At 53.7% G+C, this 55,471-nt stretch overlaps 1 protein-coding gene across 2 annotated transcripts; it reads right to left on the reverse strand.

The window, feature by feature from the left end:
- Positions 1 to 33,905: 33,905 nt before the first annotated feature.
- Positions 33,906 to 54,816, reverse strand: Ube2v1 (ubiquitin conjugating enzyme E2 V1). Of its 2 annotated transcripts, none has more exons than XM_052184358.1 (4): positions 54,572 to 54,816; positions 41,249 to 41,397; positions 36,265 to 36,390; positions 33,906 to 35,290 (listed from the first exon to the last, which is right to left on the reverse strand). In XM_052184358.1, exons 1-4 carry the CDS (start codon positions 54,591 to 54,593, stop codon positions 35,144 to 35,146), a joined length of 444 nt encoding a protein of 147 aa, XP_052040318.1. In that variant the 5' UTR covers positions 54,594 to 54,816; the 3' UTR covers positions 33,906 to 35,143. The 2 variants fall into 2 exon arrangements, with proteins under 2 accessions (XP_052040318.1, XP_052040316.1); XM_052184356.1 differs by lacking the exon at positions 54,572 to 54,816 and adding an exon at positions 51,859 to 51,973.
- Between the last annotated feature and the right edge of the window lie 655 nt (positions 54,817 to 55,471).

Consider the following 55,471-nt stretch of genomic DNA (forward strand, 5'->3'; position numbering starts at 1 on the left):
TGAGACAATCACTGCCTCTCCATGTCCAGACCGGAAACCACCTCTGACCTGCTGGGGAGACAGGAGCTGGGCAAAAAGGGCAGAAGAGGCCGGGACTCAGGCGAGGCAGCCTGCGGGGACAAGCCTAGGGAAGACCCCCAGGCTTGCCACCAGCCTTGTGATGCCCTCCTGGGCCGAGGTAGCATTGGTAAGGTCCTGGCTTCTCTGTTGGAACCTCAAGCACAGCAGTGGTGAGGTGCTGGGGTCCTCACCGTGTGTCACATCCACCCACCGTGTTTTCATCTGTCACTGTGGGCTCTGGTCTGTTCTAGTATCTTCCATCCTTTTCTACTCTGTTGGCTTACTTAATTGAAAAATATTTATTGAGCATTTATTATGTTCCAGAGAATAGGGCTTGTTTGTTTGTTTGTTTTTGAGATAGGATCTCATTATATAGCCCCAAATGGCTGCAATTCAGGGAAATCCACCTGCTTCAGTCTCTCAAGTGCTGAGCCACCCCACCTGGCCTCACCAAATAGGTGTATTCTTATTGTTTACTCTTTTGGGTTTTTGTTTTGTTTTGTTTAGATAAAGTGTCTCTTGTAGACCAGATATTCTCAAACTCTTTTTCACTTTTGTTTTTACTTTGTGTTTTTTGGTTTTTGTTTGTTTGCTTTTGAGGCGTGGTTTCTCCATGGTAGCCTTGGCTATCCTGGGGCTTGATACCGTAGCGCCGGATAGCCTCGACTCATACAGTTCATTCTGCCTCTGCCTTCCAAGGATTAAAGGTGTGTGTCACCACACCTGGCTGCAGGTGAAGGCACAGCTACAGCTTTAGAGGAATACAAGTCCTGGTGGCTGCCTGGAAGCCAAAGAAAATGTTCTTCCTGGGTGGTGGTGGTACACACCTTTAACCCCAGCACTTGGGAGGCAGAGGCAGGCAGATTTCTGAGTTCGAGGCCAGCCTGGTCTACAAAGTGAGTTCCAGGACAGCCAGGGCTACATAGAGAAACCCTGTCTCAAAAAAACAAAAACAAACAAACAAAAAACAAGAGAGAGAGAGAGAGAGAGAGAATGTTTTTACTGTGTACAAAGTGGTGAGGGACAGGTGCTTCTTGCAGTGAGTGAACAGGGCTCCGGATGGCCTCAAGAAGGCCATTGAGCAGAATCCTGAAGGGAGTGGGGAGGAGGAGCAGCTCTGTAGATACCCGAGGGACAGGAAAAGCTTCCAGCCAATGAAACCAGCAAGTGCAAAGGCCCTGGGGCTGGAATGTGCTCGGTGTGTTCAGTGAGCATCCGGAAGGCTCCAGTTAAAAGCCGACAGCTAAGGGGCCAGCCAGGACACGGAGTGGAGTTGTGTTGTTTGCACATTCCCCACACTTTAAAGGCTTCCCAGGATGATCTCGCCTTTTCAGTCAGCCCTAGCAGCCAGTTCACCCCTGAGGACGCGTGGGCAGGCAGAGGCTGGAGCTGGACCTGGCTGGACACATGGTTGCTGGGGCTTCCGGCTTCCTTCCTGACCCGGTCAGCTGTCCAGGCCTAGGACTGACGCCATTCAGTCCTTCTGTCTTCCGTTCAGCCCATCCATTTGTCCTCAACAGCTCCTCAGCTGCGAAGTGACAAACGGCTACAGGAAGGCCAGCATCATGAGCCGTGGGTAGAGCGTTCGCTAGGCAGGTATGCACACAGCCCAGGATCCCTAGTGCTAAATAAGCTGTGTCGTGTGCTGTGTCGCACACCTATTAGCTGAGTGCTGGGGGCCAGAGGCAAGGGATCAGAAGTTTAGGGTCATCCAGACTACAGTCCTTGTCTCCAGAAAAAAAAAATGGTGTAGTTGGGTGTGGTCGTATACTTCTGTAATCCCAGCAGCTAAGAAGATGAGGTAGGGGGATTATAGTGAGTTTGAGGTCACCCTTGTCTCAAAGAGCGAGAATAGTTGTAGAGCTACCCGTGCACACTGTGTGGACACGTGTGGTCCCTGAGGCCAAGTAGCCTGAGTTCCCATTGGTCCTGCTGGCCTGACAGGTGGTCCTGTCCCTTCCTCCTGTGTGAGGGATGCAGGTGTGACAAATGCCAGGCACCTGGCTCAACTCACACAGGGACATTTGCCATCAGCTCTGGCTTCCGCGCTTACATCTGAGAATCCAGGACCCAGGATGCAGCTCACCCCAGACTTGAGCCTCCCGAACTCCTCCGCCCTCACAAGGTTTGCAGGCTGATTCCGGCCCAAGTGAGCACTGCCAGGCAGGTCTAGCTGAAGGAGACCTTTGGAAGCTCAGCAGAGCCCCGGAAGTGCCGTACCGGGCCCCAGCCGCTCACTCAGGAAGCTTCCTCCTGTGAGACCAGCACCTGCTGTCCCTTCCCCTGCATTCAGCAGGGTCAGCTACTCCAGGGCCTGCAGGTGCTCCAGAGACAGAAGGGTGGAGCAACGGGGAAGTGGCTGTTGCCGTGGAAACCAGGCAGTCTGAGTAGGGATGGGAAGCTTGTGGGCTAAGACATTTACTTCAAGCCTTCTCGAGGTCAAAGGGGTCCACTCTTCACCCCTGTCTCTCAGGGGTTCTGGCTTGGCCTTAGGATTCCCAGGGGCGTGATCCCTGCCTGTGGGCTGTCAGAGCCATGGGATCTTTGGGCACCTTAGAGAAGTCGCCAGTGCCCTGAGTGCAGTGTCCTCTGCGCCACACCTGGGGACATACACACAGAGAACAAGGAGGGGCTGGAGGAGAGCCAGGCAGGACAGCAGGAAAGGGCCAGCAGCCGGGAAACTCATCTCGCCCAGCTCCTGACGCCGCCAGGATCTTAATGGATAAAGAGCTTTCTTCAAGAAGCCTTTGCCAACCTGGCAGGCGTCAGCTCCGGGCTGGTGGCTGCTGGTACCTGTCATAGGAGGTGTTGGTGCCCACCTGAAAGTCCCAGAATGTGGCCAGGAGGAGGGGGCTTGGAAGAGGCTGGCTTGGTGAGAGAAGGCGGCAGCTGACGACATCGCCCTGCTCACTTCTGTACAGCCAGTTCCCAAGCCACACCCTGAAATACTGCAGACACAACGGCAACATCTGCAAAACAGTCAGGCACAGTGGGGCACACCCTTAAGCCCGGCACTTGGGGAGGCAGAGGCAGGAAGATTTTTCTGTTAGTTCAAAGTCAGCCCTGCCTATTAGCAGGCTCCAGCTTCAGGGCAGCCAGGACTACATAGGGAGACTGTCTCAAAAAAAACCAATTCATGGGCTGAAGAGATGGCTCAGCGGTTGAGAGCACTGACTGCTTTTCCAGGGGTCCTGAGTTCAAATCTCAGCAACCACATGGTAGCTCACAACCATCCATAATGGGATCTGATGCCTTCTTCTGTTTTGTTTTTGTTTTGGGTTTTTGTTTGTTTGTTTGTTTTTTGGTTTTTAGAGACAGGGTTTCTCTGTGTAGCCCTGGCTGTCCTGGAACTCACTCCGTACACCAGGCTGGCCTTGAACTCAGAAATCCGCCTGCCTCTGCTTGGGATCAAAGGCGTGTGCCACCACTGCCCAGTCTGATGCCCTCTTCTGGGGTGTCTGAAGACAGCTACAGTGTACTTACATACAATAAATAAATCTTTAAAAAAAAAACCCAATTCATTAATAAATAAAATGGATTTATAAAATAAGCCGGGTGTGATGGTTCAAGCATGTGATTCCTGGACTCAGGAAGCTGAGGCAGGAGGAGAGCTTTGACTTCTAGATCAACCTGGACTGCAGAGTAAGACTCCTCTTCATGTCAGAAAACAATAATTGTAAAATAATAATAATTTTTAAAAAGCATAAAACTTGGGAGGCAGAGGCAGGCTGAGTTTGAGGCAAGCCTTGTCTACAGAGTAAGTTCCAGGTCAGCCAGGGCTACACAGAGAGACTTGTCTCGAAAAACCAAAAAAAAAAAAAAAAAAAAAAAAGCTGCTGTACTGGCTGGTTTTGACACAGGCTGGAGTTATCACAGAGAAAGGAGCTTCAGTTGGGGAAGTGCCTCCATTAGATGCAGCTGCGGGGCATTTTCTCAATTAGTGATCAAGGGGGGGGGGACATTGTGGGTGGAGCCATCCCTGGGCTGGTGGTCTTGGGTTCTGTAAGAGAGCAGGCTGAGCAAGCCAGTAAGAAACTTCCCTCCATGGCCTCTGCATCAGCTCCTGCTTCCTGACCTGCTTGAGTTCAGTCCTGACTTCCTTTGGTGATGAACAGCAATTTGGAAGTGTAAGCTCAATAAACCCTTTCCTCCACAACTTGCTTCTTGGTCATGATGTTTGTGCAGGAACAGAAACCCTGACTAAGCTGGGCTGTGGTGGCGCACGCCTGTAATCCCAGCACTCTGGGAGGCAGAGGCAGGCAGATTTCTGGTTCGAGGCCAGCCTTGTCTACAGAGTGAGTTCCAGGATAGCCAGGGCTATACAGAGAAACCCTGTCTCAAAAAAACCAAATCCAAAAAACCAAAAAAGAAAAAAAGAAAAAGAAAAGAAAAGAAACCCTGACTAAGACAAATTGGTACCAGGAGTGGGGTATTCCTGTGGCAACCTGACCATGTTCTGGGGAGGACTGTGGAAGGACTTTGGAACTTTGAGCTAGAAGCGCCATTAGGATGCTAAGAGCTCTGTGGAACATTCTATAGGCGCTTGGAAGATAATCTTAAGAATCATGCAGAAGATGGAGGCCTGGCTTGTGAAATTTCAGAGGGAAGATTAAAGACTCTTATCAGGGCTGTTGCTGTTGTGATTGTGAAGATTCTGTGGTTTTCAGCTGGGGCTGAAGAATCTGCTGTGATTAACAAGATACCAGAACCACTAAAGCAAACCTTTGTGTTACTGGTACTTTTGATGCTGGTTAGCTGGAGCTAAGAAATTAAGAAGACACCAGAATCACTGAGGTGAAATCTGGAAAGTGTTTTCTAAGAGCACACAGAGGCTGTGTTCCAGAGATAGCCAAGGTTGTGCCGTGTGCTTTGGCTGGACTTGGTACTGTGTAAGAGTCACCTCGGTGGTACTTATTTTGAAGGCATGAAGGGGTCATGAAGAGCATCTCAGGCTTGGAACTGTGTGAAGCCACGGAAGGCCATTGGTGAAGGTGCTGCCTCAATTGCAATTGATGGCCCAGGACTGCAGGGGTCATACAAAGGAGCTGAGGCTTGGCACCATGAAGAGAGCCTATGAGAGGCTATTGGTGAAGCTCAGTTGCAGCGGAAGACAGCAATGTTTTGGAGATGCCAGTGCCATGCGATGACCACCAAGAATAGCAGCAGCAGTGAAGTACAGGCAGCTGGAGCCGTGACCAAAGCCCTTGGAGGAGCCCAGAAGATGGTGAGCAGATCCCAGACATTGGACAGTTGAAGTCTGATTTTTTGCTTTTGATTGTGACTGTGCCCTGATATTTTTCCTTCTTGAAGGAAGAAAGTATTTTAGTGGAGCCCACTAAATTAAATTAAATTAATTAAAGAAAGTAATTTAGTGGAATTCTTAAAAATTCATTAAGAAACTGAATTTTTAAAAGACTTTGTATTTTATAAGATATTGGATTGGACATTTTTAAGGGATCAGACTTTTTTTTTTTAAAGATTTATTTATGTAAGTACACTGTAGCTGTCTTCAGACACACCAGAAGAGGGCATCAGATCTCATTACGGATGGTTGTGAGCCACCATGTGGTTGCTGGGATTTGAACTCAGGACCTTTGGAAGAGCAGTCAGTGCTCTTAACCTCTGAGCCATCTCTCCAGCCCCAGGATCAGACTTTTAATACATAAAGACTGTGGGACTTTTAAAGTTGTTTAGATCTTGGGGATAAATAAGAAAGTAAGGGTTAAGGCTTAATAGTGATGTGTTTGTGTGTCACGTTGACAAGGGGTCAATTGTACTGGCTAGTTTTATGTGTCAACTTGACACAGGCTGGAATTATCACAGAGAAGGGAGCTTCAGGTGAGGAAGTGCCTCCATGAGATCCAGCTGTGGGGCATTTTCTCAATTAGTGATCAAGGGGGGAGGGCCCCTTGTGGGTGGTACCATCCCTGGGCTGGCAGTCCTGAGTTCTATAAGAGAGCAGGCTGAGCAAGCCAGGGGAAGCAAACCAGTAAGAAACATCCCTCCATGGCCTCTGCATCAGCTCCTGCTTCCTGACCTGCTTGAGTTCCAGTCCTGACCTGCTTTGGTGATGAACAGCAATGTGGAAGTGTAAGCTGAATAAACCCTTTCATCCCCAATTTGTTTCTTGGTCATGATGTTTGTGCAGGAATAGGAACCCTGACTGAGACAGCTGCTCAGATCCTGGGCTTACCCTCATGAGGGAAAATCACTTTATGTACAAAGAAGCTTTACACAGAGAGGTTTAGGAATTTGTCCAAGGCCACACAGGTAGCAAGTGATAACCAGGACTTGAACTCAAGCTTATTTATGAAGCTTTGCTTTTTATTTCCACTTTTTTTTTGCATGTGTGGTGTACATGTGTGTGCATGTATGCTTGCATGTGTGTGGAGGACAGAAGCTGACATTAGGTCTCTTCCTCGGTCACTTCCGCTTATATACTGAAGCAGGCCTCTCTTCAGCTGAACCCAGAGTCCATCTTCACCTAGTTGTCTAGCCTGCCTGCTCTGGAAATCCTTGTCTGTGCCAGCCCCCTGAGTCCTGGGGTAAGGAGTCCAGGCTGGGTCAGCTTTCCCTCCTTAAGTGGGTGCTGGGGATTTGAACTCTGGTCCTCATGCTTGCCATGTAGACACTCGACCCACGAAGCCATCTCCCTAGCCCTTGTTTAATTAATTTACTAATTAATTACATTTTGAGATGTTCTGGAATTCCCTCTGTCAAACTCAGATATCTGTCTGCCTCTGCCTCCCAAGTGCTGGGATTAAAGTCCTGTGCCCCCATGTGCTCAAGCCCAGAGACTAAGCACTCTATTACTGGGTTATACCCCTGGCCCCCTCACAAAGTTACCAGCCTTGAACTTCTGATTTTCCTGCCTCCGCCTGTGTCATCAGGAATAACAAGTATTCCATGGACCAGGGGGCAGGGGGCAGGAGTTCACATAAACTGTCTTACTTGATTTTGTTGTCTCTGTGTCTATTTTTACCTGGCACACAGTAGGTGCTCAACAAATATTTGTATAAATGACAAACACACCAAGAAGTTGCTTCTCCTCAAGCCCCAGTTTATTCATCTGTGCAATGGGCACACTACCAGGACCACTATGGTATCCATCCTACGTGTTTGTCTGGGGACAGTGAGATTTAAGGTGACTGAATTGTGCCCAGTTCTGGTCCTTCGAAGCTGTATGGTCCTGGGCCTTCTCTCAACCTCCAAGTTCTCATCCATGGGATTGGGGTTTGGATCCTGGGACACTGAATTTCCCCAGATCTCTCTGGGTGTGGGTGGGCAGCAACAGGCTTGGGGCTGAAGCTCTTGAGGTGACGCCCCTGGGCCTCCATCCACCCTTACAGGGTCCCAGAGCAGCCATTACCTCAGAATCTTTCTGGCTTCCTGGGCAAGCTCCAGGGTGGATGCCTGTGCCCGGACTGTCCCAGGGCTCCCAGACACCTCTTAGGTAGACAACATGTCTATTGAGACCAGCCTGGTGACCCATCCCACACCTTCTGAGTACCGGGCATCCTGCAAGGTGGGAAGCCTAGAGGTTCCTAACACGCAGGCGTGGGAAGCAGAGGCTCACCTGCAGAAGCCCCTCCTCAGACTCCCTCTCTCCTGCCTGCTCATCCCTCTCAGCTAGGATCTTACTCTGCACAGTGGGCCACCTACCCTGTGCCCTCCCGGACCCCCCTGGCCTAGCTTCCTGTTTTACATCTGAGGTGACATCACTGTTACTTTGCTGGCAGATTCTCTGTCCCCCGATATAACATCAGCCTGGCCTAAGTCAGCCTTGTCCCTACACCCTGCACAAGGCTCCACAAATCCCCATCTATTGGGCGCACTTGATCATGGCTAACATGGTGTACAATAGGCGTCAGCAAAACCACTAAAGTGACATCAACTCCCTACAGGGACACAAGGTGGAGGAGCTGGAAAGACATGCGATCTTAGGTTCAAATTCTACTTGCTGTGTGAACTTGGGCGGGTCCCCTGACCTCTGTTTCTGAACTACCACTGCCAAAGTCAGAGACCATTGTGTTGCTGGCAAGCAGAGAACCCTGTCCTGTCAGGTGTATGTGCCCACTTATGTACACACAAACACATACACACTCACATACACACTCACACACACACACTCACACACATATACACTTATACACACATATACACTCACACACACTCATACATACACACACATATATACACTCTCACACACACACACATACACACACACATATACACTCACACACACATACTTACATACACACACATACACACTTGCACACACACAGTCACACACACACACACAGTCACACACACACACACACACACACAGACCCCCAGAATTGAAGGGTTCCAGATGGCCGGGAGGTGGGGAGCTGCTCCTGGTGGGGTCTTCAGGGCGCAGGCAGGCCGGCCCCACCTGTGTATCCTCCCCATACTGCACCTGCCCCAGGTCACAGATCACACTTTGCGGAGAGGGAGGGGTGAGTGTCTCTGAGAACAACCTGCCATTGTGTCCTGGGGGTGTTGAGGACTTGTGGGGAGTACCTCAGGAGGAGACCACAGGGCCTGGATAGCTGGGGGAGGGGAGGTGAGGCAGGTGCCGGGCAGGTGTCCACAAGCATCTCCCCAGCATTACCCCTAGGGAAGTGTCCCCATGCTTGTGCCCCAGAACCGGCCCAGCTGGTCAGACACCTGCACTGATAGCTTCTTGTCCAGCGCCAGCACAGGTGTACGCTGAGGGTGGAGCTGGAGGTGGGGCGTGGGATTGGGGGCAGGGCCTTCTGAACAACCAGGCACCTCCATAGCCCGTTCCCTCATCCATAAAGGAACTTCAGGCAGGCAGGCCTAGTCTGTGGGCAGAGTCTACACCCACGTGGGTTTTCCTGGCACATGCTGCTGGAGGTGGGGTATGACGGTGCTTTTGGCTTCCTAGAGATCTGTCTCCAGGGAAGACTTGATCTCCACTCCCGCTCTCTCTGGAAAGGGATGAAACATGGTCTTACATAGCCTCTCTAGCTGGCCTGGAGGGCCCCTTAAACTTCCAATCCTCCTGCCTCAGCCTCCTAAGTGCTGGGATCACAAGCGTGTTCCATCACACCCAGACTAAGATTTTTATTTTTCACTCAAGAAGCTTTTGTTGAGTACCTACTGTGTGTCAGCTAGGAGCTGGGGCCGGTACTGGGGGACGAGGTCTCTGCACTGAGGAAGAAGGAAGGAGGCCCATGGACAGACAACCGCCCCCACCCCCAGATCCTTCCAGCCTGGGGGTGAAGAGAAAGAATGAGCCAGATTGATGGTCATCGGATGGGGTGGGGAGGGGAGCAGAGCCCCCTTTACAGAGAGGTGGGGAGCACTGGAGGTGGTCCCAGGTCAGGGCCAGCCAGGGAAACAAGGGCTGAGACAGAAGTGGGCCTAAGTTTCAGGACCTACCCCCACTCCTAGCATCTGCCTGAGGGGCTGCTCCGTTCCCAGGAGCCAAGGCCAAGGGCCAGGCCGGAGGAAATGGGGCTGAGGCCCAGCAGCAGACTCTCTCGGGACAGCTAATATCTCTGAGTGTCACTGACAGGACACAGCCCTGGGTGGCAGGGTGGGGGCCGGGCACTCCATAAACAGTCAAGGCTCATAAAACTGATCAAAGCAACAGGCCTGTTCCAGCTCAGGCCACTTCCTGCAGGGGCCCAAAGCCCCCCCCACCCCCCGGCTTGTGGGGGAATGGAAGGGGGACCCAGGAAAGCCTTTTTCAGTCAGAGGGCGCTCTGTGTGTAAGGGCAGGTCCCTGAGCCTATGCTATGAGGCCTCTGTTTCCCCGGCCTGGCTTACAAATCTGGATACCTGCAGGTCCCCGGACAGCCTGATTCTGGAACAGAACACAGTCCTATTACCTCGTGACCTCAGTCAGTGGCACCCCTCCCCCACACCCCTGCCCTCAGCTGGAAGATGGGGGAGCCATTGTCCCTCTTTAGAGGCCTCAGGCTGTAGAATTCTCTCACTATGATTTATAATTACAGTTCTTTATTTGTTGGTAACAGCACTATGTGCAAAAGCTGTGTCCTCACATTGAGGTTAGGGGCGCGGTACCCACAACCGGCAGGGAAGGGCTTTCTTCTCATCCCCTCAGAGCGGGCCTAGATGTGAGAGCTCTCCAGGCCTGACTCTGAGGTGTCTGTGCCTCAGCCTGGGGACTCTGGGAACCCTGGGGCGACTCTCCAGAACTTGGGGCCCCTCTTCTTTGCAGTTAGGCAGGATGGAGAGAGCTGAGGGCTGTGTTGTGAGCACAGGCCTGTAATCAGCTGCTGGGAGGGCTGAAGCAGCATCCTGGGTAGCTTTTTTTTTGAAGTTATACTTGTAAGCCAGGTACAGTAGCATCTGTGTATATTCCTACTACTCTGGAGGCAGAGGCAGGAGGATTGCCCACAGTTCGAGTTCAGCGTGGACTACACAGTACCGGGTTAGTTGGGCTGACTAGAAAGACTTTGCCAAAAAAGGAAGGAAAGGGCCGGCCATGGTAGCACACGCCTTTCATCTCAGCACTCAGGAGGCAGAGACAGATGGATCTCTGAGTTCAAGGCTAGCCTGGTCTATAGAGTGAGTTTCAGGCTGGGCTACATAAATTCTGTCTCAGAAAATAACAATGAAAACAAAATAAGAAAGGAGGAGAGGGGGTGGGAAGGCCTCATTTTAAAATAAAACCTAAGCCAGGCAGTGGTGGCGCACACCTTTAATCCCGGCACTCAGGAGTCAGAGGCAGACTCCTGTGAGTTCAAGGCCAGCCTGGTCTACAGAGCAAACTCCAGGATAGCTAGAGCTACACAGAGAAACCCTGTCTTGAAAAAAGACAGACATAAAATAAAATAAAACGAAGAAAGAAAGAAAGAAAGAAAGAAAGAAAGAAAGAAAGAAAGAAAGAAAGAAAGAAAGAAAGAAAGAAAGAAAGAAAGAAAGGAAGGAAGAAAGAAAGGAAGGAAGGAAGAAAGAAAAAGAAAGAAAGGAGGGAGGAAGGGTAGGCTGTGGCTGTAATTTGGTGGTGGAATACTTGCTTGAGGCCCTGGATTCTGTCCCCAGCACCAAAACCCCAGGAGAGTGGTTAGCGGCCACCTCCTAGGTACCTCCTGACAGCTGGGTGGTGCAGCGGCTCCCCTCCCCCTCCTCCTGGCCCTCCCTCTGTGCCCTCCCCTGTACACTGGGTGGAGAAGCTAAGTCAGATCACATCTCTCCTCTGCTCAGAGCCCCCTCTGATCCACAAAGTCAGAATTCCCAAAGCTCGAGGCCCAGTGAGACCAAGGAGCCCTTAGCTCTGTCCCCGGCTCCTGACATGTGGGTCTGTGTGGGAGGCAGGGCGGGACCTGGAGCTCAGGGCAGTGGGCACTGTCACCCAAATGAGCAAGGGTGAGCAGAACATGGCGGGAGGAAAGCTACAGAGCCTGGGCTCTCAGCAGGGTCAGGGTAATGGCTGATGCACATTGAGCACCTACTGTGTGCCAGGGTCAGGGTAATCAATGGCTGATGCACACTGAGCACCTACTGTGTGCCAGGGTCAGGGTAATCAATGGCTGATGCACACTGAACACCTACTGTGTGCCAGGGTCAGGGTAATCAATGGCTGATGCACACTGAGCACCTACTGTGTGCCAGGGTCAGGGTAATCAATGGCTGATGCACACTGAGCACCTACTGTGTGCCAGGGTCAGGGTAATCAATGGCTGATGCACACTGAACACCTACTGTGTGCCAGGGTCAGGGTAATCAATGGCTGATGCACACTGAACACCTACTGTGTGCCAGGGTCAGGGTAATGGCTGATGCACACTGAGCACCTACTGTGTGCCAGGGTCAGGGTAATCAATGGCTGATGCACACTGAGCACCTACTGTGTGCCAGGGTCAGGGTAATGGCTGATGCACACTGAACACCTACTGTGTGCCAGGGTCAGGGTAATCAATGGCTGATGCACACTGAGCACCTACTATGTGCCAGGCTCTACTAAGTATTGGATGAACCTTGAGTGGGTGGACAGACTCAGCCTCATGGGACTCTACACAGGCACGCATTATGAGAGGAACCGAAGTCCCCAGAACCAGACAATAGATGTCTGGTGACAGAGCATGGCCCTAGATGTCTGTCCTCTGGGTATGAGCTTGGTATTCTATTTCCCCCAGTAAAGTGTGACCACAGCCCATTACACAGATTGGTAAGGTGTGTTTCTGTGTGTGTCTAGTGACTGGGGACAGACCGTACTTCACTTTTAGAACCAATAAAGGGTTTCCCAGGTTGTGAGGAAGGGATCTTTTTTGTTTGTTTTGAGACAGGGTCTCATGCTGCCCCGGTTGGCCTTGAATTCATTATGTGTGGGAGGTGAGCTTTCTGTCTTCCCGCCTCTATGGGCTCACACCAGGCCACTCAAGTCTGTGTCTTCCCACCATGCCACCTCTTCTATCCTGCATCAGTCATGCCCTGAACCTCCAGTGATGCCAGTGATATATTGATTGCAGGTTGACCTCCTTTAGTGAAGGGAAACTGAGGCATGGGAGGAGGAGAAGCGTGGCCCAGGGAAGAATTGGAAACCATTTGCAGAGGTCCTGGAATTTGTGTCTGTGTGTGTGCACGCTCACGAGACACACAGAGAGAGAGAGAGAGAGAGAGAGAGAGAGAGAGAGAGAGAGAGAGGGAGAGGAGGGGGGGACGAGGAGTGTAGGGGGAGGGGAAGATGCTGAGGCGGAACCTCAAGACTCTTACATGCTGAGCAAGCATTTTAACCCTCAGGCAGGCGGCCCCTGGTCCCTGACCGCTGTCTTCTCAGAGCTCAGCCTTCCCCTCCCCTTCCTCACTAAGGACACAAGCAGCTCAGTGGACGACGCCAGAGCTGCTGCCCAGGTCACACGGCCCGAGGTGTCAGGGGCTTGATGGCCAGTGTTTCCACAAGTGGTGGGGAGTCAGGGGCCAGGACGGGCAGGCCCTGCCTGAGGTCAGGCAGCCCTCCTGGGCCCGGCCTCCACAGAAGCTGGCCCAGAGCAGGAGTCCTGACTCAAAACCTTCTTCCAGAGTCTTCCCACGGCCCCGGAGGGGGTGGGGGACCACTTGGCATTTCCTGTTTATCTGGGCAGGGCCCAGGCAAAGCCTAAGGAGAGAGACAGGGATTTCATGGTCCTCTGGCTCAGGAACTAGGCCTCTCTCCAGAAGGCAGGGGCCCGGGGCCCGCATCCTGGGTTCTATTCCCTCCGGCCCAATTCAAAGGGGCGTCCCTGTCCCCACCACTAACTACCCCAGAGTCCTTGTCTCAGATTTCCCCAGTCTGGGGACTTACCATTCAACAATCCAATAAGCTGACCTCAAGCCCCTGGGAGGCCCCAAGGCCATGAACAGCACTTCTCTGTGCCTCAGTTTCCCTCTCTGTTAAACAGAGTCATTACAAGGGTGCATTGGGGAGTTGTCCACACAGCCTTTAGGGAGCTGTTACCCCAACTGTGTGTCCTGACTCTGACCATGCCCATTTCCCAGATAAGAAACTAAGGCCCTGGGAAGGGAAGGGGACCCACTTAAGGACATACAGCTGGGGGAGGCCTGCCCACCTCCAGCTCCTAAGAGGCCACGTGACGTCAGGCAGGCCCACAATGGTACCCAATACAAGAACTTTAAACTCCTGCCCTGCCATTGGTTGGTTGCGTGGCCCCTACACTGCCTCTGATCCTCAGTTTTCAGTTCTGTAAAATGGGAGGAAACTAACATGAGAACAGGACTTAAAGAACTGGTAAGGCAGAGGCCGAGGCCGAGCCCGTGACTCGCACAGTGTTCTTCCCAGACGGAAGGAAGCATCGCGTGTGCCCTGGGTGGCCCAGGCAGCTGGAGGAAGCCCCCATCTCCAGCCCACCCCAGCTGGCTTTGTTGGAGAGCCAGCACATCTACAGGGTGACTGCTCTGTTTATGCTCCAGGGTGGCCTAGCTGACAGACCTTCCCCGCCCTGCCCTGCCCCCACCAGGCTTGTTGCTCAATCACGGTGGCCTCTCTCGGCTCCTCCCTCTAGACCCTGTCACCTTCCGCACCAGCACCTTCGTGTGTCTCTACCCGGTCCCCCCTCCATGTCCCGTCCCCACTAGACCTTATTTTATTGACTCTCCGAGTCTAAAACAGCATCCTTTAACAGATTAAGCCTTCCATAAATATTTGCCCAGCAAAGGGGATATGTTTGGCTGTGTTTGTGCACGCAGGGCAGGAGTCAAAAGCTGAGAGCCTTGCACACCACACGCCTTGCAAGTGCTCCACGGTGAGCTCTCCCCTTAACCCTGCAGACCAGGCTGGCCTTAACCTCGCAGAGATCCACCTGCCTCGGCCGGCCTCACGGGGCCGGGGTTACAGGCACCTTTTTGAGACAGGTCTTGCTGAGTTCATCTAGTTACATTTAAAGTTAGTCTTGTGCCATCTCAGTTAAGGGTTCTACTGAATGAATGGATGGATGGATGGATGGATGGATGCATGAAAGAATGAGTGAACAAACTCCGGGCAGCTGGGATGGGTGGAGACTAAGGCTTTCCCCAGCTTCCCCAGGTCCAGGCAGAAGAACAGGAAACTGGGCTGGGGGCATTGGCCTGCACCTTGGCATCCCAGCACTCTAGGCTAAAGCAGCTTGAGAGCTGTGAGTTCAAGGCCAGCTTGGGCTATTTACAGTTAGATCCTGTCTCAAAACAACAACCAAAGGAACATGGTAGCCCAGGTGGGGTGGCACCTGCCTGGCCCCCAGCACTTGGGAAATAGAGGTAGGGAGGAAATAAGCCTGGGGGCGGGGCAGGCAAAATCTCTGAGTTCAAGGCCAGCCTGGTCTACGCAGAGAGAGCGTTCCAGGATGTCTAACACCACAGAGAGAAACCCTGTCTCGAAAAACAAAAACAACAAAACAAAACACCATTCAAAAATCATAGTCAGCTTCATAGTGAATTTTAGGCCAACCCGGGCTATGTGAGGCCCTGTCTCAAAACAAAACAAAACAAAAACAACCTCCCACCACCACAAAACAAAGCACAGGAAAAGCCCTTTCTAGCCCCCCCCTCCTGCAAGTGCTTGTATCACAGTCATTGGCTTGGAAAAGACCTTGTGTGTGTGTGTGTGTGTGTGTGTGTGTGAGAGAGAGAGAGAGAGAGAGAGAGAGTGTGTGTGAGTGTATATGTGTATGTGTGTGAATGTATACATGTGAGTGTATATGTGTGTATGTGTGTGAATGTGTATATGTGTGTGTGTATGTATGCATGTATGAGTGTTTGAGTGTGTGTATATATGTATGCAGGTATGTGTATGAATGTATATATGTGTGTGTTCATGTGTGTATATGTGTATGTGTGTGAATGTGTATATGTGAGTGTGTATATGTATATGAGTATATATATATGTGTATGTATGCGTGTATATGTGTATGTGTGTGAGTGTGTATGTGTGTATGTATGTGTGTGTATATGTATGTATGTATCAGTGAGTATGTGTATATATGTGTATGGGGGTATGTATATGTGTATGTGTATGTTTGTTCATGTGTGTATATGTGTATGTGTGTGAATGTGTATATGTGTATGAGTGTGTATGTGTGTATGTATGTGTATATGTGTGTGAATGTGTGTATATGTGTACACATGTATATGTGTGTATGTGTGAATATGTATGTGTATGTATGTGTGAAATGTGTATGTATGTATGTATGAGTGTTTGAGTGTGTGTATATATGTGTGTGTATGTGTGTGGGTGTATGAATGTATATATGTGTGTGTTCAGGTGTGTATATGTGTATATGTGTGTATGTATGAGTGTGTATATATGTGTGTGTATATATGGTGTGTGTATGTATGGTGTGTGTGTGTGTATATGTGTGGGTGTGTATGAATGTATTGTATGAGTGTGTTTATGTATATGCCTGTTCATGAGTGTGTGTGTGTGTTCCTCATCCTGCCTGCATAGCCAGCATCTTCAGGTTGGTGTGCAGTTGGCTGTCCCGGCTTCCCCAGTGACCCGGCCTTGGCCTGGCCTTTCCTCTTAGCCTCCATTACTTCCTCTCTTGCAAAGCTTGGGTCCGGGCGGCTGCTTCCTACCTTGCCTGCTGAGAGATCCAGGCCGGGCAGCTGGGGTCAAAGGGCTCCGCCCAATGCCCAGTTCAGTGCGAGCAACCGGCCAGGGCCAGAGCCCGCCTCGCCGAGGCCTCAGTTCCTCCTTTTGTGAAGAAGACTGAACAGCATTTCCTTCTGCCGCATCTGCTCCACCCACACCATCCCTTCCACCTCAGAGCAAATGGGGCTTCAGAGAAGCAGATCGCCTTGAGGAGAGAGGGATATCTCCCCTACCCGACACAGGGAAAGCGGGGTTCCTTAGAAGGCGGCGGGCGAGCCACAGGCAGGCCATTCCCACGCACCTGCCATTTGGTCAGACCCGGGCAGCTGGGCCCCTGGCGGCTGGGGGAAAGGTGCATGGCCCTGGGGGATCCCAGCAGCGTCGGAGACGTTTCCTGATGCCTGCCTGGAAGGCCCATGCTCCCTCCCGGCAGAGGAGAAACCCAAGGCCAAGGGGCGTCCCTAACTGGCCACCGGCTCCCAGGGGTGGGACTGCCTTCCTGCCTCTGCCCCAGCTTTGCCCCTGCTGGGAAAGTTCTTCCTCTAGTGGCCTACAGATCTGCCCCCTTCCCGGTGCAGGACACACTTCACGTCACTTCCTCAGGGACCTTCCCGCGGACCAGGCACTTGCTCAGAGCCTTGAGGGCTTCCGCTTTCATAAGGCGTGTCCTACTCCAGCCGAAGGTCTCCTTCCCTGGACACCCAGCCTGAGCTCCGTACCTGAGCTGTGCCGTCCTGAGGGGTGACCCCTGCCCACCGCTGCACCATCACAGCTGGGCCATTGCTTAATCCGCTCGTTCTAAGAAAAGGGAGTGTCTGTTCTGTACACTGTGGAACCCCTGGGGCTATGATCGGTGCCCAGCACACCATAGGAGCTTAGCAGTTATTTGGGGGTGGGGTGGGGGGATAAATCACTACTATTACTTTGTCCCTTTTTTTCCTTTTTATTTAATCATAGAGGATCTCATGCAGCCCAGGCCTTGAACTCCTGCTCCTCCAAGTTGGGGTTACAGGTGTACACAACCACGCCCAGCTTTTGTTCAGTTTTTCAGGTCCTCATTTGGTACTAAGTGAGTGCCAGCTGTCCTGGGTTTGGTGACTCAGGCTGTAATCCCAGCACTGGTGAGGCTGAGGCAGATGAACTTTGAGGCCAACCTAGGCTACGTAGTAAAGTTAGTCTGAGGTACATAGTAACACCCTGTTTTAGAAAAAAAGAAAAGTCAGAGCCATCTGGCTCTGCTCGGAATGGTGGGTGAGGAGGTGACAGGCAGGGTTCAGCCCAGGACCAGGAGTTTCTAGTCCTTAAAAACAACCACTGCCTGGGAAGGTACAGAGACGGGTGCCCCATGCTGGCTATGCTGTCAGAAAGGGACTCTGGCAGGGGCTGGGACTGGCCCAACTACCCCACCCCCAATGTCATAACTGTGGGCAGCTGGAGTTGCCAAACTCCACCACAGCTGCGTCACCAAGGGCCAGGAGGACCCAAGGCAGAGGGGACTGGATAGGGCCCACAGGCTGGCTTCAGCCGCAGAATTAGTCGAAGACTTGCTCCACATCCACGGTTAGTCACTCTGTGGCACGGCTACGTGGGCACTTGCTGGAATGGACTCTCTCTTGGCTTGCAACAAAGTTCGGGAATGGTGTTTGAGCTCCCACACCCCCATTTCCCAGAGGACAGAAAGCTGAGGGCCTGACAAGGTCATGGGAACCCTGAGATTTCTCAGGTCCCTCTTTCCCTCCCTCTATAACCTGTGTGGATGCCTTCCTGGGTCTCTGTCTCTCTCTGTCTCTGTCTCTGTCTCTGTCTCTCTCTCTCTGTGTGTGTGTGTGTGTGTGTGTGTGTGTGTGTGTTCTGGACCACTGATACCATTTCAAGCCCCAGCTTCCCTATCTATAAAACAGGATGATAATATGATAATAGTCCTTACTTTGGAGGAGTGAGCTGGGAATTTGGAATTCAATTAGCTTTTGTGAGCCAGTCTACACCAGGTCACCTGTTGGTCACCATCAGGGACAGCCACAAGTGGCAGACAAGGATGGCAAGTTTGCCTTCTTTCATATCTTTACTTTTTTTCTTCTCCTCTCCTCTCTGCTCCCCTTTCCACTCCCCCCTCCCTCCCTCTCTCCCTCCCCCTTCCCTCTCTCCCTCCCTCTCTCTCCCCCCTTCTCTCTCTCCCTCCCCCTTCTCTCTCTCTCTTTCTCTCTCTCCCTCCCCCTCCCTCTCTCCCTCCCCCCTCCCTCTCTCTCTCCCCCCTTCTCTCTCTCCCTCCCCTTCTCTCTCTCCCTCCCTTCTCTCTCTCTCTCTCTCTCTCTCTCTCTCTCTCCCTCCCTCCCTCCAGGGTTTCTCTATGTAGCCCTGGTGGTCCTTGTCCTGGAACTCACTCTATAGACCAGGCTGGTCTCGAACTCGAGAGCTCTGCCTGCCTCTGCCTCCTGAGTGCCAGGCACAACACTGGCCTCATTCTCTCCTTCCTTTTTTTTTTTTTCCCCATGGGTATTGAATTGACACTCACCACAAGGACCAAAGGTTCAGGGCAAGGACCCTAAGACTCAGGCATCTACCTGCAGTTGCTAGTCGAGCTGTACAGGTTTCTGTCCAGATGGACCAACTCCACCTTCAATCAGGTTGTGTTGAAAACAGTTATTTATGAGCTGCGCTAACCGGCCACCTCCGTCCTTGTCCCGGATGACCCAAAAGTTGAAGCTTCCTGTGGCTGTGGGGACCATCACAGATGTTGTGCATGCAGATTCTGGAAGTGCCCAAAGGGAAGGTGTATGCACTGCAGATGGGCAGCCAGGCCAAAGTCACAGTCTCAAGGCTGGGGGTAAGAGCCTCACCTCTGCCAGCTGGGCCTGGAGTCTCATATAAATGAAATAAATAAATCTTAAAAAAAAAAAAAAAGCAGCTTTGGATGTTGAAACACTGTAGCTGTCTTATCTTTAGACACACCAGAAAGGGCATTACAGATGGTTGCGAGCCACCATGTAGTTGCTGGGAATTAAACTCAGGACCTCTGGAAGAGCAGACCGTGCTCTAAACCACTGAGCCATCTCTCCAGCCCTCTCTTTTTCTTAATAAATGTATATTCAACCTGTTTTTAAAACAAAGAAAAGAAGGTGGTGGTGGTGGTGTAGGCCTTTAATCCCAGCACTTGGGAGGCAGAAGCAGGCAGGTGTCTGTCTGTGAAACCAGGATGGTCTAGAGTGAGTTCCAGGACAGCCAGCACTACAAAGAGAAACCCTGTCTCAAAAAAACAAAACAAAACAAAACAAAACAAAACAAAAAAAAACAGGAGCGAGAGAGAGAGAGAGAGAGAGAGAGAGAGAGAGAGAGAGAGAGAGAGAGAGAGAGGAAAGAAATTCAATATCTGTAGCTCAGGCTGACCTTGAATCTTTGACAGTCCTCCTACCGAGCCTCCTTCATTCTGGGATTACATTCTTGAGACAGGCTATCATTGCAGATGGTTGTGGGCCACTGTGTGGTTGCTGGGATTTGAACTAGGGGACCCTCGAAAGAGCAGTCAGTGCTCTTAACTGCTGAGCCATCTCTCCAGCCTAACAGCTTTTCTTCTTTCTTTTTCTTTCCTTCTTTCTTTCTCTTTCTTTCTTCTTTTTAAAGGTTTATTTGTTTTATTTTATGTGTGTATTTTCCCTGCATATATGTGTGCACACTGTGTGTATAACCAGTGCTCCCGGAGGCCAGCAAGTGTGTTGGAGTCCCCATAGTCTCAGATTGTTGTTAGCTGCTATGTGGGTGCTGGGAACTGAACCCTGGTCTTCTGGAAGAGCAGCCAGTGTTCTAAACCACTGAACATCTCTCCAGCCCCTTTTTATTTGTTGAGACTTCACAATGTTGCCCAAGCCACCCTCAAATCCATAATCCTCCTGTCTCAGGTTAAGTGGAGCCGAGCTAATGGTTCTGGTCCATTCTAATTTTACCTCCCGCAGGGTTTGCCGGTGCAAACCAGACCCAAAGTATCTGCTGTGTTCCTCGCCACTGGCGTCCGGCATCTGGAAGGGTGGGTCTGTGGAGTAGATGGGGACTGTGGCCTGGGGGACAGGGGAAAGGAGGGGCATCTGTTGAGTACAGTGGGCTCTTTATAAATCCTTTGTGCCATCCATCCACTTCTTCTGACCCTTCTTCCCTCCCCATGTGCTCCAGGGCAGTGACCTGCGGGTCCCCACACCAACCCCTTCACTTACTGTTTCTTTATATTTCTGGGACGGAAGCCAGGGCCTTCTACCATCGACTGCATCTCACCCCTAACCCCGTCTCTTCCGACTGGCCTGGAACTCCATAGACAGACCAGGCTGGCCTCGAACTCACAGAGAGACACCCCCACCCAGACCCCAGCTCATCGCTGAGATTACAAACCTACACTGCTCAGCCCAGCCTTGTGCTGACTTTTTATTTTGACAAGAGCTTTTGATTCGGTTGCCTAGGCTGGTCTAACCTCGCTTTGTAGCCCAGGCTTGCCTTGCTGCCATCTTGAGTGGCTGGCATGGCAGACTGTATCCTCGGGTACTGTTAGGGCACATGCCAGGCTCAGCCATAGGCCTTAGGACACATGAACAAGGGGCAGGGAGGACTCCTTGAAAAGCCAGAGTTGCTGAGGATGTACCAGTCAAGGTTACCTGTTCCTAATGGTTGTGCTGGCCAGAGGGGGAACTGGGCATCAGCTGAGGGTCAGGCAGGAGATGATTCTGCGTCCACGTGTATGTGTGTATGTGTGTGTGTGCGTGTGTCTGTACATGGGTACATGGGTACTTAGCCATGGAGATCAGGGGTGGGGGTGGCGTCAGATGTCCTGGAGTGGGAGTTACAGGTGGCTGTGAGCCACAGGGCACAGTTGCTGGGATTTGAACCTGGGTCTTCTGCAAGAGCAGCCAGTGCTCTCAATTCTGAGTCAGCTCTCCAGCCCCTCCTACTGCTCTGCCACCTTCTCTCTGGCTGGGGTGGGAGCCCGGACTCGGGGAAGACAGAAAGCACAAAGGAAGCTGGAGGAGTCGTGGAGTAAGAAGGTTTGGTGCGGACGGAGCTCCGTGGCTGCATGCCCTGAGGTCTCTGGAAGAGAGCCTAGAACATGGGATTGAGGGCAGGGGCCCAGGTCAGCATCAATAGCACCTCCCCATGGAGGACATCGGGCGGATGGCCTTCATCCCAGGAAATGGTCACCATGGTGACAAACAGCCCCTTCTGGGAATGGAAACACCCCCATAGCCCTACCACTGCCACAGATGTCATCTGGCCAGCCCACAGTGGAAGCAAGCCAGCTGTGCACCACTGGAGGCCTGTCAAGATACCAGATCTCTCCAGAACACTCTGCAGCCCAGGGAGAAGCAACATGGTGAGGGTGTTTGAGACTCAGCCCTCGGAGCTTGAGTCCAGAGGCTCAGAGCTCTGCCTGAGCTGGTATCAGGCAGGTACCACACCTGTTTGCTTATGTCTCCTCTGATGGGGACAGAGATGACGAGGACAGCTTCCCGATGGAATCTCTCGCCCATGTGATCCGTGCATGGGAAACAGTCAGGCATATTGTGTGCACAGCAGGACACTCCGCCCACCCCCATGCCGCAGCAGCCATCCAGCTTCACTGTCAGGAGCTGCAGACTCATCCTGGGCGCTCGAGGGAGGGGCAGGGCAGAGGGAGAAGCCAGATGTGGTGACACAGGCCTAGAACCCCGGCCGGCACTCAGGAGAAGAGGAGGAAGACAGTTCCGGGCTAGCCTCGCCTATTGGCAATAATGGTCTAAGGACCAGCAGGTATGCCTCACGAGTAGAGAGTTTGCACAGCATGGGAAAGGCCCTGGGTCCCATTCCCAGGACTGAAAGAAAAAAAAAAAGTCTGGAGTCGCAGCTCGGTTGGTAGGACTCTTGCCTGGCCTGCATAAAGCCCTGGATTCTGTCCCTCAGAGCATGACCTGTCATGGTGGCTCTGATGTGTAATCCCAGCAAGAAGTCGGAGGATCAGAAGTTCGAAGTCAGCCCCAGCTCCACAAAGAGCTTGATCCCAGGCTAGGACACAAGGAGCCCAACCCTGACACACTCCCCTCATCCTACCACAAAAAAGGGGAAGGTTTCCGTGGGTGGGTAGGTGCTCCGACCCCAGCCAGAGCCTTCAGACCCTGGTGACAGGGGTTTCCTCTCTCCCCCTCTGTGCTCCCCTGATGGAGTCAGTATTTCTTTCTGTCTACTTTCCTATTCTGAAGAGGCATTCCTCTCTCGGGAAAGCCCCTGATCCTGGGGCGGGCAGCAGCTCCACCCAGAGCCCTGGCCTGCATGTGGCCTAGTTCCCGCCTTGTGGATCGTGGGATTCTGAGCTGCTGGGCTAGGGAACAGGAGCTGGGGGAGAGAGGGAACTTCTCAGAGGCCCCCCTCCCCCGCCCCAGCACAGCCTGGGATCCAGTGGTGCAGGGGTGGGCGGTAGATCCCATCACTGATGAGAACTCCTAATACCCCTTGGCCTAGCTGCTAATCACTTCCAGATTGGTCGGGTCAGGGCCAGGGCTGCAGCCGCCCGGCTCCATAAACAGCCCGGAATTCCAGATGGCGGCTGGCTCCAGCCTGGCGAGCAGGTTCACCACGGGATCAGGGGGGGTAGCAGGTGGAGGACCCTCCCCACTAGCCAACTTCTGAGCCCCAGCCAGTTAGGGACCCTGGGTCAGAAAGGCACCTTGGAGAGCGAAGCTGTTAGTCAGAGGAGGGAAACTGAGGCCAGAGGAAGCAGAGGAGAGAGCAGAGAGGCAAGTGTGCTTCAGTACTGGGGACCTGCCCACTGACAGAGAGAGGCCCTCCTCCTCCCCAGTGAATGAAGTAAATGGCTCCCCTCTGGGCCTCGGTTTCCCCTTAGGTCAGCCGGGAAGGCTGAAGTTCTACAAAGCATTCAAGCTATGCTGGGTCCACAGCTGTCAATCATGCCTTTCATCCTCCAGACTGAAAGCCTGAGGCCCCCTCTTCCAGGAAGTGCCCTGACTGTTCCCACACCTCTCCCTTTGTGCCAGCCACCATCCAAACAGTGCCCACGGTCTTCTTACAGTCTCTAAGAAAAAGGAGGAGATGGAGGAGGAGGAGGAGGAGGAGGAGGAGGAGGAGGAGGAGGAGGAGGAGGAGAAACAAGAGGTTGTGAGGCTGCAGAATTTGCTGACGGTGCAGTGCAGAAGCCAGGAGACCCTCTGTTTCCTCTTAGAGCAGATGGTGAGGTCCCAGCCTGCCGTCCCCAAGCTGGAACTGTGTAATGATCCACCAGAGGAAGGGACAGAGAAGCCAGCCAGTCCCCCAACTGGGCAAGAGTAGTCCTGGAGTCCCCCTGCCAGTGATGGGGTCTGCTCTGAGAGACAGTTCCTGAGGGTCTGAGCTCATTTCCACCACCTCGGCCTCCTCAGCGTCGTGTCTGGCACAGAGTGGTGGCCTTGGGGAAGCCCGATGGGACTAGGCACCTGAGGAGCTCTAGGCTGTCACTCATGGTAACTTCTCAAAGCTCTGAGTGTAGGGCCTCTGGATGCCCAGTCTGAGGCCCGGAGAGACTTTCTGAAGGGCATACAGCTGGAGCCCCGATCTCATCCCTGTTGGAACTCAGGGATACGTTGAGTTCCAACCCCCGCAACCCCCATTCCAGGGGAGGGGGGTCTGAACCACAGTCGGGGCCTGGCTGGGGGTGGGGGAACACTTCCCAGAGCCCCCCTCCACCGCAACCTGTGCCCGCCCGCCCGGGCTTCGGATTTCAGCCAGCCTTGGGGTGAGCGGCCTGTTCTGCCCTGTGCCCGGGAGGAATGTTCGCGGTGGCATGGGCCCGGGTCCGAGAAGAAAGGCAGCCTTGTGGGCGAAAGGTGAGCCGCTGGGTGGGCGCGGGCGTGTTTACCCAGGGCCGGGCGTGTGGCTCGGGATGGCGCCGCTGTCAGCCGCCGGCCGCCTGGGCCTCTGCTGGCCTCCAGATGTGCGCTGGCTCCAGCCGGCCGGGCCCCCACCCCACGCACAGAGGGGCTTTATCAAAAGCGGCTGTGAGGAGGCCCGGGAGGCTGCCTGGCTCCAGCCTGCTGGCTCTGCGCCCCACCCGGCCTGCAGCAGCCAGGGAGAGCCCAAGGCAGCAGCTCCCCTCCGCACGGACGGACGGCGATCCCGCGTGCCTGGGGGGTGGGGCGGGGGTGACGATGACAGAGGGACCCACGGGGGGTGGGGGACGGGAAGATGGGGCTCGGGGCTGTGGGGTGGGCAGAGGCCGATCGAGGCAGGGCTCGCTAAGCTGCCCCGCTTCTGGGGCAGGAGGTCCCCTCCACTCTCGGGTTGGATGGGGCTGGCTGGCGAGGGCGCTGTTCTTTATGGTTTCTCGGTAATAATAATAACTTATAGCCCCAAAGTAAATAAATAGAGACCAGGACTCCCGCCGGCTGCCGCCTCAGCCCTGCTGCCTGAGCCGCTTTCTACAGCCAGTCCAGCGCATCTCAGAACTCCTTCCTGTTTCGGTTTTTTAAACACGGTTCGAGGCTGGAGGTGTGGAAGGGCGGCAGGGACCTCATCGTGTGGGCTTGAGGAGGTCTGGGCTCTGCGTGCATATCCCCTACTCCTAGGCTACCCATTTTGGGCTCTAAAGCGAAGTCATTTTCACAGCTGTGTAGTACTCCACCATATGAATCTCCTTGCTTCCTAGGCCTCTGGTGGTGGGTGTCTAGGTGGTTCCCTGTGGCACACACTGTAGACTGCCCGCAGTGTACTCACTGTGTTGGTGGTCCGGGGCTGGGGAAGTATTTTTCTGGGCTTTAGTAGCTGCGTCTTAGCAGTGTGAAGGGTGATATCTTTCCTCCTCTGAGGGCAGTTGCTGGACTTACCTTCCCCAAAGCCTGGAGTCTTCATTGCCTGGAAGCTACACACCCGGAAGGAACCTGGGAGTGGGAGGTTTTTTGAGACAGGATCTCACCGTGTAGTTCTGATTGTCTGGGAACTTGCTCTGTAGACCAGGCTGGCCTTAAACTCAGAGATCTGCCTGCCTCTGTCTCCCAAGTGCTGGGATTAAAGGAATCTCCACCACCACCACCAGCAGCAACTGATTATTTATTTTAATAACCTGCCTGACTGTCTTCATTTGAGCCCAGCTGCCCACAGAGGCAGGACGAACAGGAGCTGGGAATTGAACTTGGGTCTCCAGGAAGGGTGGCAAACATTCTTAACCACCGAGCCAGCTCTCCAGCCCCGGAAACCATTCTTTTGTTAACAAATAAACATTTCCAAGTAGGGCTGCAGGTTGTGGCTTAAACACCTATGGCCTAACTTGATCGGAACCCTGGATTCTATCCCGGGCATCCACTCCTAAAATCCCAAGTCTGTGAAAATGTACCTTCGTGTTGATACAGAGAGACAGACACTCTAGGGAGCTTAGAAAGCTGGGTGGAGGGCACAGGCGCGGGGGGACACAGGTAGGAGGAGCTGGCCAGTGTGGAAGGCCGGGGACCAGACACCCACAGCTCAGCTCTTGCTTGGTGGCCTGACCAGGCCAGCCATGTCTCTTGTGGGGTCTCAGAGGCTGTAATTAAAACCTCATCGAGCTCTGTAATTGTTGGTTCCGCCCCTGCCAGCCCCTTCCCGGAACTGGATCTCCGAGGCAGACCCCTTCTGACCTGGCCAGTTACTGTTCCGTTCCCAGAGCACACAGTAGGTGCTTGTAGCTGATTGAGCTGTGTGTGTTTCCTCCTAGTTCAAGTGCACCTGGAACCCTGGCACTGGATTGGGAAATAGAGTCTCCCAGACTTATTAACTAAGGGTCTCAAGACGAGATTACGTAATAGCAGATGGGGATGCCCACTGAGAGGGAGGACACGGGGACACAGAGAAGCTGGCCCGTGGTGTGGCTGCAAGCCAAGACCGCTAGATGCCGTCAGGGATTGGAGGGAGCAGCGCCATGTCCCTAAACTTCAGATTCTGGCCCCAGAACCAAGGGAAGAAATGTTTGTCTCTATGTTGTCTGTTTGTTTTAGTTTGCTTGTTTATTTAGATCAGGTCTGCAGTAGCCCAGGCTAGCCTCAGACTTTCTGTGAGTGTGGATGACCCTGTGGCTTCTGGTCCTCGTGCTCTCACCTGCAGGCTTCTGGGATTACAGACGTGTACTTCAGGGTCTCCAGGAGGAAGAGGACAAAGGCTAAAACCAAGAGCTTCTGCAGGAAGAGTGAGGCGGGGTGAGGCGGGGTGAGGCGGGGTGAGGCTCTCACCCTCACTGGCAGCTGCAGTGACAAGGCTGCCCCTCCGCTTGATGTCCTAGGGGGAGATGGATGGGAACCGACTGGCAACACACCGGGCATTACTGTTAGGGCGTGACTTGAGATGTCGTGGAAACAAGCTCCACAGACAGCACAGCCTCAGAAGTGAAGCCAGTACCCTCTGACAGCCTCCAGAGAAGCTGCAGCTAGCACTTGGTCCCTTCAGGCACAGCCCAAAGTCAGGCAGGTGGAGGGAAGTCCCCACCTGTCTGCCCTTAGTCCTTCTTGCTGTGGTTCTCCAAGTCAGCAGGAGGTAGGTCAAGAACGGGCCCAAAGCCTGGCTGTGTTCTGGTCCCCACCCAGCCTCAGTTTCCCCATCTGCAGGTGAGGCAAAGGTTACACTGTTGCAGAGTTAGGGCTGACAGACTCAGTAGGTGCTCACTGAGGGACGAGGGTCCCAGGGCCTGTGTTTCCTGGACACAGACCTGACCTACAGCAGAGACCAGGCTTGCCAAGTTCTGATCTGCTCCCGCCTGGGGCCTGTCCTTGGGCCTCTTAGAGCTATGGCACTGGGGCCCTCAGAGGGACTCAGTTTCCTCCTGTGGAAAGGCCTGGAATCAAAGCTGGCTCGGGCCAGGAGGGTTTTGAAAGTGGCTGAGGTAGGGTAGGGGCATGAAGTGCCTCTGTCCCTTTGGGGAACCCGTTGGCAGAAGTGGGGAGCTGAGTGGACAGCTGCTAACTCCGGAGCAACCGAGTTCTGTCGGATTTGGGAGGCAAAAGTCCCAAGTTTTGGACAAACGGCACAAAGGCACTTTTGTGAGGTGAGGTCAGGGAGGGAGGGGCCTGTGGTCAGTGCAGACACTCAGCCAGGACTCCCATCCCTGCTTGACGTCTGGACCGCTGGGTAGCCTTGCGTAGGGTGGTTGATATCTCAGGGCATCAGCTTCCTCTTCTACCAAACAGAGGAAAAGGATATCCCTCCCCTCGGGCAGTGACGGAGGCAGAGGTTGCTTGGAGGAGCTGGTGTGGCCACTGGGTTTGCTGGGTCTGCCCTGTTAGTTTTCCTACCTCTGCTAACCCTGAAGAAGATTTTACTAATCTTCTTCAGGTGGGTCCCCCGTCCAGCCCCTGGCTGTCATTATAGAAACCAGTCAGGAGGGATGGAAGGAGGCGCACGCCCGGGGTGCACAGCAGGTGGAAGGCAGGCCTGAGATTCGAACCCTGTTCTGCTTTTCCTTCTATGCTTGGGATAAATACTGTGACCTAAAGCCACTTGGGGAGGAAGGGTGTGTTTAGCCTCCAGGTTACAGATCTTCCTCCTGGGACGCCAGGGCAGGAGCCCGGAGCAGAAGCCGGGAAGGCAACACTCTTACTGCCCGGCCTGCTTGCTCACACGCACACCCCTTTCAGATGTGTGTATGTGTGTGTGCTCACGTGTGCACATGAGAACACACATGTATGAGAGGACAACCTGTAGAACTTGGTTCTCTCCTTCCATCGTGTGGTACCCAGAAAATGGACGAAGGTCCTTAACTGCCCGAGGCTTTACCAGCTGAGTCATCTCTCAACCCTCGGTGGCCTTTTCTTCTTTTCTTTCTTTTGTTTGTGTTGGTCTCTTTCTGTCCCCCGGCTGTCCTGGAACTTTATATGCAGATGAGGCTGGCCTCCAACTCACAGAGACCCAGACTGCTGGGATTTCTTTTGTTTGTTTGTTTTCAACACAGGGTTTCTCTGTGCAAAAGCCTTGGCTATCGTGGAAATCACTCTGTGGACCAGGCCGGCATCAAGCTCACACAGAGATCTGTCAGCCACTGTCTCCTGAGTACTGCGTTTACAGGTATGAGCTGCCTATATTCAGCCGCTACAACAGTTGGTTTTTTTTTTTTTTTTTTTTTTTTGAGACAGGGTCTTCGTATGTAGACTGCATGAACTAGAACTCGCTCTGTAGACCAGGTTGCTTTCAAATATACAGACATCTGCCTGCCTCTGTATCCAGAGTGATGGGATTCGAGGTGTACGCCCACCATCCTGGCTTCAGTAACCTATCTTACACAGCCCAGGTTGATCTCCCTAGGGTTGGCACCGCCCACAGTGGGCTGGGCCTTCCCACACTAATTAACATTTAAGAAAATGCCTCCAGGACACAGCCACGGGACAATCTGATCTGGGCAATTCTTCCGTTGAGGTTACCTCTTCCCAGGTGTCAAGGTGACAGCTGAAACTGACTGTGACAGACCTGGCCCTGGCCGCTCATACACACCCTTGATCTTTTTAGGATATGTCTAGAGCTCAGCTGACAGAACCTTGCTCACTAACTAGCTATGTTGGCTTAGACCAGATCCTCTGTGCATCTGGGCGTGGTGGGGGGGCCCTACCTGGTTACCTGGGGCTCACAGCATCCTTGGTTCCTGCCCACTGGGTGCTGGAGTCAGTCCCACAGCTGTGACAGCTGACTGACCTTGGAGAGGCCACTCTGGTGTGACAAGGCTTACAAGCCCTCTGAGCCTCCCCCCTTCTTGCAGCAGGGACCCCACTACAGCCTGTGCCCAAGATGTGCCTGGCAGAGGGGAAACGGTCTTGAGACTGTCAAAGTGCCAGGCCCACCAAACCTGTGGAACCCAGGTGGCCTGTTATGAGAAGTGAGTGTCATACCCAGGGCTGTGTACCAGGTGTTTCCCTCTGACCCCAGAGCCTGTAGAAAGTCCTGATTTCTGGGTCAAGGGGTGTCAAGAAGGAAGAAAAGGTGGCCGGGAAGAAGGCCAGTCCCCAGTGGCAGCCACAGAACATGGTTCTCGGAGAGACCCTTGTGGTGTGAGGGATTCTGGGGGTCCCATCACATTTGGGGTACGGTCACTCCAGAGGGCACGTGCAGTAGATCTGAGTTTGGGATCTGTCCCAAAGCCCATGCTTATCCATATCACAGGGCTTACAGACAGAGGCGTGCCGCTCCAGGGTCCTCTGAAGGACAGGCAGGTCATGCCAACCTGTGGAGGTCTAACCTGGGCTCACAGGCCCATGATCAGACATGCAGTCTTTGAGCAAATGGTGCCCCTCCCTGGTATCAGAGTCCATGCTCACCCCAGCAGCAGACATCTGGCTAAGGGTTTGCTGAACTCAGGCCACCAGCGGTGACAGGGTGGGATGCCAGCCCCGCAGCCACACAGCCCTGGTGGGTGTGTTGGGCTCGGGTCCCCAGCGGTGCCCACTCTGCCCGGCTGTAGAGCCACCTGGTTCCCAAGTCAGTAGCTCTGGGTGTGGGTGGAATGTCTGGGGCACCAGCATGGGTTCCAGCCTTGCTTCAGGGAGGGACGTGGTCACTTCCGCGTCCCTTTCCTCCTCCCTCGAAGCTATGCTGACCTCCCAGCGACAACTCCAAGTCTACCATGCCTCTGCCTCGGGGCCTTTGCTCTAGTCTCTCGCGTCTTTGTTCGTGGGCTGCCTTGCTGCCTCTCCCGACTCCAGGGTCCCTCAGCCCTGTCTGTCACAAATCCCATTCTCCACCTTAAATCCCCTATAGCATTTGTTACTGTGATTTTCCTGTCCCTGCAGCTGGCACAGCCATCCCAGGCCACCTCTGCCAGCATAGTGTGTCTGTTGGACACATGCACACACACACACACACACACATACACACTGGTGGAGCGGGTGAATCCAGAAGCAAGTACCTCAGTGTGTTCCTGTCTAAGTGAAGGCACTGTAATGTGGGTCACTGGATGACCTGTAGGGTGTTGTGCTTTCTGGATGCAAAGAGTGTGTCAGAACGATCAGAGCTTAGGCTCTGGAAAAGACTACAGCTAAGGTCCTGGGTGGATGGGTGGGCGCAGCCGGGTTCTTGGGGCTGGGCCAGGAGGGAGGCCAGGGCCTTTGGGGGCATCGGGTCTCTGACCTGAAGCAATCACTATGTCAGAGGGGTCAATGAGAGAGTGGGGTGAGGGCCGTGTGGCCAGAAGGGACCTGGGAATCTCCTGGCCTGAATTATCTGAGAAAAAATAATTAAGTTCCAATGAAGCTGTGGTGTAAGCACGGGGAGGCTAGGGGGAAGAAGTGACCCCTGCTGAGGGCCACGGGGCCAAGTCACGGCTTCACAGTGGGCCAGGAATGCTGGGAGTTCACTGGGCAGGAGAGGTGCCCCCTCCCCAGCTGTGAGTGGGTGGGTGCAGCAGCCCAGCTCCTTCTGCGGCTGACAGGCAGCGGATCAGCCATTGTTCTCCTGTGTCCACTGAGCCAGTGGGGGGTGGCAGGGGCCTCCAAACTGTCACATGTGCACTTATGTGTTCCTGGGGTACCTGGTCAGTGCTACACCATGCTGGGGGCATTAGTGTGACACTGTGACCTGAACCTTTCAACCCAGGCCTGTGCTCACAGCCTCCCCCACCCAGAACGGCCATCGGCGCCACCTGGTCAGTCACCTCTCCGTCACCCCTGGACCTCTACAGGGCACACTCTGGACACCTCTGAAGCCACACTGTGTGCACCTGCCTCCTTGTCCCTAGCCCCACCTCCTGGGCCAGCTCCCAGCTCTTGCTCACTGCACAGGCTCTGACACACAGAGATGCTTGCTGGGTGAGTGTGTCAGGGGAGGAGAGCCTCCTGGGGCCAGCTCGGGGGCTGGGTCTTTACCGGATGGAAAAGGGACGGTCAGGGCTGTCGCCTGGGGAAGGGCTGATGGGCAGGTGGGAAAACAGAAAGGAGTTTCTTCTCAGATACTCCCCTGAGGAGCGGGTAAGGCGGCTCAGGGGTGGGAACAGCGAAAACGATGACAGAAGTAAAAACACCTTCAGCACACTGTCCCCACAGAACCAGACACCTCACCTCACCTCCTGCCCGGCTTCTCTCCACAAGGAGAAAGGCTGGCCTGAGGCCAGTGTTCCAGACACCCATTTTTCTTCTTCTCTGTTCTACTCCCCCACCCATCCCCGGGCCCTTTAGGCCTTTGACTGCAGTTGGTGGCTATCAGAGGGCCCCAGCCCTGAGACCCATCCCTGCCTCCGCCCTCACTGAAATTTCAGGGTCCAAGGAACAGCACAGGTTCGGGGAGGGGGGCACAGAGGACTGCTGCAAGCTCCTTCCCTGCCCAGTGGCCACATCTGTCCCCATCTGTCCCTGTTTCAGTCCAGCTGCTGGCTGGGAACTGATGTGGGCGAGGTGGTAGTCTGCAGCACAAGGGCGCCCTCTGCTGGCTTCAGTGGATGCAAAGGCTTGAGCTAATACTTCATGGAGACCTGGGCCAAGGTGCACTGATGTTTGCAGCGGAGTATAGGATACCAGCTGTGTGTGGTAAGGCACAGAAAGGTTAGTGAACCTGCCTGAAGTCACACATTAGGGTCTGGCATTAAGGCCTACAGTGGAGAGCTGGTGCAGTCCCTCCTCACACCTTCAACAATGCCCTGCCTCTGTCCCACTCGCAGTCAGTAGTATTTATGGAGTTAGGCTAGGCCTCACTGCTCACAGCTGACGCTCAGTGGGGCGGGAGGGGCAAACAATAGAAGTAAGTATGTCCCTATCTGGTGAGATAGAGCCTGAACGTGTCAGCTTCAGCCACACGCCCATCCTGACGTGAATTTTTTTTACACATCGGAGATAGGGTTTTCCCATCATTGCCACACCCCAGCCAACTAAGGGTCATGATCACTGTCTTGGTGGTAGGTGACATCACTGTCCTCCTTACCTAACGTCTCTAGTGCCCAGAAGCAGTGCCCCAAGATAAAACTAGTCCCCAGTGGGGATGGTCCGTCTGTGTCTGCCCAGGATCTGCTGCTGGGAAGCTGAGCTATGAGAGACCCTAGCTCACCAAATGTAAGCGTGAACACGAGTTCGTACAATCAAGACACACTAACGTGTGAAATGTCAGAATGAAACTCACTATTGCATATGCAACTTAAAAAGGAAAAAAAATAAAGATGACCCTAAAGTGGTCCCCAACACACTCCTTTTTATTGACAGTTTCTCACAACTGACATTTAGCAGCTGTGGTGACAGGCACGGGTGGATGGTGCCTTTGTCAGCTTCCTGCCCAACCGCTTGTGAACACAGACGCCAACACCCAGGCTCCTGGGGCTGTAGCATGTCCCTCAAAGAGTCCTAGAACCGTGGGTCCCTAGAAACCAAAGGACACACACTAAGCATCATGGGAGGACCTGGAGAGTGGCGGGTGCCCCGTGCAGACTCCAGGCGTGGCTACCATTACCCACGTACCTGTAGGTTAACAGACTTGTGATTTCTGGGAGACAGCACATAAAATTTACTTCCATGGAGAATTCTGGTGTTCACTGAGCTCACCCCAAAGCTGAAGGAGATCTTCAAGCCTGCCTGTGCGCAGTGGTCGCTCCATGACAGCTGGCAGAGGCAGCTACAAGGCCGGCTCTAGCCTGACGATCTGCCTCTCCTAAGCCACTGCAGCTGGTGGACATCAAGGGACCCATGTGGACTCCACAGTGCGAGAGCCAGGTCCCGTGGGCGCATGCTGGCTCAAAGGAGAATGTGTTGTCTGCAAGCTCTGCTGAGTGGAGACCCCAGCCTGGAGCCCCAAGTGACCTCGAAGTCGAAGTCCAGGCCGGAAGGGACCTGTGGGCAGGCACCAAGCACCTGGGGTCTGGCATGGCCTTCTGGAGAGCAGCCTGTTGGGGCCTGCCCAGCCTTTGCCTGACACCTGAACTGGCCACGTGCTGGAGGGAATTTCTGCCCTAGTTGCAGGCTGACCTGTGCATCCACAGGATGATGTTCAGCTCCTGAGACACGGCATTTAGATGTACCCTCACTCCTAGTAGACAGCTGTGCGTAAGCTGCCGCTTTATCAGATCAAAATTCTTGTTTGCAACATCTAGGCTACAACACATCAGTCTAAGTTTAGGACAGGGAGGTCCAACCAGTGCTCTTGCCAATAAGCCAGCAGCTGGTGTCCCCAAAGCTACTTAAGCAAGGAGGAGAAACCAATTTTAGTCTTTAACCAAGTGCCTACCTACTCCACACCCACTCTGTGGGTGACAGATTTAACTAGGGTCGTTCATGGGGGCATGAGGCTCACCAAAGGGTCCATACACCCTGGGGTCCTGAACTGACCCCCTGCATCACCCCTAAATAAGAGGGCTACAGGTGTGTATAGCCACACCCAGCCGCTGCTTGTCTTTCCCAGGGTCTCTATGGGTCAAACTCCCTACCTAAAGAAGAGCCTTTAACAGCTATGTAGTGGAGTGTAGCCCTTTAATCCCAGCACCTAGGAGAGGCAGGCTAGCCCGGTCTACAGAGTGAGCTCCAGGACAGTCAGGGTTAACAGGCAGCCCCTGCCTCGCTGTGCCTGGATTTGCAGCTCACCTAGTGGGAGGTCTGTCCTTCATGCACAGCGATGGAGGAGCCCAGACTTGGGCCTGGTGACTATAGCCTGCTCTATCAGCGCGTACTTACTACAGTCGACTCAGGCTACGACGACAGTAGGCTGCCTCTGAACACACTTCAGCTTGACTTACAGGCCCTGAGAGCTAGTTTGCCCCAGACAGACCAAAGGTCCCTCCAGCCACTTTTTTAGGCCTCAGCTGCTGCTTCAGGAGGAGCCACATATACGCTTAAAACAAAACAAGCAACTCTGCAACACAACGAATTGGCTTTATTTCTGTATGCGTCCACATTTCAACATTTAGTGGTCCTGAACAGAGTGGGGAACGCAGCAGAGCCAGGAGGCCAGGCCCAGCGATCTGCAAATCATCTGCAAACGTGGTGATGCAGAGCTCTTCCCGGTCCCTGTAGAGGGTCTGAGGAGCCACAGCGAACCCAAGTCTGCAGGGTCAGGCTGCACATCAGACCCGGTGGGTGGCCAGGGTAACTCCAGAGCCCTGTTCAAACCTCTTCAATGTGTAAAAGCAAAGCAATTATGGGAAAAGGAACCAACTCAGAACCATGTGCACTGAGGCCTCTCCGCACGGCCTTTCTCTAGGCTAATCCACCAAGGACCCTGAGCGCTGGCCGATCTGAGTGGCCCTGGGACTGCTCTATTCACTTCTAGACCTGAGCTCAAAGCTCGAGGGCTGATGGTGGCAGCAGGGCCGAGGACCCGGCGCTCCCTTCCCAGGCTGGTGGCCAGTGAGTGTGGGCCGGAGCTAAGGGAGGGAGGCCAGGCTCTTCAACCTCATCTGATGGCTTCTGGCCACAGCAAGCATTGGGTGGTGATGGGCAACAAGGGCGTTGAGGAGGGGAAAGCAGCACCCCTGGATAACGGTGGGGAGACAGACGGGAAGCCCTGAATTCCTCACCCGCGGCCAATTTCAGAGGGAGGGGAGGGTTACAATCTAAGCTTTGGCCAAGGGCGGGAGTGGAGGAATGGGGAACCATGGCTTGGATGGGGCATCACTTAAGACTTAAGAAAGCAGGGGTACAGCCAAAGCACCCCAAGCCCAGCAGTAGTCAGTCCCACGGCTGCTACCTGAAGCCTTCCCATCTACTCTAAGGGCCACCACACAGCTGTGGCGGAGGGCGGGGCGGGCAAAGGCAGACCCAGGCCAAGTGTCAGCAGCAGGTGATTGTGTGACGGTCTGTTCACAGTTGCAGAGCTGTGCCCACCGCTCCCAAAGGAAACCGATTTCAACACCTTCTTGATCCCAGAAGTTCAACCAGGCAGAGAGCGGTTACACTCGACAGATGATGTTACACAGCACAACTTAGGTATTTCAAATGGACAAGAAGTTAGTATCAGAACAGTGTCTCAGGATGAAGTCTGAGTGGGGCTTCCTCCCCAGTACTTTGAGGTCTACAGATGTATCTAGAAAATTCACTACTGTGGAAAATGAAGACTCGGGTTGGATGGGGAGGGGAGGCCGGGCCTTGGTGACTAATTGCTGTAACACTGTCCTTCTGGTGGCTGCGGCAGCTTCATGTTCTCTTTTGACATCATCAGACGCCGCAGTTCCTGCAGGATGACTTTGATGCTGTGGGAGTTCTGCCACTTGGCCAGCACCGCCGTGGCTCTTGGATCCACCTGCAGAGGTGAAGGAACACATACATTACTGTGGACAGCAGCAAGCAGCCCCGCCCTCCCCAGGCCCATCTGCCGAGCCTCACCCATCACCCACAGGCTGTGCCAAGCTGCCCTCCTGCAGACACTCTGCCTCCCTTTTCTGGGTCTCTGCACAGAAAGCAGCAGAGCCTGTGGCACAGGGAGACTTGGACAAGCTTGGTCTATCCTGACCAACCAGCACCTGGCGCCCACGCCTGTCCTTTCTCTAGTATATACCCAGGGCGGGGCTGACAAAAACATGAGGGTTAGCAAGAGCAGCCATGGTGCCCAGGTCTCTCAGGTTACCAAGGGGTCGGTGGCTCCAACACAGTAACACATAGGACAAGTGGCAGGAAAGCTCATCTCTGCTTCCCTGGCCCATCTTCTGAAGACTCCAAGGACAGGCTAGGCACAGGTCTCCAAGCCTCTAGCAAGCAAGACATTGACTGAGGAGTTACAGCTGGGTGTGGCCTGCCAGTGTAAGGCTGGAGCTCTAAGAATGGCCCAAGTTGGCAACAGTACTGCAACTCTGACCTCTCAAGGCCCTGGACAATGTTAATGCAAGGGACTCAGACAGAGGACTGCCATCGTAGAGGTCGGCCTAGGCTGCATAGCGAGTTCTAGGTCAGACAGGGTTATAGCAAACAGTATTAAAACTATCACACGGCAGTGGGCAGGACACAGGAGGCAAAGATGTGGGACCGGTTTTGCCTCCGCCTCAGTTTCCCAACTCCACCTCATGGTGTCATGAACACCGAGCAAACACTGTTATCGCAGTGACAGCACAGAGCTCCTGCAGTGACAAGACACAATGGAAGCAGCCCTGCCCAATGCTGCAGACACACCATGATAATCTGCAGGAGAGGCAGGAAGAGCACAGGCAACACCACCACACGTGCCCGCCTGCCCACCCGCCCCCACCCCCTGGGGCAGCAGGCGGCCAGGGTGGGACGTACCACTCCATTCGAACTGCTCACGCCACTCATATTGACTCTCGTTACAAATCTTACAGACGGAGGTGCTTCTGGGTACTTAGGCCCACATTCTATTTTAAGGCTGTATATTCGGTTTTCATATATTGTCTGGAAAAAAGGAGTACAGAGGTGAGTTACAAAAACCTAAAAGAAGTACAACTTCCAACAACTTAGAGACACTGTTGCCCCAGACCATCTGCTATGGTTGCCTCAGAGAAATAAGCAAAGGGCAGACATACGAGGGCGCCAGGGCGCGTGTCAGCTGGCTCGACCTGAGGCACATGCCATCTGCCCTCAGAACCTTCCGCACCAGGTGAGTGAAGCAGGGGCCATGCGGCCCCGTCAGGGACAGCATCGAGTCTGAGATGTCAACTGTATCTGGGCGTGGTGGTACAGACCTGTAACCCCAAGAGTTCAAGATCATAGTGACATATGTCCACAGGAACACAGTGACGTGAGCCTTAGGAGTCTGCAGTATATATCTTCCTATCTCGCTGTGGGGACACCCAGTGGGTAAGGGGCTGGTCATAAAAGCCTGTCAGGGCAGGAGGAAGACCACAAGAGGCATCTGCTGACCACTACCTACAGTTAAGAGGCCCACCATCCTTCATTGAGAACACAGGAGAGGCCGGGAAGTGGTGGTGCACACCTTTAATCCCAGCACTCGGGAGGCAGAGGCAGAAGCAGGTGGATTTCTGAGTCTGAGGCCAGCCTGGTCTACAATGTGAGTTCCAGGACCATCAGGGCTACACAGAGAAACCCTCGTCTCGAAAAAACTAAACTAAACTAAACTAAACTAAACTAAACTAAACTAAACTAAACCAAACCAAAAAAAAAAAAAAAAAAGAACACAGGAGAGCCGAGGCCCATGTTTGGCACCCTGGCCTGTAATGTCCACAGGAAGCCATGCCTGGCCCCAGCCCCGTCATGCAAGGAACACCCACCTCAACTGGAGCCACCACACAGCCCCGAAAACCTGGCTCAAACAGCAAGTAGCCCCCCCTGTGACCGTGTCTAAAGGCAGCCCTGCAGAGACCTCCTGCATGAGCTGAGCCCGGGCCAGGGCCAGGACCACCGGTCTCCAGCAGGCAGGCGGCAGCACCCTCCCCTCAGGAGTCTTGCATACAAGGCTGCTGTGCCTGTGCAAACAGCGACACCTACTGGTCTCACGGTCTTTTTTAAAACCCTGAACACAGCCTAAGTATCTATCCCCTTATCAGGTTCAGGTCACCACCCACAGCACACCTAAGCAAAGCATTCTCAAGCCAAGATAAGCCAGTGCTTAAAGAGGCTCTCCCCACACCCAAGCTCTCCTCCCGCCCCTCTGAGCGCCACCCGCCCACCATCTATGCAGCGAGCTCAACAGAACTCGGTGAAGGGGTTGGGGGCTGTGGGGAAGAGTGCTGCTCACGGCTTGTGTGTTCACATCTCAGGAGGGCTCCCCAAGCAGGACCAGCTCCTCAGCCCCCAGCACAGGTCCATAATGACCTACAACCCGCAGGAGCACCCGGGAGCACCGGGGAGCAAGAAGCTAAGGCAAGGCTGCCAAAGCCCACTGTCCCAGGTAAGAGCTCTACCGTGAGGCCTACCTCACAGAGGGAGCGAGCGAGCGAGCGGTCTGGGGAGCAGCTGAGTGCACTGGCTGTTCTAAGCCACCTCTAACCCCAATCCCAGGGGATGTGGTCCCCGGTGGGCAGCAGGCACGCCTACGGAACACAAACAATGTGTGCAGGCCAGGTGCCACATACACAGAACACGGGCCCCAGCTCAGCAAGCCAGCACTGGGGGGCGGGGTGGTGGTGGTGGCTCGGGGACAGAGCATCTGCTGTGTGTGCAGGAGGCCAGGCCCTAGCCTCACCACAGCACAATACCCCAAACCAACACACATACACGCCTCCCTTGCATGCAGCACAAAACCCGAAGGGAACTCTGGCCCAGCGGTACAGGCCTGGAACTGAGGCTCAGCTGGTGAGGTAAGATACTGGAGTTTAAGCCCTGCCAGGGCTCTGCTACACAGCACTTGCCTGGCGTGCAGGGGCCCTAATACACGCCGAGTCCCTTGGGTGCTTGTTAGATGCTCTGTCAAGGGCCAGTGAGCTGATTCAGCAGGTAAAGACCCTTGGCCCACCTAAGCTCAATCCCTGGACCCACAGGGTGGGAAGGAGACCAGACGCCTCAGGGTTCTCACCTCCACAGGCACGCTGCAGTACACGCGCACACATTCTATGTATGTATACACGAGTAAGTAAATGTGAGCACTTTGCTTATGTGTGTCAGTTTGTTTGTGCACACACGTCCAGAGGCCAGAAGAGGACCTAGAGCTGGAACTGCAGGCAGCAGCAGGGGCAGCAGCCAGCATGGGTTCTGGGGATGGAACTCTGGTTGTCTAGAGCAGCGAGCACCTCTCCAGCCTCTCAATAAAGGGAACATGTGTGTGTGTGTGGTGTGTGTGTGTGTGTGGTGTGTGTGTACATGTGCGTGTATCTCAAAAAATCAAGGTTTGGGGACCACACAGGTGGCTTAGCCGTTGGAAGCTCACGCTGTTCTTGCTCAGGACCCAGTTGGGGCCTAGTGCCCCAGTCAGATCACGGGCTCCTGGGAGCACAGCTACAAGGAAATCAAACACCTGGATACCAGCAGATGCAGGCACACAGCAGACACATAGAAGGAAAACAACAACAGCCAACAGACACAGCCCAGTGGTAAAGCACCTGCCGACTGTCATGTCCAAAGCTCCAGGTCCCAGCACTGGGGAGCAAGAGGGCTCAAAGTTTAAGGCCACCCTGGTCTACAAGGCAAGATCTTCTTCTTCTTCTTCTTTTTTTTTTTTGAGACAAGGTTTCCCTGTCCTGGAACTCTCTCTGTAGACCAGGCTGGCTTCAAATTCACAGAGATCTAAGCACTGGGATTAAAGGCCCCACCCATGCCCAGCTTCCTCTTCTGTTTTTGAGACAAGATTTGGATATGTAGCCCTACCCTCCAACCAATAGTGATCCTCCTGTCTCAACTTCCCAAGAGCTGGGATTAGGTCTGAGCAACCACTGACTTAAAAGATGGGCTGGTCTGCTTGGAGTACGTTTCAGCGGCATGACACACTGTTTGCCAAGCAGGCATCTGAGAGGTCCTAAGGTAGGGCCTAACCACTAGGCTGCACTGCAAGTCCGTACAATAGACACATGGAACGTAGCTGGTGACCTACACCCCTCTAGGAAAGGGTCAGACCCAGTTCAGGGCAATCCAAGCAATCTTTGTTAGAGAAAGGGTCTTTGTGTGTAGTCCAAGATGCCTTGAGCCTGCAGCAATCCTCCTGCCTCACCTTCTCAGTTTGTAGGTATGTTCTGTAGCATACCTTGCCCAAACATTTAGGTAGAACATTTTCAACAGCATTTACAAGCTGTTTTATATTTCTGTCCATCCGTCTATCCTTCTGTCCATCAGTCCTGTTGCTTTGCTCACATATGTGCGCCTCACGTGTGTCCTGGAGTTATGGACAGTTGTGAGCCTTCACATACATGGCTGGGTGCTAGGGACGGAACTTCAGGCCTCTGTTATTCAAGCAAGAATAACAAGTGCTCTTCACCACTGAGCTGTCTTCAGCCCATCTGTCTCTTCTTGAGACAGAGTCTCAAGGATACATACCGGCCCAAAATTCCCTATGTGGCAAAAGATCACCTTGACTGACTGACTGGTCGGTCCTTCTGCCTCCACCACCACATGCTGTGACGTGGGCAACTGTGGCCATAGCAAGTTCTTGTTTGGTTCTCCCAAGAGCCCTCAGCACACAGCCTGGCAGCACATGGCTTGTGCTGCACAAGGCCCACAGCCTCTACACCCTCCCTACCCCCCCAGCTACCCACAGGTGCTCTAAGGAGAACATCTCTCTAGAGGCTGGATCCTTAGGAAGGAGAGGGTCTGCAGAGCCATCTACATGTATGTCCTGAGTACTCTACAGAGACTCAGCACGCCGCTGTCACAGGGATGGAGGAAATGGGGAACATGCGTTAACTCTTGCACCTTGCATCAGAGTTGCAAAGATGACTTAGGAAGCAGGAGTAAAGTGCAAGGCTGCTCAATGACCCTCTAAGGTGAATGCTACGGAGTCGGAGGCAGGTGTCTGCCCTCCGAGTTCCACTGTTTGGCCTTGCTGTTACTAAAAGAGAAGGAAGCTGTCACTTAAGGCACAAGACACTGACTGGACAGGTCTAGCCACACTCAGGCTCATCTCCAGGAGTGTCCCTTGTTAGGGTCTCTCCTTCCAGTAGGCTCTCCTGTACCTAGTCGCAAACTCCCTAGCACTTTAGTGTTGACCAATAAACACTCAACCTCTCAAGAGCCAGTGACCGGCGGGCAGGGAGGAGCACAGGCCAGGCAAACAAATCAAGTTCTGTGACCCTGGGCAGGTGACTTCACCAGGGTCAGTTTCCCCACCTGTGACCTGGAATGTGGTTATGCAGGAGGATGTGACAATGACCTTGAGGGCACTGGGTGGATTCTGGAGGGCTAACCGTGCCCCTCCCCCCAGCGCTGGCCAGGACCTCACTTAGCAGAGTGCAGAGGCTTGCTTGCTCTTCTGTGGCCCTGGGTTCATACCTCTGGACCCAGCAGAGCTGGCGGTGACAGCAGGCTTGAACCTGCGCTGAGCGACAGGCAGGACACAAAGCTGGGGAGGTGGCTGCTGCCCAAGGGCTCATTTTGTCCTGAGCTCAGCTGGGGGACTGCAGCTCAAAGGCTGCGTCTACACTGTCATGTGAGTCCATCCTACTGGCTATACAGAGCTCGCTCACCAAAGAGGATTAAACCACTGCACCAGAAGGGCTCAAGTGTATAAACTGAAATTGGTCAGAGAAAAAACAGCACACTTGAGGAAACACCATGGGTGAGTGTTTGCCGACGAGGCTACCACTGCTTTACAGAAAGGCACAGTGAGCTAACACAGTGACAGTCACAGCCAGAGCATGGCGCTTACTCGTGGAGGCCCAATTATCATGCCTGTCCATCTGGTGAGTGTCATGTCCTCGTCGTCCTCCAGGCCCCAGCTGACTGTGCCATCACCAACTCCTTTCTGGCCTTCTTCCAACTCTTCCAACAGTCGGAAATTCCGTGGGACTTTTACTCCTAAAACAAATGGAAAGAAATTCAAGATTCCAGCAAATCCAGGGAGAGTTGTGAGCTCAGAGAGCTCGTGGCTAGTGCATGGAAGACAGGATGCACACAGCTGCCAGGGGCTGCCTCGTACACCGAGCCCTGGGGAGCCAGAGCGGTGCTCGCCCACCCCAGCCTCTCGCCCTGTCTAGCTGTTGCTTCCTTTAGGCACTGGCTGAGAGGAATGGTAACTGCAGCCTGGGACCCAGCACTTCCTCTCACACAATTGTGGTACAGCACATTTTGGAGGCTGCAGAGACATGGGGATGCTCCTGGCTGGGATGGCCTTAGAGATACAAGCATTGTATCTCATGAAATGCTGTCCCCACAAGTAGCTGTCAGCTACTTGAGCACCGAGCCTCATCTGGACAGACTCAGGTTCAGTCCAGAGCACAGTGCGGAGAGGACCCTGTCCTGGAATGTCCTGGGCTTCCTGAGGTGCAGGGCGCACAGCCCACTTACACCATCACAGCAGCCACGCCCAGTCCCTGGGCGGCAGGCAAGGAGCAGGCCTGTGTTCCTTGAGCCCCCATGGGATAAACAAAAGCACATGAACTGGATAAGACGGGGGTTGGGGGCTAACAGGTCTCGGCGGGGGGCCTGAAGAAAACGTGAGGCCAAGGCACAGAGGAGGGGTGGCTCAGGGGACAGCAGGTCTCCAGGACTGACATGTCTTAGTGCCGAGGAACAGTGTGCAGATGCCTACTCGGCAGAGGAACTGGGAAACACAGGGCAGCAGAAAAGGCCTCTGACAGCACAGAGGACCACAGGAGACCAGCAGAGTTCTGAGTGACACCAAGTGCTGTGAGGGACACTGAAAAGGACCAGTGGCCACGTGGTGGGCAGGGAGTGCGTGGAGCCAGGCCCTGGCCCCAGCAGACAGGGTTCTGTCAGGTGGCCTGTGAGAGAGAGGGGCCAACTCCAGCACAGGATTGGTGTATTTGGGACAGACTTGCTCATGGGATATGAGTGACTTGAGCAGTGGAGTGCTACAGCTCCTGTCATGACTGACACCCCGAAACGGCTCAATAATTACGGGCACTGGCTGGTCTTCCAGAGGACTCGGGAGGCTTCAATTGCCAGCGCTCACATGACAGCTCACAGCTGTCTGTTACCCCAGTTCCAGGGGATCTAACGCCTTCACACAGATATACATGCGGGCAAAACACCAATGCACACAACATAAAAATAACTTTAAAAAAAGAAGTGTCTCCCAGGACTAGGAAGCAGCACCGGGTCCAGCAGCTGGTCTCACCTTCCCCTGTGCAGGGGCAGGAGCAGCAACTTTGTTCCTGCTGGGGTGCAGCTCAGTGGTCCAGCACGTGCCTGGCATCCCCTGCCCCAGCTAGCTTCTATTTCCAGCATCACATAATTTATTTAGGACAAATAACATCATCTTAACTCCTATTCACAGTAATGGTAAAGCTCCTTTTTAAAAAACCGTGTTTGAAACGGTGCGTGTGTATGTGTGTGTGTGTGTGTGTGTGAGTGGTGGCACACGCCTTTCATCCCAGCACTTGGGAGGCAGAGGCAGGAGGATTTCTGAGTTCGAGGCCAGCCTGGTCTACAGAGCAAGTTCCAGGACAGCCAGGGCTACACAGAGAAACCCTGTCTCAAAAAAAAAACATCAAAAAACAAAAAAACAAACAAAAAAAGAGTTGCATACACGTGTACATGCATGTCCTCAGGAGCTGCCCACCTGGTTTTCTCAGTGGCTGGTAGTCACTGACAGACTGTGAAGGCTGGGCAGTGAACCCCAGGAATCCTGTCCCCACCTCCAAACACTGAAGTCACATGCACCACCATGTCTGCCTGTCTAGCTCCCACTTGGGGGTTGAGGCTCAGAGCCCGCCCCGCAGTCTTACAAGTTCTTAGCACCAGAGCCACCCAAGACAAGTGCACAAGCAAAAGAGCTAAACTGAAAACACTAAATAACAGCAAATGTGGTCACTGGGGAAAAGAGCAGCAGAACCATAGGGCACACTTGATTCACTGCCTCGGAAGCATTGGCACTGGCCACACCCGCAGAGCCAGCTGCATTGTTGGGCTATATGAGGTGCCGTCCTTCAGTAGACACAAGGTTTGGACATCACAGGCAAGAGGCAAACAACACAATTACTTTGCTCAGAGTTAAATAAAAAATGAGGGGCTGGGGGCTTGGGGGGCCTGGGAGCTAGCTCAATGGCAAGAGCACCTGCTCTGCAAGCATCAGGATCTGAGTTCAAATCCCGCACAGGCACGTAGAAGACAGGGATAGGAGTGTGCTATGCCCACGACCCAGCACTCAACAATCAGGGAGCTGCTGGTTCAGTGAGACTGAGTCTCAAGGCAGCAAGGAGAAACCATTGTATGCTCTGGCTCCACGTTCCTGCACCCAGTGTGCATGCTGGCACACGTAAGTGTGTGTGTGTAAGTGTGCACACAGGGTTAAACCTAATTCCTATTAGGGACAGATCTCATGATGTTTTCTGAGGCTAACCTCAAACTCAAAGAGGTCCACTTGTCTCTGTTTCCCAAGTGCTGGGAATGAGTCAGGAGCCGGTGACTCCCGCCTTCAATCCCAGCACCCAGGAGGCAAGGCAGGGGAGCTGAGAGTCAGGGCTGGGTGATTCCTTCTTCCTTCTCGCCTTATCCAGACCTGTCATCTTCCTCCTGTCTCAGCCACATGTGTGTGTGTGTGTGCACGCGCGCGCACCGCTCAGGCTTTGCACTTCCCGCTCTCTGTAGACTTTCTTTAGCCCTAAGAGAGACTCCTTCACCTTTCCTGGGGACTCATTTCTGACGCTGGACCTCAGCAATCTGCTATTTTCTCCAGCCAGGCTGGGGACAGTGAGCGGGCTCAGCATGGAGAGGTGTCTGTCTGTCTGTCTGCCAGCAGGAGCCCTTGTCCCGGAAGCTGGGTGGTGGAAGGGGACTGACTCACACACATTTCCCTGACTTCCACATGATGGCATGTATGTCTACACACATATCACATGCACACCAACAGCCCTGAGTATTTTCCCCCCCAGACTGGGTCCACAATAGGTGGTGGGTAGGTGTCAGGAGGGAGAAGGAGGGGAGGGGGACAGGGAAGGGAGGGGGAGGATTAGAAATTGAATCCAGGGTGCCTGTGCCCACTGAGCAGGCCCCAGTCTGCTTACAGTAGTCTTGCCATGAGCTGAGCACTTTCCTCACCTTGGTCCAGCAGAGGTCACAATACTCTTGCCCTCTACAGAGGGAGTGAGCCTGGAAAGCTGTGTGACGTGTGGCACATGCCACCGTGGTATAGCACCTCCCTTCCAGTACCGGACAGAGCAAAGCAGGCCTCTCCCACACACCCTCTCCAGCTCAGCAGTCACAGCCCTAAAGGCTGTCCCCACAGGAGACTCAACTTGAGCCCTCCCCTGGCCATTCAAGGCAGGACATGCTGCACCCCAGTTCCTGGCCAGATAGCATGTTCCTGGTCAGTTCCATGCTCCTGCCTTCAAACTCAACCTGGCCTCTGAACCGTTTCCTTCAGCTCTTGACCCCACTACTCAAGTGCTTCCTCTGAGCCACAGCTCACACTAAGCCAACTTCAATGTCCACGCCAACACCCTTCCTCCCAGACACCTGCCCACAGGCCTCAGGCGCCCAGAACATATCCATCAGAACCTGCTGCATTCCTCCCCAAACAACACAGTCACTCCTGATCGTGGGATGTGGCACCATCTCAGTCGGTAATCTCTCCTTGCAGCTCTGTGCGGGTTTCTTGCCCCACCCATCTCGCTGGTGACCCTGCCACCTCTGCCTCTTGCTCTGACTCACCCTGGCTGTTCTCCAAGGACCAGCTTTTATATGTGATCAGGACACCATCCCTTCCCTTAAGGACACCACCAGCCTCTCAGCACATCCAGGTCTCACTCCATGGAGCCTTCCTCACGACTGGCCAGCACCACGCAGGCGCTCTTCAGACTTCCTGGGCGGCTTGTCTTCCTTCAGCCTTTGTGGTCTTTTAGGGCATGACCAGCTGGCAAGTTTCTAGCTCCTTCCCTCCCAACCTCCACTCCTCCTCTTGCCTCGTGCTCAGCTCCTGTAAGCGGACCAGACACTCTGCGCACGCATGTCTGGCCTCACATCTGAGCACGCTCCGTGAGTGCGCAGGCCCATTGCCCTGCCCACCACCTTCTCCAGACGGTACTTGATGTGTGCTGATAAACCCTGTCTCACAAGACTCTGACAGATTTCTGAGAACATACCCAGGAAACACTTAGGCGAGTCACTAAAAGGGAGCCTAGTTATTATATTATTGGGGTGTGTGTGTGAGTGTGTGTGTGTGTGTGAAGACTGAGTCTCATCTAGCCCAGGCTGGCCGTGAGCTAGCTATATAACCCAGGGGTACCCTCAGTTCACTGGCCTCTCCTCCAAAGTCCTAACATTATAGGTGTGCCCGCTAAGGTTGGTTTGAGAATCTTATCAGGATGCTTGGTGAGGATTTAAAATGTAGGCTGAGTTCCCATGACATGCTAACGAAATGAGCCAGACTGGCCAGTGCTCTGCCTGCAGAGGCCAGCGGGGCCTGCAGCCCTGCACCCTGCCCCAGCAGGCCTGCACCCTGCCCCAGCAGCCCTGCCCCACCTGCTTTCTCTGTCTGTTTCCTACCATCTCACTCCTTTCAGACAGAGCTGACTCATTCCACCTGCCCTCAGCACACACGCAACTGAACGAACAGCAGAATCTTCTGGTCATCTTCGAACCCTAGGTTGACTAGGACCAAAACACTGGAGCACATCAGATAACATCTGAGGTTGTGAGTGTTTAGATTTATTTTGTGTGGAGGTCAGAGGACAACCTTGTAAGCACAATTCTCCCTCCTTTCACACAGTCTGAGGGATCAAACCTACTTCCTCAGCTTTACCCAGCAGAAGCCTGCATCAGGAGCCTCCTCCCTGGTCCAAGTTCAGGGTTTTGTCTTTCAGTTACATTTCTTAGTTTGTGTGCACCACGGTGTACTTGAGGTCAGAAGACAACGGCAAGGAGTCAGTTCCCTTCTACCATCATGCAGATCGTGGGGACTGAATTCAGGTCACTAGGCTCTGGGGCAGACCCTCCATCTACTCAAGTCCTCTTAGGGGCATTCTTTTTGTTTTGATGATGTAAAATTCGGTAGCTTTTACAAGTTACTATGTTTTACTTATTTTGTGATGTGCTGGTGCCACAGCAGGTCCATGGCCCTCAGAAGAATTGGTTCTCTCCATGACCTGGGTCCTGGGTCAGTTTTTGCATGAGAGCCCTTCCCCAGCAATCCATTCCCAGTCCCCAGCCTTATTTTAATTTCTGAGACAGGATCTGGAACCTGCTATATAGATCAAGCTGGCTTTGAACTCCAACCTACCTGCTCCTGCTGTCCTAGTACTGGGACTCTGGTAAGCCAGCACACCTGGCTTGGTGCCCCCGCCCCCTGAGACAGGGTTTCTGTGTAGCCCTGGCTGTCCTGGAACTCACTCTGTGGACCAGGCTAGCCTCGAACTCAGAGATCCACCTGCCTCTGCCTCCAGAGTGCTGGGATTAAAGGCATACGCTGCCAGATGATTCCAACAGCCCTTCCCCATCCCTCCTCCCCCAAAAAAGTAGGAATCTGGGGGAAACAATGTTTTTTGGGGAGACCATGTTGGGGATTGCCCAGGGCATGGTATGTACCAGGCAAATGCCCTACCACTGAAGCTCTTTGAAACAGTATCTCACTAACACGTACAGGGTGGCCTTGTGTTGCCTCTATACTTGAGTGAGGCTTCTGTATCCGATCGTCCTGCCTTTGCTTCTCCAGCAGCCGACTGTCCACAGGCCAGATCCACTTGCTTATTCTGTCTTATAAACTAGGGTGAACTGGTTCCTCACCAACCCTCACAAGAGAAAAGACTCTGTTCTGTGCTGGGCCAGAGCCCAGAGCCTCTCCAAGCAAGCCCTGCGCCCAGAGGGCAGGACCCACCTCTAGAAAGGGCACCTCAGAGTAACTCAGAGTGTGCTCTACCAGGGTTCTTGAACTTGGAAACTGTAAGGAAGCTACTGCTATACAGTCTACAAAGTCCCGAAACCTGTGGCCTAAGGTACCTCAGGGCGAGAATTCAAACCTGAGAAGGAGCTCACAATGAGACAGACACTCAGATGCAGCACGAAGTGAAATCCAGGGGCTGCCTAGCCTGACTCCCTGAGTTCTACCCAAGAACCCTTGCAGCAGGAGATTCGCTACATTCAAGTTCTGACCCAGCCCTATGATGTGGTACATGCAAGCACACTCACACAGACTAAATGAATGTAGTAAAAAAATAAAACAGAAAACAATGAAATGCAGGTGTCAGTGCGATGGCAGAGGGTCAAAGCACCCATCACCAAGCCTGCCACCAAGCAGCTCCATCTCTGCTACCCACACAGTGGGTAGGAACCAACACCCAGCCCACTGTCGCCCTCTGACCTCCACAAGCATGCCGAAGCCCATGCCAACCTCCTAAGAGAGAAGCAGAGTGCAGGTTGACAGTGTCACATGGGAAGCATCCACACAGTTATGTGAAGCCCAGAGCACGTTAAATCTGTGGGTAATGACTCTGGGGTATGATACACCTGCAGTCCCAGCCCACAGGAGGCCACTGAGATCAAGTCTAGCCAAGGCCACACAGCATGACTCTAAACAAAATGTCAGACAGGCAGAAGGGGGAGCTGGCTCACTGGGCGCCCTGCCTGCTGAGTAAGCATGGGGACAGGAACTCAGAAGCCAGATGCAACTGTGTGCCTGTAATCCTAGCATTTGGTAGGTAGAGAGAGGCAGGAGGACCAGGAGTTCTGTCATCATCTCTCTTACAAGTTAGAGGTCAGTCTAGGCTCATGAGATACAACCTCAAATACAACCAAACAAGCCAGCCAGGCAAGCCATACAGATCTGAGTGCAGACCAGTCAACACACACAGACCCTGTCTCAAAAACCAAACAAAATCCTGTGGTGGCATCTGAGAGGCAGGGACAGATGAGTCTGAGTTGGAGGTCTGCTAGAACTGCACAGTAAGACCCTGACTAAAAGTGGGAGCTCAGTTATGTAACTGCAGTTTTAAGAGGCTGAGGCAAGCCAGGCAGGGGTGACACACACCTGTAATCCCAGCACTTGGGAGGCAGAGGCAGGAAGATCTCTGAGTTCGAGACCAGCCTGGTCCACAGAATGAGTTCCAGGACAGCCAGGGCTACACAGAGAAACCCTGTCTCAAAAAAACAAAACAAACAAACAAACAAAAAAACAAAAAAAAGAGGCTGAAGCAGGGACTGGAGAGGTGGCTCAGACTGTTCTTCCAGAGGTCCTGAGTTCAATTCCCTGCAACTACATGGTGGCTCACAACCATCTGTAATGGGATCTGATGCCCTCTTCTGGTGTGTCTGAAGACAGCTACAGTGTACTCATATACATAAGATAAATAAATATTAAAAAAAAAAAAGAGAGAGACTGAGACAGGAGGATTGTCACAAGTTCCAGAACAGCCTGAACGGAAGAGTAAGACTTTGCCTCAAAAAACAAAGAAACAAACAACATCAGCCAGGTCTACCAGGACAGCCAAGACTACATTAAAATAAAAACAAACAATCTCAAAAAACCAAACACCAAAATAAATAAATAAATAAACAAACAAATAAACTAAACTGCGTGCGTGCGTGTGTGTGTTTGTATGTATGTATGTGTAGGGTGGCAGCTGTGTGTGTGTTTGTATGTATGTATGTGTAGGGTGGCAGCTGGAGCCCAGTTTCTGGTGGCAGACTTCTGGATCCTGAGAGCCCAGCGGCTGCTCAGGGAGCACCACAGCGGGCACTAGGCCGGGGGTGCTGCGCCAGCTCAGCAGGTGACAAGACCTAAAACGTGCCCTGGGATGCAGCGTTACTGAAATGGACAGTGGCAGATGACTTAGGATGACTTCCAGCCTGAGATGTCTCCCCTGGGGACTCAGGGATGAGAGGCTCCGAGGGCATCCCAGCAACGTGACAGGCCTCTCTGACTACCATAGGAGAAATGAGGGGCTCTAGAAGATTCCATGGATACCTGTTAATCTTTTTTTTTAAGGTTTATTTTATGTGTATAAATGTTTTGCCTGCTTGTATGTACGTGTACCATGTGTGTGCTTGGTGTCCTAAGAAGCTGGAGAGAAAGGTGGATCTCCACAGTTATAGGCAGTTGTGGGTCCTCTCCAAGAGCAGTCAGTGCTTTTAACCACTGAGCCATTTCTCCAGCTCCCATTCACCTGTCAATCTTTACAGCTCAGAGTGACAGGGCTTAGTGGCCAAGAGTGACCAAGAGTCCGGCCCAGGAAGGGGCGACTGAACCCTGTCCCTTCCTTCTGTGACAGTCCACTGTGAGTTCCACACCTCTGCAGCGACTGAACCCTGTCCCTTCCTTCTGTGACAGTCCCACTGTGAGTTCCACACCTCTGCATCACCTGTCAGACACACTGTCTCCTCTGCAGCCTAAGTCACACATCTGGCCAGAGAACTCATCACAGCAGCCCAATCTCTTCCCAAGAGGCACCTGCCTCACAGGCCCAGGGAGTGAGAGCATGGGCTCAAGTCAGCCTGCCCATCAGGTCAAGTCTTGGTGGGTTTTTTTTTTTTTTCAAGACAGGGTTTCTCTGTGTAGACCTGGCTGTCCTGGAATTCATTCTGTAGACCAGGCTGGCCTCGAACTCAGAAATCCACCTGCCTCTGCCTCCCAAGTGCTGGGATTACAGGCATGCGCCACCACCGCCCGGCCACGTCAAGTCTTGGAGCCAGCCTTGGGGTACACACCTGTATCCCAGGCTAGGCTACATAGTGAGCTCCTCTCACAAGAAGGCTTGTACACAGATGAGGACAAGGACCTCCTTACTCTATGTGACACACAGGTGTCCCCTACTCAGAATAAGGGCACAGAACCACTTCCTCAAACACAGAATTCATGGTGATACACAGCCCTAGCACCTGCAAGGCAGAGGCAGGTCTGAGTTTGAGGATAGCATGGTCTATGCAGTAAGTTCCAGGACAGCCTGGGTTACACACAGAGACCCTCATCCAACACACCACTCTAGGCATTCCTGCAGCCTTTCAGGATTATCCCAGGTTGTATTCGTTCGCTGTCACACGTTGTCAAACGTTGGTAGTTCCAACTCAGGACAGGAAAGCGAGGGAGGGAGAGAGGAAGGGAAGGCTGAGGTGATTTTGTTTTTCTTTTGATGCTGTGAACCAAACGGAGGGCTGGCTTGGCAAATACGCTCCATAAACTACATTCTCAGCCATTTAAAGTAGACTGAAGGGGCAAAAGCCCTATGAAAACACAACTGGAAATTTTCAGGGTCCATCTTCGTGTTTATTCATACGTGTGTACGACATGTGTGAGCATGTATCTGTGTGTATGACACGTGAGCATGAGCGCCTGACCCCTGAAGCCGGAGTTCGATGGAGACAGCTGTGAGCAGCCAGGTATGGGTACTGGGAGCAAAGCTCTGGTCCTCTGGAAGAGATAGCTTAACCGGTGAACCACCTTGTAGAGACCCTCACTTGGCAATTCTTTGGTTTTTCCTTTTTTTTGTTGTTGTTTTTTTTTTTTTTTTGGATTTGGTTTTTTTGAGACAGGGTTTCTCTGTATAGCCCTGGCTATCCTGGAACTCACTCTGTAGACCAGGCTGGCCTCGAACTCAGAAATCCACCTGCCTCTGCCTCCCAGAGTGCTGGGATTACAGGCGTGCGCCACCACCGCCCAGCTAATTCTTTGGTTTTTCAAGACAGGGTTTCCTTTGTAGCCCTGGCTGTCCTAGCATTCAGAGATCTGCCTGTCTCTGTCTCCCAAGTGCTGGGATAAAAGGCATGTGCCACCACTGCCAGGTGGCAAACCTGATAGAATGGAAGGTGGCAGCACATACCTACGATGCCAGCATTTGGGAGATGGAGGCAGCAGGATCAGAGGCGTGTCAAAGGTCATCCTCCACTCCACACCCAAGAGCAGTGTGGGCTACATCATATCCTGTCTTAAAACAACACAAAATAATATCAAAAAGAAAGAAATCCTACTTGCACCGGCTTGCCAGGCAGGCCCCACAGTGGGGCCTGGCTTCTGCTTCTCAGGCTGAGCACATCCAGAAGCGGCTACCCAGAAAGCAGGCCACGAAGGAGAAAAGGCACTTGGCTGTAAGGGACCCGAGCCATCTCAGTGAGACCTTTGGGAACTGGCCCACTCTGGGGCCTCCGTTCTCAGCTCCCATCCCCAGCTGTCCGGGAACACCCTTGAGTGGTAGGAAAGACCCAATCTCTACTGCCCAGATGGTGACATTTCTAGGAGCTGAATGTGTGCATGAGGCCACACCCCTGCGTGTATATTTACAGTGGCACCCTGCCAGGACTTGTCACTCTGGTACTTGGTAACTGTCAGCTCAGGGCACATAGCACTGTGAGCTGCTGGATAAGAGGAAGGACCTGGCAGCCAAGGGCCACTGTCTGACATCCTGCAGTCCTGGACACACAGGAGAGACGTCCCTTGAGCTGTAGACATCTTGAGTGGCTGCAGTGGGCTCATCTCAGCTCCTCTCTGAGACCTGTGCCAAAATGACAACAGCGACACTGAGGGAAGGTGGCAGCAGCAGTGACCACACCGCCTGAGCTCGGCCCTCACAGGGGCACCAAGGCTACACAGTGGTTTCCTGGCAACCAGGGCACAGATTAATGACCGGACTCAGTCTGAAGGTGGCCCGAGGCCTGAGCACACCTTCAGCATGAAGAGGGGCGCTAGGCACCAAGTTCAGCTAAGGTCCTATCTCCACTCTAACACTTCAGCCTCTTGATGCCTTGGGGCTCAAGTCAGAGCTTCCTCTCTTTAAGGCTTTCGTTCATTCATTCATTCATTCATTCATTCCTTCATCAATCACACACCGAATGCCTGTTCACACCAGGCATTTGTTCCATGGCTCCCCCCTGCACTCAGTAAAACCCACAGTCATCTCTCTCCATCTCTCTACTAAGGCCTTTCTGTTTGGGGGGCAGGTGGGGAGACCTGTGGAGGCCAGCAGGCAAACTGGAAGCTGGTTCTTTCCTTGACCCATGTGGGTCCTGGAGATCACACTCAGGGCCCTAGGCTCACCAAGGGCCTTCTGCCTGCTGGGCCACCTTGCCGCCCCATGGCCTTTAATCTCATCTTTCAACACCACAAGTTTCCCCAACACAGGGCCGTCGTCACAAGCCACAGGTCTCCCCCTTCCCACCACTGGTCTCAGTTCCAATGCTGGCCCTGAGAGAGGCTTGCCTCCTCTTCACCAGACTCATCACAGCACACAACTTCAGAGCGCTTCCTGCTTTTTGGAGCTGCTTTATTTCCATCCTGAATAGTCTTCTGTCTGGTTTGAATGAAACCTAAGGATAGTGCTACATCTACCTTGTCTGCTACTCGTAACAGGACACAACAGGCCCCAATAACCATCTGTGGTATAGAGAGAGGCTGAGGAGAGCCTGTTTCCTATACTATCTAAGCTGTACTAAGTGCACTTGCTTCTTTTTGTGGTGCTGGGGTGGGACCCAGGGCCTCCAGCTTGCTAGAAGAACGCTGGCACAGAGCCGCACCCCAGCCCGAGCGCTTCTGGATTCCGCACACAGCAGCTGCTGCTGCAGAGCTGCTGTTTTTATCTGCACTCCTGAGGCTCGGGCAGGGCCTCACAAGTTAGAAGTGGCTGTCAAACCGGATCGTGAGCAGACTTTAGTGGCAGTGCCACCCCAGTACTGGCTGCCTGGTCCTGCTCTGGAAGGTGCCCTGCATCCCATCCCAGCACAGCTGACTCAGACTTGGACTTTCCAAGTACCCATGGCCATGTGTTCGTTGGTGAATGGACTGACTTGGCCCTGCACCGTCTTCTCCAGGACACACCACGCACTGTCACGGCATGCAGCGCCTCTCCGCCTCTCACCCCCACAACATCTCTTGTGGCCTCGCAGCTCCAAAACACCAGTGCCCAGGCTGGTGGCCATCCTTACCCTTGGCTCACCTCCACCGACAGACTCCCGACGGTGCAGCTCCACTCTAGAAGGGAGCACCCAGTATCTCCTGAATCCTTCACTGGGAGAACAGATTCTCATGCCTTCCCAGACCCCAGGGGATCCCCTTCATTAAACCCTCTCTTCATCTTCTCTAGAATGCCAGATTCGACGCCCCAAATCAAGCGCAAGTTGTCGTCCTGAGGCAGCCCCTTCAGGTTTCCCCATATGGCCTTCTCTTCTAAAAGCATCCCCCTTTCCCTCTTGCTATCCTTCCATTTGATCCAAGGGTTCTCATTTCACTGTTCCTCTCCTACCCATCCAGATCATGGAGAGTTTCTGAGTTGAACCCACATATTTTCCCCAATTAACCGAAGGAATAGAAGGGGTGACAGGCACTTCCTCCATCCGCTCCGTGCAGGAAGAGGTTTTTCCTCTCTAGAAGAAGCATCTGCGGGACTGCACCCCATCCCATTCTCCCCACTGCAGGAGCCTTCCCAACGGCGACACGCCCCAACAGGACCCCCCCACACACACACACACGCACGCCAGGGCTTCCGAGGCACCTGCTCGTGCCCATCCAACGCGGCGCTCGGCTCCCAGCGCGCCTTCTGAAATCTATCCCTGGTCTCTGCAACCCAGGCCTGCTCCCACTGCAGAACGCCCTGGCTCAGCCCGTGCAGGTGCCCCGATTTCCCGGGGAAGCGACCACCATGATGCTCTCCCTCTCGCAGCCCCGACCCTAAACTGGCACGGGGCCCCGGCGGCCTCGCCTGCGGCCCGCGAGGCTCCGTCTCCTCCTGTGCTCCCTGGGGTTGCGCCCGCGTCCCCCCGCCAGGCATCTCTCGCTCCCAGTCGCTCGGGTCAGCTCCCAGCGGGACCTCGCCCGGGCATTCCCGAGCACACTCGGCCCTTCTGCCAGCCTCTCCCCCATCCCCCGCCCCCCGGAGGCACCGGAGCCTCCGGCTTGGCCGCACCGCCCACGGCCCGGCTGCCCCCGCCCGGGCTTCCGGCCGCCGCCTGATCGTCCCAGGCCGGGCCGCGCAGCCAAACGCAGCCGCAGGGACAGCGCGGAACCCCGGCCCGGCCTCCATGGCCTCCGCTAGACCCGGACCCAGTTCAGGCAGCTCGCGCCCGGTCTGCCAGCACGCCCGGCGCCCCCGCTCACCCGAGCCTGTGGTGGCTGCCATCTTGCGTCTCTGTCGCTCGAAGGCCGGCCCCTTCTTCACCCCCCTTGAGTTTTCTCCGGGTGCTAACGCGCAGGCGCAGGTGTAGGCGCAGCCGCAGACGGTGCCGCTGACGCCCGCCCGGGGTCGCAGGAGCCGGGCGGGAAGGGCTTTGCCCGAGTCTTCAGCAAGCGAGTATGAGGGCGGGGCAACCTGCAAGCCCCGCCCATCCCGGGCGCGGGGGAGGCGTGCAGGTGCTCAGGCGCCCGGGCCCCGGGGTGACCGCGCTCTTCCGGGAGAGCGGAAGGGGGAAGGGCGGATCCCCGAGTCTGTTCCCAGGCCGTTCCCGGTCCCCCTGCGTCCTCACCACGTAGTGAAAATGAAACCGCGAGAGATGAAGTTCAACTCAACTGTTAGGTAGCTGAGTCAGAATTTGAACCCAAGTCAGATGATCTTTGTTATGGGGTATCCGAAGAAAAATACACCGAAAAGGCCTGACTAAGTCAAATTGTGGGCCACTACCGTCTTGTTTCTGGCACTGTTGCTGCTCTGGGGCCTGAGGCATGTAGGGACAAGGTGTAGCTAGGGAGTTGAGAGCCTACCTTCATTTTGTTTGCTTGTTTGTTTAGGGTTTCTGTTTGAAACAAGCTCTCAACCCAGCTGACCTAGAACCACGATACAGAGGACGACCTTGACAGGCTGGTTCTTCTGCTTGCGGGGAGGTTGGGGGGGGTTGTGATTTAGAGTTCTTGGAGATGGAACCCCGGGGCATTGCGTCTTCTGTGCAAAGAGCCATATCCCTAGCCCTACATCTTTTCACTCTTATATTTGAGCATTCAGTCGTCCAGATATTTATTAAGCATCTATTATGTGGGAGGACTGTGCTAGGTCCCGGAGATGGC

The sequence above is a fragment of the Apodemus sylvaticus genome, chromosome 5 (genome assembly GCF_947179515.1).
Source record: "Apodemus sylvaticus chromosome 5, mApoSyl1.1, whole genome shotgun sequence".
Classification (NCBI taxonomy): Eukaryota; Metazoa; Chordata; class Mammalia; order Rodentia; family Muridae; genus Apodemus; species Apodemus sylvaticus.

Bases quoted from the DNA above. Each gene is read 5' to 3' on its own strand.
- Ube2v1 (XM_052184356.1), bottom strand. From the start codon at position 51,958: ATGAGCCCACTGCAGCCACTCAAGATGTCTACAGCTCAAGGGACGTCT. The intron at 36,391-41,248 runs GTAAGCGCCATG...CCTTTTTTCCAG, and splicing joins TGATAATTGGGCCTCCACGA to ACAATATATGAAAACCGAAT. The intron at 35,291-36,264 runs GTACGTCCCACC...TCACCTCTGCAG, and splicing joins TGAGCAGTTCGAATGGAGTG to GTGGATCCAAGAGCCACGGC.